Source organism: Erpetoichthys calabaricus, chromosome 2, assembly GCF_900747795.2.
Source record: "Erpetoichthys calabaricus chromosome 2, fErpCal1.3, whole genome shotgun sequence".
NCBI lineage: Eukaryota > Metazoa > Chordata > Cladistia > Polypteriformes > Polypteridae > Erpetoichthys > Erpetoichthys calabaricus.
In genome coordinates, this window is record NC_041395.2 from 321,653,230 (window position 1) to 321,712,974 (window position 59,745).

Here is a 59,745-nt window from a genome sequence, read left to right on the forward strand (position 1 = left end):
TCTGTGACATTTTTTATTATTTTTTTTAATTTTGCCAATATTTCTAAAATCCTTTTTTTTGCTATGTCCTTCCAAGGTATTGAGTGTTGTCTGATTTTAGCACAAGGCTGCAACATGTGAAGGGATATGAATCCACTTACGTGTGCCTTACTGCATCAAATTATTTCCATCGGGTTAATAGTATGCAAAAAAAAAAAACTCAACAAAATTGTTCTGTACAGTTATAACCCAAAGAGTAGTCATTTATTTAAATATATTTTTCCTAGCAACATTAGATGATCTCCGAACCATTCACTCATCTTTGATATACATTTTTGTTTGGAGTACAACTCCATATGTAGGACCACACAACATTAGTATACCAATAAAACAGTAAATGTTTATTGTAGGTGGATACATAGATTGAAGCTAAATATTTACATGGTTTTAATACTCTGCAAATTTCATTTCAATAATTAGACAATATAAAAAGGGAAACATGCAAACTGCCAGGATATTTGGCATACATTTCATAAACCTCTTACAGGCACTTACATGGCAAAATAGATGGAAATTACTTTCAGCTGTTTCACGTGACCAGCTACATTTGACCCAAGAAGTTAAAACATGGGATTCAAAAAACTGCTTACAAATCCACACATTTTTAAAGGCCTTTAATTGTGATTTTGCCTATGAGGGGGAAAAAAGGTAATGCCGATGGAGAAGGTAGTAACTCAGAAAAGCACAAGTATTTGACATGGTATGGATGATTAAGATTAATATTAAAAGGAACAGTGAATTTCAAAATATGCTTCAGAGATTTCCCCCCCTCCAGAGTCTTCTATCCCAGTCCACTTCTGCTTCCACCATTAATGTGTGTTTCTATTCCACACAACAGTAAGTTAATAGACCTATTATGCTTTGCATGAAATATTAGTAAAAATGAAAAAGTGGTGCGAACCGCAGAAGAAAATGATACGCAAGTCATAAAGATGCATCTCAACATAAATCTCCTCTATAATACAGTTAAATATTATGGCACCTAGAATTCAATATGCCACAATTCATACCATGTCTCTAAGCACATGTGAAAACTCAAATGACACTTAGCATAACGGATTTTGTTCTCATAAATTAAGCCTACATGCACGGAAACATTTATGACATTTTTATAAACTTTTTTTTTTTTTTTTTTTTGTTAAACTCGTTGCATATCCAAGTGCATCAAACAAAAAGAGTAAAATGTGCATTATAAAATGGTATTCTCAGAATGTTCCAGTGTGTGTTTCTCCACCATCAAAACAGTCCATAGACACTTGCAAGGATGTTCATTGCTACGGCAGCTGTGTCAAGATGAAGGAAGACAGTGAAGATGTGTATGTTTAAGCCTTTCTCGCTTCCTTACATTCAGCTGCATTCAGTTAAGAACCTCACTAGTCTTGACTTTCAGGCTGGCTTCACATTTCAGGCTGTTCTGCAGAAAGAGTTGGCCGTGGCTCAGGAGACTCGTAACGCTGATGAAAATTGGTGCGTTTTCTTAATTTCTCTGGTGCTTTTCTCCAAAGGACAATTTCCTAAATTACAGCAAAAAGGCAGGTGGTTAGGATGAACAAATGTGAACAAAACTCCACACATCTATTCCTCCTTGTAATTTGCAGAGTCAGAAAAACTTTGCATTAGTGGATTTATATAAAAATCAAAAATGTTTTCTTTTATATAGAGATGCTTCTGTAAAGTTTAATGATACCTGCTATTTTGTGAACATATTTCATTCTAGTACTCTAGTAGCTCTTTCATGATTTGTATGCCGATTATTTAAATATGAAGTCTTTCATCCACCTTAATAAAAGGACAAGTGTGTGTGTGTGGGTCAGTGTATCCTGCCAGTTGCTAGTGTTAGAAAGAAAATATAAAAATAGGAAAAACATGTGGAAGAAGGGTAAAAATGATAACATTACCAAATAAGGGGCTAAAAATTAGAAAATTGGTCTTTTCACCCTATTCTGTTGTCCAAAATAATACATTGGCAACAGTAGCATGGTAGCAAGTTTCTTGAACCCACTCGAGCCACATGAATGATGTTTACAGCTGTAATGTTAATGAATTATAACTTTGCATGGTGGGGAATGATTGAGTGAAAATTAACAATAAACTGACACACACATTAGGAAACCAAAGCCCTGAAGTAAGTATGAGAGAGTGGCCAAACCAGGCCAGTGTGGTAGGAATCACAGCCGCATTTTCCCAGCAGAACTCTTCAACTTAAGAGCAATCAGTTTGACAAGCAACACTGAGAGGAAACAGCGAAAATGGATGGCTGTGCCTGAAAATTTAAAGGTTGCCAAGAGGGAAAGGGATTGGGTATGTAGTATTACACCAGAGCAAATGGACAACTAATATATATAAAAAAAAAAAAAAATTACACATATGCTTATTACATAGACTTCAGCCCATCTTAGATGGGTAGCACAGCTTGAAAACAACTAATGCAATAGATCATATGATAATAACAGCTAATCTGTAAAAGACCAAACACAAAATAAAATGGGCAGAGTTTTAGAAGAAAGCTTTGTGTGCATATTTTCTTTGTTTTAAAATCAGAACCAATGTGGAACATCCTCTACATCACACAGGGAGACACCAGTATGGTGCAGTTACCATTTCTCTCATGGAATAAACCTGAAACATCAGAACCCTAAAAATGATCGGCAAAGTGCTTTGAGATGCCAGTTTTTGCTGTAAAGTGGGATGTACAAAATATTTCCATAGCTGATAGCATTGTGATCACTACTGCCTAAGGAGATCTGTTACAAATTATCAGAGAAGTGACTCGTCTGAGGATGGAAAGAGTGAAGATCCAGAGTTAGCATAAAAGGAAAGGTTTCAGATCTGGCCTGTCCCCATAGAATGACAATTGTTCAATCTCATTTAAATAAGTTGGATGAATGGTCACATATCCTGGCAAGTTACGGCAGGTTCAGGTACAGTTGCATTTTTGGTACTGCTTAGAACAGCCTTCTTATTTCAGATGCTATTTTAATGCTGGATGTGTTTCACCCAATACAATCAGACAGGAGGGAGACTGGACATTTATATGAATGAGCAACAGTAAAAAAGGAGGCATATTACAATTAAAATGCCTGAATGAATTTGTCCACATTACTGCCTAGGGAGATAAGTTAAATCATCCTTGTCAATGTTTATTAACTCAGCAACTGAAATGAGTCACTCTGTTACCAACACTTTAATATGAATCATTCTGACCCCACACTGCTAGTGACTTCAACCAGGAGAACTTTGGAAGAAATAAACTTCAATCTGCATAATCCCTGTGTGAACACAACAAGCTGGACTTGCTCCTTCCAAATGTTCATGTCTTTAAATGTAAACTTGTGGCACAACTGGACAGATCTGACTACATCATACTCCCACCTCCAACCCTGTTATGGAACATCAACATCTCTCTTATTATTTGGGTGGATGTGGTTTGTTATAACATTTATATATTTCTTGAGGTTATGTAAAGGATTTTTTTCCCCTTGGGGACAAATAAAGCATTGTCTTTAAATCTACACTACCAGTCAAAAGTTTTAGAACACCTCAGTTTTTCTTCAGAGTTAATCAGTTGAAAGTGCCAGAGGTTTAAATTTAAAGATTAGGTTCAGGGAAAAAAGGAAATTTCAGAATATTACAAATGGTGCTTGAAGCTATTGTGCTAACCTAAATTTTAAATGTAAACCTCTGGCAGTTTACTGCTTTCCTTTTCACCATTTAGGTCATTCATTGTATTTCAACTGATTAAATCTGAAGAAAAACTGGAAACACTGAGGTGTTCTAAGACTTTTGATTGGTAGTATATGTATTTATGAATGCAATCCTAATTTTGGGAAGGTCTATCTCTGGATATGATATGGAATCAACATTGAAATTGCAAGTACAGCCGTTATCACTATACATTCACATTTGTAAAAAGAACGGTGTGATTCAAGAATGTCTGTTGTGCTTCTTTGCTCAAGCTTTAACACATAAAGAAGAGTTAAAAGCATTGTATGTAGTTATGTGATTATCCAGTTACTTATAGAAAGCATGTTATGTTTTTGAGACATCATTTTATTATGGCGTAGTCCTTGCCATTATCATGGAACACGTCAATCACTATTATACAACAATACTGTATGTTTGGAGATTTTCTGGGTAAGGAAGACAGAAGTTATACTCAATAATCATGGTGCCAGGGAGTGGTGATGTGTTGCATGTTGATTAGCACATGCAACAAGAATTTTATTGTATTCTATATATGTAACAATAATATCCCTATAAACCTAGAAACAAAACTACACTGATTGAAAATGAAAAAGAACATAGTTTCATTGTTGTTAAGTTGCCCCATGAAGTATAAAGTAAAGAGTTATGGATGAAAGTGGTGCCATATAATTTAAAGAAAACTGAAACAAAAAGGATAAACAGAGGAAGTTATTAGAAAAGCATATGCACCTGCTGTTTGAAGTATCGTCTGTCTTCCTCATCTACCAGGACCAGGTTCAGAAAGTACCGCACTGAAAATTTCTTATTTACATCTCTCATGGTTGGTGTGAGGTCATATCCTGCCAGGAATAGTCTAATTGGAATGGATTCACCTAGGTAAAAGAAATTGCAGAGAGTTATGTTAGCCTTGATTGTTCAAAATATTTCTACATTTAAAATGAAGGCTGCCACTTAAATATCTACCTTTAACTGGAGCTCCATCCATAATTTCATACTTGGCAATAGTCTCTGTCTCAGTGGTAGTACTGGGGCCTGTAAAATGGGAGGGGTATTACGGAAGAAGAGAGGAAAAAAAAAAAATGAATAGTGACCATAGGACATCAAAGATCCCTGGACATTTTTCGAAAAGAGTAGGGTCTTTCGTGGCGTCATGGTTAAATTGCCTACCAAGGCCTGGTCAATCTGGCCCCCAAGCATCCCCCTTCACCACCTAACAGCTAATGTGTGGTGAGTGTACTGGCTAAAGAATGGCTGCCTTCACATCATCCAGGTGGATACTACACATTGGTGGTGGTTGAAGTGGTTTCTCATGGACCATGTAAAGTGCTTTGAGTAGGTTAAAAACACTGTATAAATGCAAACGCTATTATTATTATTACAAATAAAAGAAACATAACACTTCTCCTTGAGCAATGAAACTTAACAAGTCTCGAAACCTGGTTATAATCTAAACAGAAAGACAGTGACACAAACTACTCAAAGACTCAGCCAGGATTATCCAACTATGTCTGTTTTTTACAGAAAGCTTAAAACATGAACAAGACACTTCATGACTAACACATGACACATCCATGTAACACAACACAGAGCATTTGGTTTCCTCCTAAAAATATGTAATGTGTTCTGAACAGATACAATAAAATAAAATATATACTCTTGAGTGGTTCCTCAGCTATCACCACAAGTTCCCATCTCTAATGCAATGCTGAAAATTTTGGATAGGGCACATATATACTATTGAAATGGATCATTAGCTGCTTTACAAATGCACAATTAGCTTCCAGTTTCTGAAGAGTTAGTGATAAGTGAATTTCACTAGAGTACAGTCAAAAACAGACCCAGTGGCTGAGTAAATGCTCTTTGAAGGAAACTCCCAATCAAGAGTTTGTTGACAAAGCACAGACAGAAATCTTACCGTGCCTGTTTTGCATCAAAACTACTATTAATACACAAGAGAAAAGCAAACAATCATTAAAAATTATAAAAACATAATAATGTCCTACCACTGCCCCTTTAAAGCAAATTCTAACAAGATTTAAATTAATGAGTGTCTAGAATTAAATAAGAAAATCCCTACAGTGCTATGTGTAGGAAAGCAACACTTAAAATACAGAACAATGGGCTCACAGGAAAACACCATTAGTAATGCTTCCTGCATGTCCAGAGTCACAATGTTGTATTTGGATTTAACACTTCAGGCAAGTGTATTTGACAAAAATGATTTCTATCTTTTATGAAAGGGCACACTTGAATGTTTATATAGATACATCAGAAATGTTCAGAAGATCTAGCAGTACATATGTTTGTGAAAGTATTGTCAAGTTATACATGAAATGAATCTGAAAGGCTAACACATAAAGAGACCAGTCAGCTTTGTAACACAATGCTGTACATTCAATATAGGCTCACCTATGCCAGTAATCTCCTTTTTAATGAGCTGCAACTCCATATGTTGGATTTTGATTCTTACCAGCAAGAAGTAGATTTTTCCCACAATGACATCTTTTAAGTGATACCTTTATAGGGTAAAGGTTAAAAAAAAAAAAAAAAAAGTAAAAATCCTTGTCTTTTGTGATGAACAATGAATAAATAGTAATTATGAAAGAATATTTCAGACAAAAATTAAATACATATACAAATAAATAAAAGTACAGTACTTGGAAATGTGACAACAAATAAAGAAAATGAGTATGAAATGTGAGCATAACTAAATAAATGTGTCGCAGGATATGTTATTGGTTGCTTATTTATTTAATTTTGTTCAGAATATTCTGCCGAACACAATATGAAATGTGGCTTAAATTTAAAACTGTCACTTTCACCCATCAAAGCTGATAGAGTGGGCTGTAGCGAGTGTCTTTTGATTAGTGGATCATCCATATAGTGGACGTACATGCTTTGTTTGACTTGAGAATCCTATGTCTGATGCTTATGCTCAAAGCACTGACTGTGCATGTTGATTACAAGTAGAAGAAAAAGATGCCCAGAATTACCGTTCAGAGCGGCTACTTTAATTTTATAAACTCCGAATTCATCTTAGCAGCATGCATCTGAAGTGTCTGCTCTAAATGAGGCACTTGATGGCTGAAGGTTTAAGTCCAGTGTACTGACAATTCAACATATAAAACACAGCTTGATGTCTGAAAGTGAGTTATAAATTTAAGCTGTACATCATGTTGCTTTTGGAGGAAAATTATGGACAAAATTAAATAAATAAGCAACAAAAACATTCTGTGACACATTTTTTATTTATACTCACATTTCATTATTCTCCTGTACAGAAAAAAAAAGATCAGGTTAAATGTGCTGAATCCATTTCAAAAATTGCAGTTTCTCTGCCTTAAACGATTTCTGCAACATATCGGACTCAGTGAAAAACAAAGTTTTGAAATACATTGTTGATTTTGTAAAATTAAGCTTGTTTTATGGCATAAGTGCTTTTTCTTGCTCAGAATATCATTTAAAGTATATTTTGAGCAGTTTTCCCTCCCTGTTTATGTTAGCTGAGGTGGGAACAACCCAAAATTAAGTATTTGCTACACATTTTTTGCTCTCAGTCAGTATTTTTCACTCCCTCTTCTTATTCCTTCAAAATATCTAGGAATTTAGATTTAGAAGGTTACAAATATGTAATTTTAATGTCCAGAAGAGAGAATACTGTTGTCTAAATTGCTTTTACAAAAATATGCAAGGTTCAGTTCATCCATACATTGTTTTCCTCAGGTACCAGGTAAGCAAAGGGTAAAAATGTGCACACCCTTCCTCTATTGAGACAACAAAAGTTACTGGTTTTACAAGTTTTTAAAAGGGGTAGATAGAACTAAAACCTGCCTTTCATTCCCAAGATTCAGTAGAACCTCAGCTGTCTGACAGCGAAGGTCGTTTTATTTGTAAATTTGTGCTTTGTGTAAACATTTCACAACATTTGTGGAATTTCCCTTTTTAGTAAAGTGAATGTCATTTACACCACTTGTGAAAAATAGTTAGTGTTCAGCTTAAAGTTTGCGTTCCTAAATTTTTTTTTCTATAAAATAGAGTTTTTCATTTTAAACCGATATCTCTCAAAACCTGGATGTGATGGTGCAATTCTGTTGCCAGATTTGGATTCAGCACCCTCAAATCCATAAAAACACCTAAGATTTTTGATGGGAGTGAAACAAATATTATTTTTCCAGACCAGTGTATTTGGGAGCTGTATAATTTGTATATTTCAAAGCTCACATTCATAAATATTTGGAAATATTTTAAATAAGGGTTCAATTCTACCTCATAAATTCACTGTACAATTTTTGTTAGTGATTTTATGATTGAAGGATCCAGGTTACTCAGTGACTAGGACCACATCGGATAGAATAAGCCCCAGTAGACAATCAAACTTGTAATACTGACATTGAAATGTGTCAATAAAGACTTCTTTAAATTACTTTATGCTGCAATTAAACCGATGAAGAAAAGCTTACTTTGACTTGTTGTATTCAAACTCAATGTGTAGACAGTCCTCTATTCCCACTTCCATTTTAATAGAGTTGTTCACATCTGGATATGTAGCAAGTTGGTGAACTATCAGGTCATACTCTTTGACCAAGTCAGTCAGTCTTCGCACTATTGTGACTTTGAGGAAATACCTTTTAAAAACAGAAATGAACAATTTAATTCATTGCAAAATTTGCAAAAAGAGACGCACATTTTCACAACTGTAGGAGTTTCTGACTCTGGGGAATGACAGCAAGAACAAGTCATCTCATTTGACACATCACATAAGTGCATAGGAACATGATTACCAAAAAAAAAAACAACTATTAACCTTTGAGAAAGATTAAAAACCTCCAATTTAACCACCATATGCTCTTTTGGTTTTATATTTACTTTTAAGTGAACATTCATAAATAAGAATTTCTGTAACAACATACCTGAGCCTAACATTGGTGCCAATATAGGATTCATATGGCTTTTCCACCTGCATAAACTCAAAGTCATAGCTTCTGTTTTGTGTCAGCTCCCCAGGAAGTGCAAGCTCTTTGACCAGGTTCACAAACTCATGAGTGTTGCTCTTATCACTAAACAGCTCTACAAAAAACAAAGTATTTGGTCACATGTTACTGGGATTGTTAGTTTTAAAGAAAAGCAAGTTTTTGGTTTTTTTTTTTTTTTTTTGCAGGAAAATGAACTGCCTGCCACATTAAGCCACAACTACAAATAAACATGTCCAAATTTCACTAATTCAGCTGTAGTGATATAGGCTGTATAAAGTATATCTATATTCCCAGCTAGTAAACAGATTATTTTTGTATTGGAAGAAGTACGTATGTAAATCAAATACAGTGAAACCTGAAATATCATCTATTAAATCCAAAATGCTATTTGTTTTGAAATAGTGTGCAGGTTTAGTGACACCTATCTGCATACTTTTTTTACTAATATTATATAGCGATGGATAATCTGAAAGTTTTTCACTTAAATTCAAAAGGAATATTTTATAGTGCCAATTTTATAAGTTTGACAAAAATTAGATCCTGTGTACTAAAACATGTGAATTACAAGTTTCTGACATTTGTTGTTTATATACAACTGTGTATTTCTGGTTTCTGAACCAAGTCAGCATGGATGCCATAACCATAAAATTAAGTATATGCTTTTTATTTCATTTCTAACGGTAGAGAACAATGTGCCTTCAAGGACTTCACTATCATATATATCTCTTATGGGCTGCAGAATTCTGTGGTGGTAAAACATCAATCAAAGAAGACATAACATCCACAGAACCGCTGACATTGCCAAAAGAAGAAAATGTCACCACTGTAGAACAAATTGCTATTTAAAGATCTAATTAGGAGCAAGCTATGTGAACATTAGGCATCCAGAATGTTAAAATATTAAGTGAAGCATCACTACATCTATAGTTCCAAGGTGAATCTCAAGGTAAAGAATTAGGGATGTGATAAATTTACAAAGCATTTCAAAACTGGGAGGTGAATTTCGGATTCACTCTAACCTATATTGAATGTGTTTCAAAAGGTCAACATTATGTTCACTTGCTTTTGTGGCAGTTAATCGGGGAAGAACAACAAGGAAAACTGTCAATCCTACTCACAATGTATGGGTTGAAAAGCTGCCCTTTGAAAGTATAGGTTTAAAGAGGTGCCACACCCACCCTTTTCTCCAAACAAGTCCCTGTGTGAAACTCCATGGAAAACTCCAAACAAAACATAAACATGTCAAGTCAGTTACAGAAGTGTACTTATAGAAGCAAGACAAATCTTTTCATCTTAGCAGCACAGAAAAGATTTGTGAATGTTACAGTGTATTAGTGTTTACAGGAATTGTCTTAAAAAAATTAATTGGCTTAACTGGTGTTGATCTAACTTGGTCTACTTCCAAACTTTTGATCGTCTCTGCCACAAATAAAAATTTATTACCATTGACACGCCAAAAATGTTTATACTTGAAATTTAATCTACACTTTACAAACTAAGCCAAATTCTGCACATTGGCAAGGCACTTGTTTTTACCATTAAGACTGTGAGAAAAATAACATCTACAGAAGCTGTACTGGGCCAAGGAGACTTGTGGTATAAAAGCAATACTTCATTGAATAGTGCAATATCGGTATAGAGTTATAATTGATCCTTGTACTGTACTTATATTCAAAAACATGCTGGGATCATCAGGTGAACCATTAAAAGGTAGCCAAGGACTCAGGATGCCATGGGGCATTTTCTTCTGTTGGGAATTAGAAGTACTTGGCTCTGGCCCCCTCACAGGAAGATTAGATATACAAGAGTCCCCAGCTCAACCCAAGGAGACTAAAAAGGGGGGGTGAAAAGATTGCTGCTTTTGATCTCATTTCCACAAATGAATATAACAATTCTGCATGCCAGAGGAAATAAACTTTACTGTTGCTTCACAGAGAATGGTAGACCTTTGCCTGAAAGACTGCTCCAGGCACTCAAATAGAAAACTACTTCACCTGCTAAGCAAAAATGTGTCTCTAGAAACAAATAATTGCAGCATTATTCATATCATGGCAGGAGGATAGTTACTGTGTAACTTACTACACTTTGTCGGATGAAAATAAATCAATATTACAAGGGTAAGTCCTGCCCAACAATTCTGACCCAAAGGTTGGAGAAGGCAACTAATCACAGGACCCTCATGGAGCCAATTTTGAATCACCAATCAGCTTGGGATGTAGAAGCAAAACCAGAGGATCCAGAGAAGAATCAACAGAGACACAAAAAAAGTGGTAAACTCCACACACTGGACCTACAAGGCAACAGCACTAAAGCTCTGAGCAACAATACAAATAAATTATTTTTCTTCTTCTTTTGGCTTCTCCCCTTAGGAGTCGCCACAGTGGATCATCTTGCTAACATACCAATAAATGAAAACAGCATTAAAAATAGGTAAAAAAACAAATAATATTTTAATATTAATTCTCAGATTTATTCTATTAACAGAGTTTTAAAAATGTGCAAACTTAAATAGTAAAAAGAGAAATGTACAGTGTGATTAGTGAAAATTGCAAGTTTACAATAGTAAGGTTTACAAAACAAGAATCTCTGTAATAAGCCATATACCTTAAGAGATGGATTTAATAAAGAAACAAAAAGGAGCATGCAAGAATTTTCATCTCTACTACTGTAGGTGGAAAACAAGACTAAAAAAGATTTCTCACCAATCTGTCCTACAAACTCGATCCGAATTCCTTGGTGCTCTAGTCTCTTGCCTGTTTGTTTAACAGTGAGATTTACCTAGAAGACAAATCATTCATATAACCATATAACCAAAAATTAAGGTCTTACTCAAAACAGAAAGATATGAAAGATTATTCAGAGCCTAGCGCAACATACGCATCATATCTCTTTCTAGCTGTTCAAAAAGGTTTCACATCTTCTATGCCAGACAAATATCTGCCCCCTGAACATTTTCTGCATAATTTACACTAGTGGTAGAAAGTCTGGAATCATCCAGAAAGTTTAATGTTTTTAAAAGAAATTGATACCTTTAAAATCAAGGTAGCAATAAACTGATTTAAAGGTATAGCCAAGACATTACCATTGTTGCAAATGACAATTATTGTTTGAAATGGCTGATTTATAATTTATTATTCATATGACTGCAAAGCCCCATTATTAGCAGCAATTATCCCAGTGTCCCAGAGGTGAACTCTTTTAGCTCATCTGTAGCTAACCATGTTTAAATGCTAATTGGTTATAAGAGAAACCTTTGTAAATGTTTTAGCACAGTTGAAACCATTCATTCTGTTCAATAAATTAAGTCTGTTGTCTTCCCATGGGTTATTCCCAAAATTCATTCATGGCTTCAAAAATAGACAAATCAAAACAACTTTTTTTAAGAAATGTATCAGTCTGATGTTATTCTAACAAATGACGGTTATTCCATATGACAGATTGCCAGGAAATAAAGATTTAATACACAGGTGTCCAGTACTCTCTTCCAAGAAGAGGGTAAACTGAATCTAACAAGGATAAAAGAAGCAGAAGGCCCAGATGCACAAAAGGATAAGTACATCAGCATCTGTATTTTGAGAAATAAACACCTTAAAGGTAAGTTAATACATGCCAAATACCAGTGCCGTCTTAACGCATGGGCACGCTGGGTAGTTGCCCGGGGACCCCACAAGCATAAGGGACCCCATGCTAATCTATGTATGTTGTGACTTGCTGAGTTGTTGTGTAGGCAGGGCCCCAGTGCACTGCTTCGCCCGGGGGCCTATAATGCTGTTAAGACAGCCCTGGTGCCACGTGCAACAGTAAATAGAAGACTCACGGATACAGGCCATTATACTCTTTTCCAGTCCATTTAAAACTTTTCTTTTTATTTGCCAATTTCAGACATGACTTTTCATTTTCAAGTCAGTGTTCCAGTGTGGTCTTTTTACTCTAGCTGGTGACACTGGCATTTAGCATGTGTTTAATGAGGAAGCCAACTGAGGACCTGTACTACAGACTCTGATGTACTTATTCTCTCATGCAATTTTGCATCTGGGCCTTCCACATCTTTTTCTATATGAACACAAGAGATTTGACAAATGAGAGGCGGCCATTCAGTCCAACAAGCACATTTCTTTAGCTAACAGCTATGCGATCTGCATATCATATCCAGATATTTCCTGGTTAAATCCACTTTTTCCTCATCTATCAACACAGTTGTTACCACCTTTGTATGAATTCTTCATTTTCTTGAAAATTAGTTGCATGGGAAAACCTTTATTTTGGAAAACATTGTTTCTTAAGATGGCTGTTTTGTTTTGGCCATTTCTGAAGTCCAAAATCCAAATAAAAGAATGCAAGCTAAGGAAAGATCATTTAATTACTTTACTGAAAAGAACAACATGTTTCAGCTGTGCTAGCACATTACAAAGGTTTTTAATAACCAATTAGCATGTAAACATTACTAATTATGGATAAGCTAAAATGGGGATAATGAGGCTTTGCAGTCATATGTAAATAATTAACTATAAATCAGTCATTTCAAGCAATAATAGCCATTTGCATCATTAGTAATGTCTTGCCTACTTCTTTAAATAGGTTTAACGGTACCCTGATATAAAAAAGCGTCAATTTCTTTAGAAAACGCATAATTTTCTTTGTGATTCCAAACCTTAGATCACTAGTGTATTTGTTGCAATGAACTTAAACACATCTTTTCATAGGTTGTACTAATTTGAATCTGAGCATGAATTTTGTTTGGATAATTTCAACCATGGACCTTATAAATAATGGGGATTTCAGCATGGGTTTTATAAAGAATTAGACGTGATGATCGTAAATCAATAAACTTTTCTTTAGTACCCAATAAATAAATTATGCATAATCAATACAAAATAAAATCATAATCCAAAATGCCACATGAACCAGTTAATATTAAGAGTGTTGAAGAAGTTTATAATAACTCAGCTTTTGTTATACAAGACTTTTCAAGTCACTTTGTCAGGTTACTGACATTATGCATGTGTGAGGCCTGTCCGCATTCGGCACTAATTAGCTGATAGATAAAACATAATGGAAAATAAAGCAACAATGAAGTTTATCGTAGGCCTTAAAAAAGTAAATGTCTTTAGGCTCCTGAATCAAACACAATAAAGTATGCATGTTGCATACTGAAAATTACAAAGAAATTGGAACGCTCTCATCTCCTCAAAACAAAAATGAAGAGCAGCTAAAAATAAATTGCAGGAAAAGGTTAGCAAACAATTTCAAAAGAACCACCCAAACATTTGACAATTTTAATAGTCTGCAAGACTGATGTTCAGCAGAAACTGAGCATAAAGGATTTATACAGTTTTAAGGTGATTTGGTAAAAATTCATTCACCCAAAATAAAAAGGGTGAACAAAAAAGTTCGTTTTTTAAAAAAGATAAACAATATACAGTACATTACTGCTTTACAGGCAGACCATGTGGTCTAATGGCTATGGTACTGCTAATAAAAGGTTGGTTATATTTTTTAGCCTTAAATGTTTGTAATCCTGTAATATAATTTTTGCATGTTACTTTTTACAAAGAAATCCTTTGCCTTATTTTTAAAAATATTTCATATCCAAAAAAGCTGCATTGTTTAGAGGAACTAACATATGTAACTAAAATCTTCAGAAATAAAAATAAAATATCTGCACTAACTAACTAACTAACTAACTAACTAACTAACTAACTAACTAACTAACTAACTAACTAACTAACTAACTAACTAACTAACTAACTAACTAACTAACTAACTAACTAGATAGATAGATAGATAGATAGATAGATAGATAGATAGATAGATAGATAGATAGATAGATAGATAGATAGACTTTATTAATCCCAAGGAGAAATTCACAGTTTTTCACAAATTCACAACTTTTAGCCGAATTTTCCTTTTTTTCCTCTCAAATCCAAATTGTTTCTGCAATATACTGTACCTTGCTGCTTGTAGAAGATACCAAATACTTTTTTATATCTAAAGTACAAAACAGTTAAGTTACTTGCTCAGGAGTAATGTAAACTTACGGGAAAAAGGACATTATGAGCTTCCCAGTAGGAATTTTCCTGTGAACACCCAAGTGGGGACAATTCAAAGATAACTGATGTCCAGATTAACCCGGCTGCAATGTAACTGTAACTCCTAAATGTATACATGAGTATATACATACACACTACAAATAGCATGTAGTGGTCAAGTTGTATTTAAAATAATGACATAGCCACTTGGGGTGTTTGAATTGCCTCTTATTTTCACACAAAAAAAAAAACACTACAGTTTAACTTTTAATTTTTTTGTGTGAAACATGCAGCAAAACACTACAAACCTTGCTTTTCTCCTAAAATTCCAACCAGAAGTGCTTGCAAAGAGAAAGAGGTAGGAGGTTGAGATGTCATAAATATGTCAATGTGATAAATAAACATTCCCACAGCATTAGAGCTCGGACTTAAGGCATAAATCTTGTGAATTTTAAAGTTCAGTGCACAAGCTAGTTATGAAACACACTTTCTAAATAGGACAGACAAATACAAAATGTGCAATATAAGATACAACAAGCAAGCAGTTCATAATTAATATAAAAATGTAACCTTCTACATACATAGAAATCTACTGGCAGTTTTCACATGAAACTCAAATCTTGCAGCACCAGGAATGTACTAAAAGAGACAGGCTGCAAGCTCTGGCCTTCAAACTGGGAGTGTTAAGTGTGAATTTCTTTTGCCAATTTTCAAGTGTAATTTGTGCCAGCAAGACTAAGTGGACTCAGTAGCCCAATATGGCTAATTTCAAATGAAAAATGGGCACGTGTTGGAGTAAATATTGCTCTGTGCTTATTTATGTATTAAGTCAACTAAACAGTTATTCACTAATTTTAACTTTTATTTTCAATTTTGCCATTAACAGCTCTTCTTAAGTGTCTCAAGGCGGTAATTTCATTAAATCTATGAGGCTGTTAACAGCTCATGACTTTATGGAATCTTCTTAAACAATAATAACTACTGTGAATTTAACCGGAAACCATTTCTGCCATAATTGCATTTCTCAACAATACAAGTCCACACAGATCTAATCATGTTGCCTTCATAAATTACAAAGCAAGGACATATCGGTGCAAGGTTGACTTATTTTTCACTGCAGTAATGTAATCAAAAACTGTAACATTAAGAAAAGTGTTCAAAGAGAACTAAGTTTCAGTTACGAGAATGCTCTTACTTTAAAGTCATTTGGAAGTCCTTATGACGTATACAGAGGGCGAAGACTAATGGTCACACAGTTCAATGTCCCTTAAAAAGTTTTGGAGATCATTATTAAAAATAACCAGAGTTCTCTTCTAAGAAATGCAAAGTAAATGAAATGAATGTAGTTAACAGTACAAACTGTGCCAATGCAAATAAATGTACCTCAGCTTGTGCCTATGATATTGTAGAACACCCAGGGTGGGGAAAGGACAGTCAAAAGTTCTGGGTCATCAAACAATGACTCTGCCTGATATAAAGGATCATGGGCCCCAGTGTGTTTATTTTCTTTGGGAATGCTGTTAACAAAAGTTTTGTTTTCCTTTTTTTCCACTGTTAATTAGCCATAATAACTCATTCTCAAGTTAACATAACTTTTGCTATGTTTAACCACTGATATTGGTGTTTACAAGTGTAAATTTCGCAAGGCTTAGTACTAAACTATTATTTTATTATGGTTGTAAATATAAGCACTCACTGCCTTTACTCAGAGAATTCCCCAATACAAGGATAGTGAAGACAGCAGAGAACATTATTGGGGTGCCTCTCCCTTCACTACAGGACATATTTTACAAACGCAGTGTACACAAGGCCTGCCCTCACATGGACTTTTCACACTTCTGCCATCCAAGGGAAGATACTGCAGCATCAAAGCCAGATCTGCCAGGCTGCAGGAGAGTTTTTACCCCCAAGCTGTTAGACTTCTTAACACCAGGCTGCCCCCTGGGACCTTCCACACGGCCTTAACCACCTCTAAAAACAGAACTTTTATACATGTGAGCCACTGTCCTGCAAAGACATGGAAACAAGAACTGAAAATCTCCTACTGACCTTTAAGTATTTTGACACTCTTGTTATCCTGCTGTGAAACATTCTGACCTGTCATTGTTTACACGTCTTAAACAACTATTATCATACACTGATAATTTCTGTATTATCTATTATTTATTATATTACATATCTTACACATCAATATTGCTGCTACTTCTTTGTCTTTGTCTTGTCTTTGCGCAATGTCTTGTCTTGTTTGTGTTTTAATTTTAATTTAAATTGTAATTCTATTTTTAAATTATTATTTGCACGTCATGTTGTTACACTGTGGACCCTGAGCTTCGCAATTTCGTCTGTCTGTATACTTGTATATGGTTGAGATGACAATAAAGTTCACTTTGACTTTGACTATTTGAAATATCAAGAAAAAAATAATATTCTCAAACCTAGTGAGATGTATCAACCTGCACAGTCACAGCACCATACATCACTGCAGGTCTACGGCAGCAGTTTCAGGGCAGAATTGACATGACCGCATGTCTAGACCAGCAGTCAAGCAGTTTGGTAATAAATATTTATAGCTTGTCACAATTCAAATTGATTGACATGCTAACCACACTAAACCCTAACTTTAACAAAACCAACCGCTAACCTTAACCATTTATCCTACACGATAACCATATTAACCTCTAACCTTAACTTCTGTCCTATAACTTCTGGTCTAGAACTGCTGGCGTAGATCTGCGGTGACATTTAATAGTCTAGCTCTGCAGTTGGATATTACTGAACCTAGTCCCAAATAAAATCTATCACAAAGTTAGACTTTAATCCTGTAGTTCTGGATGAATGCCTTTGTTGATTCATACAATTGAAAGAAAATATAAATAAAAAATGCATTTCAACAAACCTTTCCAGAAACAGACTCGCCATCATAGAAAAGGAAGTGTTTCTCTACTTTGCCATCTTCAGTTTTTATTTCTGCCGTTTTTCTCGTGTCAGCATCATTGAGAACAATATCAATTTCACACACTGGACCAAAAAACCCTCCAAGGAAACTCTGAAAACAGAATTAAACAAACAAGCACATTAATGAAAAGCATAGAAGCTGTTCAGCTAAATCAGATACCATCAAAGAATGATAGAATACAATATAATACAGAATTTTCAGGAAATCTGGTTTAAATAGTATGTCAGTGCTTCCCTCCATCTGTTTTCTTACACTACTTATTCAGTTCAGGATTGCAGAGAGCTGGTGGCTATCCCAGAAGCATAAGACACAAGGGGTGAAAGACTCTGGACAGCGCACCATTCCAACACACATACTCACCTATGTGGACCAATTTATAATCACCAATTAACCTAAAATGCACACTTTTGGGATGTGGGAGGAAAATCGGAATATCTAGAGAAAACCTTACAGTAGACTAACTAAATACAGGCAGAGTTTGGGTGAGGTTTTATAACCAGGAACCTGGAGCTGTGATATAGCATGTATTGTCCATGTGCCAATATGTCCATGTGTCAGGACATATTAATAAAAAACATGAATAAATTAATTTGGGAAATTACACCTTTTATGGTAAATGTTAAAACACTACTTAATTTTTGAAAAACTATGCACTAGTCAAAAAACATCCAAACAAATGACATACAGGTATAGCGCTACTCACATACTAATCAGTCCAGGCAAAACTATCAAAAAGTCTTAATACTATTACAGATAAAATGAGTAATACCTCAAACACACAAAAACAGCAAAATAATGTTGTTTAAGCACTATGCTAGAATGAAATACCTGACTTCTATCCATCCATTTTCAAAACCAACTTAACTCAAGTGGTCATGGTGATCTGAAGCCTATCATCACAAGTTCTAAATTAGACTGAACTGGTCAGAATCTGGTGTTTCCTTAAAATCCAAAACCTTTACACAAGGTGTCAGGTAGTTGAGGTGTTTTGAAAAGGTTTTGTTATACACACCTACCACACTGCTTACTGTGCACATTTATTCAACTAAAATTTTTTATATTAAAAACTGACCTTCAGTTTATGGCATAAATACTCATTGGCAGTGCTAACAATTTGATTTCTATAAACTACAGTTAAAGTCTTCCCTACTGAATAAATAATTTGGTATGAATATGCAACACATCAAGCACCTAAATATAAATTTGAAATGAAAAAGTGCTGAGATCTTACCACACTCTAAGTAGCAGTCTAAATCTTTCTCCTTATGATAAGGATTTAGAAGTCATAGTGGACTCAACACTATTAACTGCCAAATAGTGTTCAGAAGTCATTAAGAAAACTAACAGAATGACAGGTTATATAACGCCCTGATGTGTGGAGTACAAGTCACAGGTGGTTCTGCTCAAGCTTTATAACACACTGGTGAGGCCTCATCTGGAGTACTGGGTGCAGTTTTGGTCTCTAGACTACAAAAAGGACATAACAAGTGTTAGAAAAAGTCCAGAGAGGAGGACAGCATAATACATACACAGTAACAGTCTGTTGAACATAGCATGAAAGATTGTGGTGACCTACATTGTTTTAATAGTTTATGCAAATTTGTTTTACAATAAAAGTTCACTCCCTTCATAGTAACATCCATTTACCTCCTTAGCATTATGATTATCCCAGGAAAAATGAGCCAAAAATGTCAATTTTCTTCAACAAGAAAAAATGTTATTATGTGCAACAGAAACATGCAAGTATCAAAATGTCCACATAAATACAGTAAAAAAAAAAAAAAAAAAAAAGGTATGTTTAGTGTCCACTGCTGTATTCATGCAGACTTAGTGCACAAGCTTTATGTGATATGTTTTGAGACAGCTACCAGTGTGCAGCCCATTGTTGAAACCAAGGCAGTAGATTTCTTTGATTTCTTTTATTTTTTCTGTTGATTGCACATGAGAGGGCAGAATGTCAGCACCTGGCTCGCACTATCGACATGCCCCTTGTGTTACTGCAGGCTACCACAGCACAAGGCTTAGTGACTTCCACATTTCACCTGACACAAACATTGAGTTGCTGCATTGTGAACAATACTTACAGGGCTAATGTCTTTCTCGTCTTTGCACTCAATCTCTATTATTTTGCCTTTTAGACACAAAGCTATTGTCACACCACGCACAAGCTTCACTCGACCAAATTCACTAAACATATCACAGATGTTCGGCCATACAGTGCCTTGTCATGCATCAGTTTCGTTTTCCGCGTCAACATCTGATGACCAATTCACATCGTCATCACTATTGTTCGATTCAAACAAGTTTGTTCTAAAACTGCTTTTATAGCTTTTTGTTTGCCATTGTTTTTTCAGTTGAAGGGTCCATCCCACTCATGAATATTGATGAATTACTTTAGAACTGCAAAATGCATAAACATATTCATAATTTTTTACAGCATGATGTTATTTCACCAACTAGACGGCAGCAGAATACTGTCCTAATTGTTCTTCAGGCTTAAAAAGAAGATCATTACATGTCACCTGAAGTCTGACTCGTGGTTAACTGTAATTGCATAGAATTCCGAACCCGAGACACACTCAGGGTTAACACCAAAAAAGGTTAAGAATATATTTGCTTGCACAGTTGGGAAATTAAAACTCAAAAAAAAAAAACCTTAAAAAACAAAAAGGTTGGCACTGGCTGGCAGGATCTGAAAGCAAGTATCAGTGTCTCCCTATAACATAATGCTCTACGCATTATTTTTTTCCACATCCATATTACTAACCGAGAATGGTAAACCGGATGGCATGGACCCAGGTACACGGCGATGGACGCAGGAGACGTACTGCGCAGGCACTGACAGCGCGAGTCTCATAAACCGCCAGCGAAGTGTGATCCACCACACACAAAGGAGTCACCGCTCAAAAACGAAACAGCTCTCGACGTGAATGAGAAATGAAGCAACAACGTGCCCATAGCTAATGACTACCGACACGGACACACAAAAAAGAGGATTCTGCGCTGCAGCCCAGATTCAAACGGAAGAGGCTACGGAGGCCCCACAGGTCCATAAAGATAGAACGGAAGGTGCGGGAAAGTACGAAAGGCAAAGGCGCCTACACAGCATAGTGAAACCCGACATAGTACGGACGGCGCAGGCGTCACCGCCATATTGTGAGTGGCACTACTGCGGAGTGAAGGCGCAGGTGTCGCCGCCATATTGTGAGTGGCACTACTGCGGAGTTAAGTTAGGAATAATGTGCTGCTTGGGATTGTACAAACCAGCTCGACTAACGGAGCTACAAACACAAGCCCGCATGGATAAAGAAAATAAACGTGGGCGCCTACTACGCGCGTCTGAAACCGCGGAAGCAAAACTGTCTCGGCTCCAGAACCAAACAGCTCGACTAGCAGAGCTACAAAAACACACCAGCATGGACAAATACAATGAACATAGGCGCCTACAACGCGCATCTGAAACTGCAGAAGCAAAGCAGGCACGGGGGGTTGGCAAGTGAAGCGAGCAGGGGGCAAAGCCCCCTAGTAGCTACATGTTTGAAGTCTAAGATTTCTTAAAAACAGCTTTATTGTGTGGCATTAAAATGCAATATGCAGCAACTGTTTGTTACACAAGAATCTAATTTTTAAATCAAATGTGATCAGTAATTTAAAAAATGTAATTCAACTTAATTTATTAAGATTTGAGAAACTCAGAAGCAACAAAATAAACCTATACAGCCAAACTATCTTAAAAATGAAATACATATGTTCTCTGCAAAAAGTCTGAATGTCAAAAGACTGCTGCTTACTCTCTACTGTCCATAAATAATCCACATTAATTTATAAGCAGCTTTTGGTTGAAGTGTATGTAATTTATTGTTTACACCATGAAAAGTTTATTATTATTATTACTATCAATGTTAAATACAAATTTTTTATTTATAAAGTGCCTTTCACAGTTGAAGGAAGGGGTACAAAATAGTTAAAAGTACATTAAGAGGATAGTAGAAAAGGATAACAAGGCAGTTTGTACAAAATGTTGAGCAAACAAATCAGTTTTAAGTCTACATTTAAAAACTGATTTCTCTGAACTTCAAAAGAAATGCATTCCACAAAACTGGAGCAGAAACACAAGCAGAGGACCAAATACAGATGATCAGAGCTGGTAGGCAGGAACATACAAACATAGAAGATCAGAGATAACATGAAGCCTGGTCATTTGTAAAGTTATGAGAAGTATTATATAATGAATGCAAGATTCATTTGGGAGCAAATTCGTTCCCTCACTGTTGGTGTAATATGTTCCCAGACCTTGATGTAAGAGGTAACCCTAACATTAGAGTTCTGAATATACTGCAGTTTGTTGAAAACATTCTGCATCCCTAATCGTCAAAGATGGTCAAAATTGGGCTAAATTCCTTAGAAGATAAAAGGAAATTATCATCCATTTTCCAACCCGCTGATTCTGAACACAGGGTCACGGGGCTCTGGTGGAGCCAATCCTAGCCAACACAGGGCACAAGGCAGGAAACAATCCCAGGCAGGGTGCCAACCCACCCCAGTATAAGGAAATTTTCACCAATTGATTGACATATGAAACAAATGACAGGGAAGAATCAAATGTAATTCTCTAAATACAGCAGAAGCCTGTACAAAGATTCCATCAACTATTAATGTAAAATTATCCATCATGTTCAACTGAGACTTGTTTACAATCAAAAGTACTTCAGTTTTTTCACTGTTTTCTACCATAACTTGACATCACGCATTAAGTGCAGAAAGATTAGGATGCATAATTGTGACAATGTGTTTCTAAGCCAGAGAACAGTGACTGAGGCTTAACATGGAACAAACACAAAAATATGCATCTGTGAAAAGCAACACACACATCCATGAAACAGATTGCCTTAGAAATGAGGGAGCAACAAGGCAATTGGATGGGATTATTTGCTTATACTTTTTTTTATCGATTTCCACAAACTTGAGTCTGCAAGTACAAACACTTTATCTTAATATTGCTTAAAAACTAGGTACTACTATGTACATGTGAAAATACTACAACTACCACTAATACATGGGCGTACAAGAATTGAACAGTGAATTTACACAGCACCATCTTCAGACATAATATAGAACTGTTAATGGAAGAGAAGGATTTTTAAATTAGCAATACACCTATTTTCATGACGACAAATAACAAGAAGTATAAACCATCCATCCATCCATTTTCCAACCCGCTGAATCCGAATACAGGGTCACAGGCGTCTGCTGGAGCCAATCCCAGCCAACACAGGGCACAAGGCAGGAACCAATCCCGGGCAGGGTGCCAACCCACCGCAGGACACACACAAACACACCCACACACCAAGCACACACTAGGGACAATTTAGAATCGCCAATCCACCTAACCTGCATGTCTTTGGACTGTGGGAGGAAACTGGAGCGCCCAGAGGAAACCCATGCAGACACAGGGAGAACATGCAAACTCCATGCAGGGAGGACCCGGGAAGCGAACCCGGGTCTCCTAACTGCGAGGCAGCAGCGCTAAGTATAAATCACTAGCAGTGAAATAACTCTAAATCTTAAAAGACAAGTTGTATACCATTTAAGGAAAGTGAAAGAATACAAATAAAAAGTAAGGACAAAAACCTAAAAATCACCATAATAGCAATAGTGGACCAGCACTTAAAGAGCACTGTGCCTTAAAATTTATTATACTGTATAATGCAATAACCTGTTCCACTCAATAAAAACATTCTAACAGACACAACTACTTGCACATAATAGATTTTTTAAAATCGTACCAATACTTAAAATGTGAGCAATTCCACACACAATGACAGATTTCAGCTAGTCTGTCTTCAGTCAGTGGAGCACACACACTCTTTTCTGCAATTTTTATTTTAGCTCTTCTGCTCATCTTTTCTTGGCTATGGGTCTTTCACACACGTTGTAGAGATACACTGCACAAAGAACACCCCCCCACCCCCACCCCCACTACATTTAATGTTTACGATTTGAAGTTGCTGTAATAAACTGGTGCCCTAGCCAGGGATTCTTCCTGCCAAGTGTCCAGTGCTAGCCAGGATAGTCTCTTGCTTCCCCACGACCCGGATGGATGGATGGATGGATGGATGGATTTGAATTTGGAGTGGCTTTAACTGGCTTGTTAATGAATCATGCCAGAAATTGAAACATCTTTTGCAATTATCAGAAGGGATTGAGTCTGGTTCAAAATTGGGGCGATTATTGTAACATGTGTCAAATAAACATGTGTGACAAAACACATTGCCTTTCCTTTAAATACCTAAAGCTTAACAGCACTTCATAGTTTGACAAAAAGGATTAACATATCCGCATGTGCCAGCTGTGCTTATTTTCATTAATTGTATGAAAAGTGTTTTTTTTTCCCCTAAAAGAGAGAAACGCTTTAACAAAAAAGTATCCCACATCATTCCCAACAGTAATACAACAATAGTAAAGCAAACAGTTTGGTGTATTGTAATTGCAACCGTAAAAATGCCATGACATCAAACTCTCACATGCCAGTTCAAATCCTGCTTCTCCATGTGTAATGAAAGGACATTCTTCTCATGCCACAGTGTTAGCAAGGGATTTGAAAAATATATTTTACTGGTTTACCATGGTGCTGGGTCTAAGGTTCTCTGGTGCAAGTGACATGTCAACATGTACTTTAAGGTTAATTAAAACATATTCAGGAAAGGTTACATGATGTACAGTAGTGAGCTAAATGCTTATTCATTCATTTTTCAACTTATTTCAGTACAGTTTCACAAGCTACTACAGCCACAATCTCCAACTAGGCAAAAGGCAAGAAATCAGCTCAAGACAATGTCAAGCCACTACCAGACACATCTCATAACCACATACTAGCAATGATTAACCTAAGCAGCAAATCATTGGGATGTAGAAGAAAACCTGCATGAGTACAGGAGGAGTGTCCAAAATCCACCTACACAGTACCAGAATCAACAGACCCTCAATGTAAACACTGTGTTTGTATTATCTTAATAGTCAGAACCTCAACTATAATGGCATTAAGCAATAAATGGAAAAAAAAATACAAAACTGAAAAAATGTATTTTAAAACAATCCATAGTTTAAACAGAAAGTTCTTCAACATGTCACTTTCATTTACATTTAGTTAAACATTTATTTTAAATGAACTAGTTAATACATTGTCCTTTTTCAGCATTGTGTTATCAGTGTCCATTACTTGAATGAAAAAATATGCCGACTATAAATATTTTAATTAATTAAAATAACACTGACTTAGTAAGGAAAAATCAGCAGCAGCTTAGATTTGCTGGTGCTCGAGTACTAATCTTACTGAAATTTAAAAAAAAAAGAAAATCTATGATAAAATAAAGTCTAGCCCACAATAAGGAGCTCAAACTACTCTGGCAACAAATTTTCACCTCTTGGGTCAAGCAGACGAACCCACAGGATCAAAGTCCACGCCTGCAGGCTTAAATACTGTTTTTATCCCAGTGTCACATGAAATCAATAGATGAGACAATCACTTAACACTGGGAAACACAAATATTGTACTTTTTACACTGCATAATGCACTGCTAAGGATACTGCAGAATGGTACAGTATATTGCCTTCCTACACTTTATTTCCTCCTATGATTTGCACTGTTAACAGAAAAAAATACACAAATAAGAATATGAATGTGCTATATGGTGGAAGTTGTGGACTGGTCTTCCAACTAAGGTGTTTTTTGTGTGAAGCCTGCACATTCCCCCAAGTTGGCACAGGTGTTCTCTTAGCACTCCAGTTATAACTAAAAACCCAAATGCATCAATGTTAGATTAACTTTCAAGTGGCCCAGTGTGAACTGCTGTATTGTGTGAATATACCAACTCTATGTGTTGGCTTCTAACTTGCACTTGGCATTTAAAATGTATTTAATTTATTGCTAAATGTGGAAGAGCTCAATATATATTGAAAATGTAACATTAATGAACATGACATTCTCATACACTCTTAATCCACAGTAACAGCAGACCAAAGCTTTCCTGTCAGCATGAAGTTAAAGGCAAGAACCAGCTCAGGACAAGACACCAGTCTAACACAGGTTAAAACACTCACTGCTGGTGATGTGGGAAGAAAACCCATATAAACATAAAGGAATCTGTGCAAATTCCAATAACTATACTGAGGCAGCAGTACTAAACATTGTACCATGTGGCCTGTAGTCTTATTTATTAAACTCAAATATGATATAAATATTGACACAAACTTTTTGGCATAAAAAACACACACAAAAAAAAACTTAGATAGCACCACTAGCATAACAAGTCAGCAGCTGAAGGTGAAGTGACCTCTCTAGGTTACACAGAATGCAGGCCGTATTCATGCACGATAGCTCAAACTTTACATAATACCTTTCAATGGTCAATGCCATTTGAGGTGCCTTTAATTACGAGTTCTTTCAGTATTTCCAAGGTGTGGACTTGGAGTTTAAGCATGTTGCTGTATTATACAGTAAGTAAAATATGGTTATTAAGACTCATCCTTCTCTTCTTTGGGTATCTATTTTCTAACCAAATTATCTACTTCAGTATAGTTGGGGAGCCAGTGCCTTTTCCAGAGACCTCAGCAAACTTGCTTTTCTCGCTCCTTTCTATGAAAAGCCACATAACCATTTTCTGTTGGACCAAAAGATTCAGTGACAGGCTCTCTCCTAAGATCATGATGCAACCAGCATGTTATGCAAATATAAATCTTACAATAGTGAATGACAGTGATCTAACAAGAGAGATTCTCTGATAAACAAGATTGTAAAAGCATGTTGTCAGAAAAACTGCTTTAATGAGTTTGTCCAAGAAAATTACTTTGGAATTCACTAATTTAACAGTACAGCTATAATAATGTGTGAATTTTTATTTTTAGTGTTGATTTTAAGCAATATTTTTCAGATACTGCAGAAAACATGACAGAAGAATAAATTAGTAAATGTACATGGCAAGATAAATCAGTATCATTCTATGCTGAAGACTTGGATGCCCAAGTTCTCCACAATATTGCATGTAATATTGCCCAAAAGTCAATCTGGCAAATATTTGTATGTATTTTAAACAGCTCCATAAAGAATCCATTAGAATAGGGAACATTGTGTGTGCCCAATGCGGCAACTTGCTAAGCTTGTCTTCCTTGAGCTACACAGAATTTTCGTCCTTCGATATCTCTTCAGGTAGTGACCTTCACTTGTATAAAGCGACAGCCCCACTTCTCTAAGTGAGTCCCTCTCACCATTCAGCAGAAAAAAAGATATGGTCCCTAAGAACAGCAACTTACAGTATTATTACCGATAAATACAGGCAAATATAAAAATAATGGTTGGCTAGTTTTCCTTTTTTTTCTATAACTTAACCAAATTTCAATCAAATCAGTCAAAGTGTTTTTGAAAATTTGGGGTAATTAGCTATTCTACTGTAGTTTTTTTTTTTTTAACCCCTAATATTGGTTTATCTAAATGTCCTTTCTTAGTGGTTCCCTCTGCGTTCCTCCCAGTTGATTCTGGGGTTCATCAGGGGTGTGTTTTTGCTCCTACTCTGTTCAATGCTTGCATGGACTGGGTGTTGAGCAGAGCAGTGGGCTCCAGCAGCTGTGGGGCATCTGTTGGTGAAGAAAGATTCAAAGATCTTGACTTTGCTGATGATGCAATGGAGGATCTGATCGGGGCTCTCGAGAGACTGAATGAGTATGAGTGTCTGAGCTTGCGAGTGTCCTGGATAAAAACCAAGATCCAGGCCTTTAATGACCTCTTGGGCACAGCCATCGGCAGTGTGCCTGTCTACAGAGAGAATGTCTACCTCAATAACCTTGGCAGCATTATTCATGTCTTTGGTGACAGATAGCAGACGGATTGGGAGAGCATGGGGTAAAGAGGTTGCTGGAAAGGTTGTATGGCACTCTCGATATCTTTGCAAGAGGACGAAGGTCCAAGTCTTTAGAGTCCTGGGGCCTCATGTATAAACGGTGCGTACGCACAGAAATGTTGCGTACGAACCTTTCCACGCTCAAATCGCGATGTATAAAACCTAAACTTGGCGTAAAGCCACGCACATTTCCACGGTAACTCATACCTTGGCGTACGCAATTTCTCTGCTCGGTTTTGCAGACTGGCGGCACCCAGCGTCAAAGCAGTGCTACTATTCCTGTGTGGTTACTCTTTCTTAGATCCACATCCACGGCGGCGGCTTTATCAAATACACTGAAATTAACCGCATATCGTTTATAAATTTAATGCATCTGATTGTAATTAACCTGTAACAATATAATGGTCCACAGAATGGTCAAACTACTGTTCCTGTGTGCTCATCCTTTCTTTCTTAGCTCCACATTCCTGACGCAGCTTTATAAATACACTGAAATTAACTGCATATTGTTTATTAGTGTAATGCATCTGATTGTATTTAACCTGTAGCAATATAATGGGCCAGGGAATAGCCATAATATTCCAAATACCATATCTGCTTTAGCGTTGTTACGCTCACTGCATCTTGTTCTTCTTTTTGCTGTTCCCGTTAAGGGTTGCCACAGCAGATCATCTTTTTCCATATTACTCTCACTGCACCACTCGGAGTATTTATATCACTGTATCTGAGTGTGAATCACAGCAGCAGATGATCGGAAAGAAAATGATCGGTATACAGTTTCAAGTACACACTACCCCAACCACGGCAAAAAACGTCAAAGCCTTTCCTGTACGGACCTCACGTTTCAGAAACAGTTTCATCCCAAGAACTATAAACGCACTCAATCAGTCCATCAAGTGCTCCTTGTAGAACTGTTTGTACTTATAAGTACAATCACCTCACTGTAAACTTGCACTACAGTTATAATATTGCACAACCTGCACTACTTTATAAAGCGCGTATGATGACAGTATCATTTTTAAGATGAAATGCAGAAAAATATGTTGTTTATAGTATACAAATAAAACTTTAACTTCATTTAAATAATCTGTATTGTTAATAATTAAACATGTGAGAACACGGTGCCGCAGCGTATAGCTAGTTCAAGGATAGCTCCTGCCTTGCGCTGTATTCTTGCTGGTGCTGACGCGACACTGGAAGGATAGACGAATAGAATAATTAAACATGTACTACGAAGATATTTCAATGTTCCTTAAAAGTTTTGAAGAATCGGCGTTCTAAGCTTACAGATGGCTTAACGTCTATTACAGAGCTGATTGTGTGGCGATTGGAGAAAGAAAAGTATGGACAGGAATTGGAGGTTAGTACGTTTGAAAGAGACAGTACTTCTATAATAAATTATTTCATCGAAGTTCGCACATGGTGCAGCAAGCCTCTTGCGTGAGATATGAACAATCACTGCGCCACCGTGTTCCCATGTTTAATAACATGCTTTCATTCGTATCATCATGAAAATGATATCACGTATACATCTCAGTATTTTAATTATTCAGAGAGCTGTAATATCTCAAATGTAATGCATTCTGTGTCCTGTCGGAGAAAGAGAAAGAACGGAAGCACGTAGTGATTCACACACATAGAGCACATAGAAGATCAAACACAGAACAAAGCATTTAACATGCTACTTGAGAAACTAGTAAAATAAACGATTTTAAGATGAAGTTTATGATGTTCTACTTTAATGGCAAAATAAACTACGTGATTAAAGTGGAAATTTCGAGATTAAAGTTGACATTTCGTGCTTTTTTCCCCACTGTGTGCCTATGTTTTTTGTTTGTACCCTAATACGCTTTCATATGACACTCAGACGGTGGGCTACGACTCGCCTTTTCACAGCGACTTTGATATGTGATTTCTTTTTTATTTCGGGCACTGTGAGACTTTTTGAATTTGATCTTTCGAGTTTTTCCGACACTCTGTCACTCGATCAACTTTCTTTTGTTGATTATACCACTGTTTAAACCAACAAATAGTACGTTTTTCCTTTGCCTCCACCTGGTATTCGCTGAAATTCTTATATTTTCCCCTGTGCTTTTCCCATTGTCTTTTCACAGAAGGCTAGTTATATTGATTTGCATATTCAAAGAGGCGTAATTCTGGGAGGAGTTGGGGCGGGACAGAAGGCGTTTGCACATGCGTTACTTTTCAGGCTGATCGGGATTTATGTAGTGGAAGAACGTGAAAGTATGCGTGCGCACAGATTCCTGCATCTGGATTTTTCTGTGCGTACGCACAATCCCGCTTTTGTGCTTACGCCATGTTATAGTGTGAGTTCTGTTTCTTGTTTTACTATATACTTGCGAGACATGGACACTATCCAGTGACCTAAGACGAAGACTGGACTCCTTCAGTGAATCCCTGGGTACCACTGGTGAGACTTTGTGTTTCATGAACAATTGTTCACCAAGTCCTGAATGAGGCACATTATCTACATTGTGAGGGAGCATCAGTTACGGCACTATGGCCATGTGGTGCAATTCCTCGAAGGTGTCCCGGCTCGTGACTGGACCAGGCCAAGGGGGTACCCACGTAATACCTAGTAGCAGCAGATAGACAATCATTTCTGGAGAGTGAGACAGGACCACATGTTTGCCGGGGGGGGGGTGTCAACAGAGATCCTGAGGTGTTTCGTTGTGTGGGGGGGTGTGGCAACACGCTGTACCAGTGCATGCTCCCCAACCTGACCTGACCATAGCAGTTACATGCTGCCCTAGATGTTCCATTCTGGCAAATTTCTGCTTTTTAACTAAACAGGAAATACTGTTTTTGCTGATGAGTGAGTCAGTCATTTTTGCATTTTATACTTATAGGGATTACAGAAAATGGTTACACTGTTCACTTAAATAAAGGAAGTACTTTGAATAAAAAGAGCTGAATGGCATTTTTCTTTTTGTTCTGATATCAAATAGGTATTGAATATTATCAAATTTCACCAGTATTGGTTCAAATACCAAAATTTTGGTATTGTGTCATCCCTGGTATGCATATTGTGATGTGTATGTATGTGTCTGTTAGTATTCTATTACTGCCACTATTCTGAGGATATATGCAATTAACCATTTAGTTGTACTATGTACACATGACAATAAACTTGAACAAACAGTCCTGGGTAGGGAGCCACTTTACAGCCACCCTTGCAGACCCGCCCAGTCAATCACACTGCACCAGCTTTGAGTTGCAATTCACACACATTTTTGAAATGTGGAAGGTAAACCTATGGAGGCACCTAGACCGTGTATGTACATACTCCACACAAACAGTACCTAGGCCAGGACTTGACCTGGGGACTCAGAAGTTATGTGGCAGTAGTGCCATCTTATACTTTACACTAAAAAATAATTTTATATAGTGCCTTTTAATACACAACCTAATCTCTGATAACGTTGTAGAACAATTGTTTAATAATTGCGCAAACCCAAAATTATACAACTTGCCCGGACATATTTAAAGAGATGATGGGGTTTCCAGTTCTCAGAAACTAAACAGAGCAGAGCAGTTAACGATTATTTAACATATGCTATACCACCTGCCTTGATCGATGTAACCAGCTACCAGGGTCTGTGCCAAAAGACCCCAAATGGGCATAAACTGCCATGTTACCACCACTGGCCAATCCCCAACCCAACACTCGTTTGTGGGCGATTGCACGGTTTGTGCAAGTGATAATGTTCCTGATCCCGACACATGATGTCAAGGTTACAGCGTAGTCCGGCAGGCCGACGCACAAGGTTCAGGGGTCTAGAAAGTAGCCGAGACCTCAGTGACACAAACAGCCTGTTCGCCCACGTACAAACAGACGAGCATGGAGTGGCGGAGCCGCCCTTCTCACTCTCCTTGTCTCACCAACCATGTCATTTTATATTATGCCACAGCAAACTAAAAACAAAGTTGTTCAAGAATAGGCTCACAGAGCACATCGCGGAATCCTTTCTGGAAAGTCACCCGTATCATGCTCAGAGATGGCCCTGCACTCAGTGATTGGCCCTACGTATTCCTGCAAAGTGACCAGATGCCGTTATGTTTCTGACTGTTTAGAAAAGGAAGCCGCAACCAGCTGACACAACCCACCACTCGGTCATTTCTACAAATCAAGCTGCAGGTCTCCGATCAGGCCTCCAGCAATTTCACGTCGCCAAAACTCTGTCGGAGTAAAAAAAAAAAATGGGTGCATCCATCAAAACGTCAAAAAAAACAAAAACTCCAACGAGTAGCCGCCCATTCCAGCACCTGTTCAAAAAACAAACTACTCACCATCGCAGCCAACTCCGCACCGTATGTCTCTTAACTCTGATCTCTTTCACACAGGCAGCCGAAGTCCGGCGGCTTAGGTCATGTGATCCACAAGCCGCCGAACTCACCCCGCCCGCGTGACAGGGAGAGGGCGCGCGAGCACGCTTAGCGTCACGTGTGCGCATGAGCGCGAAACCAGCGCAGGAGCCAGTTGTTGGCGTCACGTGACTACACGAGTTTTTAAAGAACACCACCACTTATGCGCTTCTCTGGGAGAAGTGGAGTCAGTGTTGATTGAACTGATTAGAAAGCCAAAAGCTTGGGATATAAAAAAGTTTGAATAAAAGCAATGGCGTGGATAAGTGCAAACCTTAGGTAAGGTTACATTTTTTGTTAAATCTTTGGATGTCATGAGTAAAATGACCTGTGAACGTAGTTTGGCCCTGAGATGTGGACAAGATTTAGCTACTTCATGAATAACCTTTCATTGACAGCTGCTTAATATGATTTTAGTACAGTATTTAAGGTCACTTATCAGTTCAACTGGTAACTGCAACTACTGTAATGTACAGTATATCTCCAGAATCCAACATTCATGTACTAACTGTAACTGCTGTACATCTCCAGAATACAATATTCTACTGGTCCAAGCCCTATCACTGTAGAGTCTGCATATTCTCCCTGATTCACTTGTACTCAAAATATTAATTCAGGAAATGTCTATCCAATACTCAAATAAATGCATGGTTGCAAGATAACAACTCAAATTTATGGGTTTGTTAAACTTTCTGAATTACAAGCTTTATTTAATACTGTGTGTTGCACTGACACAATAATAATAGGGTTACTATAGGGTTGCGTTAACGTGCATCTGCAAAGGAAAAAAAATGTTAAAGGTTATTTCCACACTGAAAAGAAAAAAAGGTGAAAAACATAATGTTTCAACTGTACAATCATTATCAGGAAAACACAGGTAATTTTTAAAGGATGGAAAGAAGGAAACAAAGCCAGGACAGATGAAAGGTGAGAGTAGGTGAGAAAATATTGCCATTAGAGAATGGAACAGGTTAAAAAGATTGTCTGTCACTGAGACATGGAAAAATGTCTGTCCCCAGTGTGAGAATGAGTTTATCTACATTTGGTTTTCTTTGAAAAGAGTCTTTGAAGCCCTGTGAAAGAACACAGAGACATCAGTGTGGCTATGATCAAGGGATATGAAGTGATCTATAATCCATCCATTTTCCAACCCGCTGAATCTGAACACAGGGTCACGGGGGTCTGCTGGTGCCAATCCGTGATCTATAATAGGCTTTATAAAGGCTTTAAATTAAACGACTCAAACATGCTCCCTGAAACAGTCTGCTAGCGGTCTCCCTGCTTTAACTATATAGATGGCTGAACACTTCCTAGAAGAAATACAGTAAATAAGATTTTTAGACTGGCAAGAGGTTTATTGTCTAATGTTGAATTTACTAGAGGGACACAGCGGCGCTGGTTACTGCTCAAAGCGCCCGCTGGAGGATGCGGCTCTTCTCTGTGATGTGAGCAGTTGTTGAGAAGTGTGCATAGGTTATTCTGTTGACAAATGGAGGCCAAAGGAGGCTTAGGAAAAAAAGGAGCCTTTGTAAGTATCAGTCTGCAAAACGGGAACACTTTTTTGGTGACCTCTGGGTGAGAAGTGAGAGTGTTAGGGTGGAACTGGAGAAACCAGTAGGATTTTTTTTCATTATTGGGGTTCCTCTTAGAGTGGATATTACAAAGTCTACTGAAGGGTTTGATTGAGGGCCCTGTCCACAATATGAAAAGGGTATCCTCCATCAATGTAGAAATTCCTTATTCTGAGTGCTTCACTGCAGAAGTCCACCTCATCACTGCAGAGAAGACAGAGTCTAAAAAACAGCTAAAGAGGTTGAGAGTTTTTAGTATGCCAGGGATGGAAGGAGCTGTAGAGAAGGTAACTGTGAGAGTCAGTTAGCTTGTAATAGCCAGAGGTTCTCAAGTCCTAGAAAGCTGATAGAAAGACTGATATCTAAAGAGTTGTGGCAGAAATATCAACTATACAAGGTCAGTCAATCAGTCATCATCCAACCCGCTATATCCTAGCTATACAACGTGAGACACAAAAATAACCAAATTGGTAAAAAAAAATATATTGATGAATTACAGTATTCTAAACATTGTCACCTTCTATTTACTCCCCCTCCCGATCCATGCGTATCTTCCATTGATTGAAACAGTGCTGGAAGTCTTCTTGCTTGAGGCTCTTCAACAGGCTTGCTGTTTTTGTCTTCACTTCATCCATCCATCCATCCGTTATCCAACCCACTATATCCTAACTACAGGGTCACGGGGGTCTGCTGGAGCCAATCCCAGCTAACACAAGACGCAAGGCAGGAAATAAACCCAGGGCAGGGCGCCAGCCCACCGTAGGGCACACACACCCACACCCACACACGAAGCACACACTAGGGACAATTTAAAATCGCCAATGCACCTAACCTGCATGTCTTTGGACTGTGGGAGGAAACCAGAGTACCCGGAGGAAACCCATGTAGACACGGGGAGAACATGCAAACTCCACACAGGGAGGATCCAGGAAGCGAACCCGGGTCTCCTAACTGCAAGGCAGCAGCGCTACCCACTGCGCCACCGTGCCGCCCACAAGTTAACTTAATAATGTTAAATAATGTAATAAAATTATTTGGAACCACATAAATGTGTGAAATTTTGTCAACTTAGAAACTTATATTCTTACTTATATAGCCCCTTCACTTCATCCATTGAAGAAAAATGTGTTCCCTTCAGGTTACTTTTGATTTTCGGGAACAAGTAAAAAATCACAGGGAGCTAAATCGGGTGAATAGGGAGGATGATCAAGGACAGGAATGTTTTTGTCAGTGAAAAACTGCTTTACAGAAAAAGAGAAAATTTGCGAGAAATTTGATGTTGATTGGCTGTTCAGTTTTTTTCACCCGACATTATCGTGACAACTCGTGTAGCGATTGCTGTGCAAATACTGACTGGGCAATTCACAGGATTAACCTAGCCAGTCAGCAGTTTGATAGGGCATGTAGTAGGGGATATAGTTCTATGATTCACATCCAGCCAACCTCAAAATGGTTTTCCAGGAAAGCACCAAGCCCAGTCCAGTTATTTTTGTGTCTCACCTCGTAAACCTATAAAGCTCCAACACAATTGATAATATACTGTATCATTTGTACAGGTCTAGTACAAAGCCTAAATGGGAAGAAAAGAAACGCTGCTCTACCCAACTGATAAAGGTGTTGACATAGCCAGGTCCCATTCTAGTACCCATTGCAACCATACTGACCTGGCAAAAAAAAAGTTATCAAAAGAGAAGTCATTGAGGGTAAGAACCAGCTTTGCCAGTCTGATGAGTGTGTTCGTGTGAGAATCCTGGACTTGGACGTCTGTTGAATGCCTGTGTGAGCATGATGAGACCTTCATCATGAGGAGTGATTTTGTACAGAGAGGTAGATAGATAGATAGATAGATAGATAGATAGATAGATAGATAGATAGATAGATAGATAGATAGATAGATAGATAGATAGATAGATAGATAGATAGATAGATAGATAGATAGATAGATAGATACTTTATTAATCCCAGGGGGAAATTCACATATTCCAGCAGCAAAAATATTAAATTAAAGCGTAATAAAAAATGCAGATAAAAAAACAGACAATAACTTGAATAATGTTCAACGTTTACCCCCTCTGGTGGAATTGAAGAGTCGCATAGTTTGGGGGAGGAATGATCTTCTCAGTCTGTCAGTGGAGCAGGACAGTGACAGCAGTCTGTCACTGAAACTGCTCCTCTGTCTGGAGATGACACTGTTTAATGGATGTAGTGGATTCTCCATAATTGATAGGAGCCTGCTGAGTGCCCGTTGCTCTGCTACGGATGTCAGACCGTCCAGCTCTATGCCAACAATAGAGCCTGCCTTCCTCACCAGTTTGTCCAGGCATGAGGCATCCTTCTTCTTAATGCTGCCTCCCCAGCACACCACTGCGTAGAAGAGGGCACTCGCCACAACCATCTGATAGAACATCTGCAGCATCTTACTGCAGATGTTGAAGGATGCCAGTCTTCTAAGGAAGTACAGGCAGCTCTGTCCTTTCTTGCACAGAGAATCAGTATTGGCAGTCCAGTCTAATTTATCGTCCAGCTGCACTCCTAGGTATTTATAGGTCTGCACCCTCTGCACACAGTCACCTCTGATGATCACGGGGTCCATGAGGGGCCTGGGTCTCCTAAAATCCACCACCAGTTCCTTGGTTTTGCTGGTGTTCAGGTGTAGGTGGTTTAAGTCGCACCATTTAACAAAGTCCTTGATGAGGTTTCTATACTCCTCCTCCTGCCCACTCCTGATGCAGCCCACGATAGCAGTGTCGTCAGCAAACTTTTGCACGTGGCAGGACTCTGAGTTATATTGGAAGTCCGATGTATATAGGCTGAATAGGACCGGAGAAAGTACAGTCCCCTGCAGCGCTCCTGTGTTGCTGACCACAATGTCAGATCTGCAATTCCCGAGACGCACATACTGAGGTCTGTTTGTAAGATAGTCCACGATCCATGCCACTAGGTATGACTCTACTCCCATCTCTGTCAGCTTGTCCCTAAGGAGCAGAGGTTGGATGGTGTTGAAGGCGCTAGAGAAGTCTAGAAACATAATTCTTACAGCACCACTGCCTCTGTCCAAGTGGGAGAGGGATCGATGTAGCATATAGATGATGGCATCTTCCGCTCCCACCTTCTCCTGGTATGCGAACTGCAGAGGGTCGAGGGCGTGTTGGACCTGTGGCCTCAGATGGTGAAGCAGCAGCCGCTCCATGGTCTTCATCACATGTGATGTTAGAGCGACAGGCCGGAAGTCATTCAGCTCACCAGGATGTGATACCTTTGGGACTGAGGTGATGCAAGATGTTTTCCAAAGCCTCGGGACTTTCCCCTGTTCCAGGCTCAGGTTGAAGATGCGCTGTAGATAATGTAGGTAATGTCCATGGTAAAGATAAAGCAGTTGGGACTGTGAAACCTAAAGCTGTCAAACAACCGGAGAACGTGGTTAGTGTCTTTTAAATATGACACAATAATAATAGTAATTACATTGTACTTCAACTTGCTATTATAAGTAACTTGAACTCCATTACATTAATTCACTCATAAAAAAAAAAATTGAGGTAACTTAATCAAGTTGGCTGGGGGACATGATTTCTCTCCATCTACATTTGAAATGGAATTTCTAAGTTGCCAAACACTTCACATGTCTACTTAAGTTTATGGCATGTTACCTGTCTGCTGCACAACACAGTCTGTAGTGTAGAAACACTCATGACTTTATTTACAAACAAAGTGATTTGATCAAAGTGATGTTTATGATGTAATGGATAACATTTTTATGATGAAGTCACAAGTTCACTTCCATCCATCCATTATCCTAACTACAGGGTCAGGGGGGTCTGCTGGAGCCAATCCCAGCCAACACAGGGCACAAGGCAGGAAAGAAACCCCGGGCAGGGCACCAGCCCACTGCAGGGCACACGCGCGCGCGCGCACACACGCACACACACACACACTAGGGACAATTTAGGATTGCCAATGCACCTAACCTGCATGTCTATGGACTGTGGGAGGAAACCAGAGTACCCGGAGGAAACCCATGCAGACACAGGGAGAACATGCAAACTCCACACAGGGAGGACCTGGAAAGTGAACCCGGGTCTCCTAACTGCGAGGCAGCAGCACTACCCACTGCGCCACCGTCAACTTAGAAACTTATATTCCTACTTATATTTCCTAAGTACTTCACACATAAAAGGGGCAGCAGAGTAGTGTGGTGGTAGCACCACTACCTCACAATAAGGAGACCAGAATCACATCCAGGAAGGGATAAATGAAGCTCATTGTAATTTTGTGTACTGAAAAAGGAGTACTTTGGAACATCTTAACTTTTTAGTGTAGCCAACATAAACAATTTGGGTACTTACTGCTAATTATTAAGTACACAATAATTAAAAATACTTTTAAATGTAAAGCAAAAGCTAATTCACCTTACTCACTGATGTGTTTTGGACCTACTTAATTTTAACAGAAGTTGATATAACTTAAGAAGCTTGTTGCAGACTGTTGCATTATTTTTTTTTTTGTTTACCTGAAACATTGTTAGAGTGTGTTTTTTCTCCATGCTCTCTGGTTTTCCTTTAACATCCCCAAAAATGTTTATTGCATGAATAGTAAACACTAAATTCACTTGCTGATAGTGTGGTTATGTGCATGAGTGTGCACAGCCCTGGACAAGTATTCTCTGAAAGGTTAGGCTGTTAGTTTATGGTTTGCACCCAGTACTGATGTGATAGGGTGCCTTTCTTGGAATAATAATATTTGAAAATGGAAGAGATTTTGTGTATTTAATGCAAGTTTTGATCATCAAAAATACTACAGGCTCCATATCTCTCAGGTATCCTCCCAGATTCCATTAAGTTTAAGTTGATAAGTGACTCTTAAATAGCCTGCCATGAGTGTGAGGGTGTAAAAATGCTCTGCCGTGGATGGATGTTCCAGTCAGGATTCCTCCAGTCTTGTATGCATAACTAAAATAAGTAGGTTTTTAAAATTAATTAATATTTTTGATCTTAAACCCAGAACACAGATGACTCTCTTCTTTTTATCTACTAATTCCATGATAAAGGTACAAAATAGCTCAGAGTTATATAGGGATGTGTAAGCAATCCATTATGAGGAGAAAAAAATCTGCCTGCGAGATAGTTAATACGAGCAGCTACTTGCCACTTGTTCTCCTATTATTTTAAAAAATGTATACAAATGTATGATGATGAAAATTAAGTCTTATTAAGTACCATTTTCCTTGTGTTCATAAAGTAGACAAGCATGATCAAACATTTTTCTTTAAAAATGTGGTTTGTTATCATAATTTACTTATTGAATGTTTAATTTGTGTTTGACCAATAATAATGACTGTTCCAGAAAAGGAGTTCAAGAGACAATAGGATATTGGATTGAAAATTGTCAGTACGGAGTTCCAAGGCTCCTTTTAAGATGTAGCAGCGAAACACAAAGGAGATGTGCTAGGTGGTCCTGTGAGGAATATCATTCAGAGAAACTTTAGTTTTATTTTGATTTGTGTGTGTGATTTACAAATGATGAATGCATGGCACAGTTGTTTCCATTTTTTTTTTATCTTTTATTGAATTTATTAAAAGCATGTAACGTTCCATACAATCAAGTCAAACTTAACAAGACTAAATTCAATTGCACCCCCACCCAAGAGAAAGAGAGGAAGGCCAACAACCAGAGTAAAACTTTGAGAGTAGTAAAGAGTTGTTTCCTTTTCTATTAAGAGGAACATGGGTGGGTGAAGGGACTCACAACAGTTCAGTTGAGGGGTTTATGACAATTTTTAGAATTTAGAGTTACATTTAAATTGCATTTTTTGCTAAAACTTTTGCATTTTGAATGTTGTAACTTATTCTGCTACAACATACGTGTACAACATTCTGAAACAGAAATGTCTGACCACTGTTTTGATGGGTGGAACATGAATATTGAGTGAAGCAGGATGACATTATGGCCATTTAAATCTAAAATGAGGCAGAGGTTAAAGGGTTAAAGTAAGAGGCACGTTTAGCACTCAAAAACTTACATGAGAACCCTGAGAGCTTTAAGAAAGAAATCAGAAGCTTTGTGTCACCATCTTACAGTGCATAAACAGGCCAATATGAGACAATACATCATGTGGCCTCCGTGTCACCTGACCAACACAATGGGCATAGCATCCATAAAGAGCATCACCATTCAAAAAAATGTCCTAACATGGCAATGCCCATCCAAATAAACACAAAACACAACATCATCAAGAAGAGCAAAGACTCACTTTCAGTAATCACTTCTGGTTTTGAATGAAATGCCCCAAACATTTAAATGACATTAAGCACACTGGATACATGCTCATTTTTCCTTTATGAAAAATACATTCTTTGATTTTGTTACATACATTGTTACTCCACAAGTGTTGATTCCTGCATTAAGCCCAGTTATAGCAAAATAGGCCTCCATTGACCCTGAAACAGATTAAGCAGGTTTGGTAATTCTAGATTTTTTTGCTTAGTGTATCAGAGTCCACAACTGAACTGACTACAATAGACAAAGATGGAGGCTTTAAAGGCCCGTAGAGGAAATGATGTCATCAAAAGGGCCAGCTTCAGAAGTGATGTCAGCAAAGGGGCCAGCTTCAGAAGTGATGTCAGCAAAGGGGCTGGCTTTGGAAGTGACATCGGCAAAGGGGCCGTCTCCGGAAGTGATGTCTTCTGAGGCGCCGGAACCTTGCAGGATTTCCCGGAAAAGGTCTGTAGGGAACTGAGAAAGACAGTCAGCACACTCCGCCGCCCCCTGGTCAGATGTTTTATTACCATTACTCAGACCCTTTAGCTGCCTCCTACTCGCACGTGTATGACAAGTAACACAGAGATGTTAAACATTTAACGTTTTTCTGTGATAAAGTATCCTCCTGTGTTGACTATGCATTTCAGATTTGCCTGTTTTAAAGAAATAATGAGGAAGTAGAGAACCAGAGAAGATGTCAAGTGTATCTAAAGTCCATGCTGCTTATCAAATTACTTTTTAGCAGAGAGACTGCCAACATGCCATTTTCATAACGCATTTGGGTCTCCACTGAATCCAAGGTCAACATTTGTCTGGCAGAGAAATTACGGAGATGTTTCATAGAGTGAAGCCTTCCATCTGAGAATCATTATTGATTGATCTCGGAGGCTGAGATTAAGGGATAACATATTAAAGGCAGCACTGTCTGTACTTAGAAGAAATAACTCACACTTGAAGCTTGTCAAGGTCTCGTGAAGATTTTGTTTTTTTCTTTTAGCATTCTTTTTTTATCTGTACTTAGCAATAAATATTATGAAGAATTCTGTTTATGACAGAGTTCACATCTATGGCTGGAAGAATTTAACCAGATGCCCAGAAGTGGAAATCAGTAATACACTGAGGCCATGCGTTTTTTTTTTTTTTTTTTATTACTCTTTAATTTAATATTTTTTGCTGCTGGAGTATGTGAATTTCCCCCTGGGATTAATAAAGTATCTATCTATCTATCTATCTATCTATCTATCTATCTATCTATCTATCTAGTGAATGAGAAGCTGATTAAAGGAATTGTTCAAGATCTACTTCATATGTACTTTTCTAAGTTTTGTTTTTTTAATTCATTTATCATTTTCTCATATTACTTGGTGGTTTAGTCTGGCTTGTTCTATAAAACACCTCTTGATAGTGGTCTTTTTGAAAGGCACTATATGAAAATGTTAAACGAGGATTAATTAATTACTGCTCCATTAGTCACAGTAGTGATTTTAGCACTGATGGGATTTACAGTATTTATATAATAAATGCTAGAAAAATGGTTGACGGCTGGGGCTCCTACCTGGTCAGGACACCTGTTTAATGGAAGGACCAGGGGAGAAAACACATACAGGGCATTATCTCCCTAGGAGCACCAGATGGCAACCCCCCCTGAGTTACACCGTTGCCTCATACTCCCACAGGGCTCCATAGGAGTTGGAGTGGTTACACCAACTTATACACAGTATGTTCCACTTTTCCACCTTTGATAGCCACTACTGAAGGCAAATAGATCCTCAGTTTAAGTTAATGAAACACCAGCAGACTGTGTTTGCAGGTAGGAACTTCCAGCTTCCAGAAAGTTCAACTAGGCATGTGAGAAAACCTCTGCATCTGCATCATCTAGTTGTTTCTGATTTATAAAGTCCTCCCTGAGGCTTGACCACAAGCAGAAGAGAACCAGTGCATCAGCATTTCACAACCCCTGCTGCTTTTAATCGTAACAAGTGTAAAAGGCGCTCTATAGCGCCCGACCCGGCACAGACTCAGGCAGAGGCACGTACTTAAATAAAAGACGCTTTATTATTTCTTCAGCCGTGGGGCACGTCTTCCCCGTGTCCCACAGGCCCAACACAGTCCCAAATACACTCACAATTACTCTCTCTCTATCCACCTCAGCACCACCACTCCTCCTCAGGCTTAGTCGTCGTCGTCGTCGTCCTCGTCCTCGTCCTCCTCCCGACTCTGGCTCTCCCGAGTGGTGGTGGCTGGCCTTTTTTATACCCCACCCGGGAGCGTTCCAGGTGCTTGATTACCTGGTCCTACTTGACCTTCCGGGTGGGGCTGACGAGTCGACCAGCTGGGCTGGAAAGTCCATGCAGCTCCACCTGGTGGCCATCCAAGCCCCCAACCAGGCTGTAGAGGACTCCATCTCCCATGGAGCCTTGCACCAGGTTGGGGAATCATCGTCCACCAGGGAGGCTGCCACCAAGCGTCCCGGGGGAGGTATTGAGCTGCCCATGGTGGCTCCCCCGGAACAGATGCAGCAGGGGCGTCCCTCCCGGGCATGGGACCCGGCTGTCCTTCACACAAGTAAGTAAAATGATCTTCCTAACCATAAAAAATAGGTATGAATGAAGTATCCTGTGGCATGTAAACTGTTGTCCACAGAGAAAATTTACTGAGTATTACTGAGTATTTACTGTACACTAAACCAACAAAGCAGATTATAATGATTCACCATTTTTCTGTTAATATAATTTACTTGAGTGACCAGATGTCCTGGTGATAGGGACAGTCCCAATTTCAGGCTGTGTGTTCTGATAAATAACTAAAGAATATCAAAATGTCCCAGTTTTAACACACTAGCCATCAAATAAAACATAGCTCTATCGAAACAAACATCTTCAGATCATCTACCAGTGATTGCTGCCATACCTTGACTAATGAGCAAATCCTTAGCTCAGCTCCAGGGGGACTCCTCATACCACCCCCTCCCCCAACTCGATACAATATACATATAATTGCACAGGGAAGCTTAATTAATTAACCATATGTGTTCATTTGTAAAAGATTTTTTTGTTTTTTTTTCTGTGCCCCGATCCCTCTAAGATGGTGATGATGAGGTAAAGCAGCAATAAATAAATGAGGATGGGCTTTATGCATGGGCATACTACATACTACACAAGTGTCATTGGGTGAAAATCTGGTCACCCTATGATTTAATCAGATTGCCACATTCACCTGATATCCATTATGGTCAGTCACTGTAACAAAATTTGCTTTTCAATTATGTTATTCCCTAATGTTTGTCATAACTGAGAACTTTCCACTTACAGAAAACGACAGTCAGACATACCTGTATTCAAGCAAAGTAAAAATTCATTACAAACGTTTTATATATATAGTGTGGTACCCAGATGGGGGAGGTACCCAGCCGGGACGCCCAAGAAGATCGGAGGAGGGCTTGTGCCTCCTCCAGACCTCGAGGGGGCGATCGCCCTGGGGGCTGCGGGTACAGAACTGGGAAGCCTGTGGTCACCGCCAGGGGGACCCCAATACCTGGAGGACCCTGGACCTCAGCACACACCAGGAAGTGCTGGGGGGAAGAGAAACAGGGACACCCGGAGTGCTTCCGGGGAGACAGCCGGCACTTCCGCCACACTGGGGCGTGTCGGTGGGAGATTGCCAGGAACACACCTGGAGCACATCTGGGTGCTTATTTAAAGGGGCTGCCTCCCTTCAGAGATGGACTTGAGTCGGGTGGAAAAAGGACAAGGTTTCTGGAGGAGAGAAGGAGGCGGTCTGAAGGGCCAGAGAGAGAGAGAAGGCATTGTGTTGGCCTGGACTGAGGGGTATTGGGGCTTGTGTGAGTAAATTATTGTGACATGGAAATCCATCCATCCATCCTTCCATTTTCCAACCCACTGAATCCGAACACAGGGTCACGGGGGTCTGCTGGAGCCAATCCCAGCCAACACAGGGCACAAGGCAGGAACCAATCCCGGGCAGGGTGCCAACCCACCGCAGGACACACACAAACACACCCACACACCAAGCACACACTAGGGACAATTTAGAATTGCCAATCCACCTAACCTGCACGTCTTTGGAATGTGGGAGGAAACCGGAGCGCCCGGAGGAAACCCACGTAGACATAGGGAGAACATGCAAACTCCACGCAGGGAGGACCCGGGAATCGAACCCAGGTCCCCAGATCTCCCAACTGCGAGGCAGCAGCGCTACCCACTGCGCCACCGTGCCGCCCGACATGGAAATATTTACCCTAAATTTACCCTAAATAAACGTGTGTGGGGTAATTTAAACGTGTCTGCCTGTCTGTGTCCGGGTCATATTCCACAATAGTCACACACGTGCGAGTAGGAGGCAGCTGAAGGGCTTATATAAACATAACAACTTATCCAACCAGGGGGCGGAGGGGTGCAGTGACTCTCTTTCTCAGTTCTCTGCAGACCGTTCCCAGTTCTGGCCCCAAGGGCAACATCACTTCTGGTCAGCTCTCCATAAAAGCCACTCCCCTTCCTCTGGTGATCAGTTTGGTCTTGGACACAGTAGTGTAAACTACTCAGTGCTAATTTTGACACAAGTACCTTTTGCAGCCTGGATAATAATATATGGGTGGCTGCTCCAAAGCTTCTTGTGATGTCTGGAGTCTCTTATTGTGATAGTGGCATAGTCGGCAGGATCTTGTCCCAGAAAAAAACGGGACAGGGCCTAAAAACCAGCCAGGTAGGAAAGTAACAGGGCTGAGTTTCTGGATGGGGAGTGTGTCTGACGGTCAGGAATGACTTGGTGCAAGCTCTGCTCCAAAACAACAGTTCCAGGCTTAGTACATCCCTAAAGGAGAATGTAGAGGGAACCCACAGACGTGGGCTGGTCTCTGGGGCCGAAACGAAAAGGGCTTACTATGTTCTCTCAGGCAAGAGAGCTGAGTCACCCATGGGGACCAAGGTCCCAGTTAAGAATGGGCTATCCCCAGACTTGCAGGTGAAAAAATTACAACTCTGGAAATTCAATCCAGAGGGGCCGGTCCTGGAGCAGGCTATGGCTCTCTGGACACAGGTGGTGTTGTGGCTACAGCCATGTGAGCTCACCACCTAGGAAATTGTGCAGCAGGTTGCCTGCTATTTCTTTTTGCAACATCTCCCCGACACCTTCACCCAGCCAGACTGGGGAGACTTCCACTCCATGGATGAGCTTATACAGCTCATGAAAAGCCAGCCTCGAAGTCTGGGAGAGCAGAACAGTCCTCTAGTGGATTCCCTAGATAGTATGTCTCACATGTTAAGTCTCTTCTACATAAACCGGAGCCTGTTCCGAAGTCCCTGGGCCGCTTGACATGCAATCTATATGGGAAAGAGACGGGACGTAGGTGGATGGGGGGCGAGCGTTGGTGTGCCCTTACTAACCCCCAGATGGTTACAAATACGGGAGTAGTGCTTAATGGGCATAAATTCACGGCGTTGTTTGACTCCGGTAGTAACGTTACCATCGTTGTTCGCCAACATGTCTTTTTGCGACAGTGGATTAAGCGAAAGACCAGTGTTAAACTGTACACGGAGAAGTCTGTAACTATAAAACCGTCATATGCTACATATGTCTGGACGGATCGCTAAGAAAGCTCCCCGTGGCGGTCCACCCCAATCCACCTTTTCCTGTAGTTCTAGGGCGAGACTGGTCAAACATTGGGCCTAGTTGTAGAGAAGGGTGACTCATCTCAAGCTGCCTCCACGCTGTGTAGTATGCCAGCCAAGAGCGAGACAGAAAGCCAAGAGGGTGCCAGAGAAACTCCAGGTCCATCGCAGGTGGCTACATCATCCACCCGCGCTCTGTCGAGTTGGGAGGAGTCTCCACCCCTTCAGGTCAGACCGGATCCTCTCTTGAGATACAGGTTCAATTTAGAATGATGCCAGCTTCTTTCAAGAGAGAACAGTGGAATGACGACTCTCTGAAACATGTTAAGAATGCAGTGGTTCTCGTTAATGGCCAACGCACACATCTGCCCATGCCACAGGGACACCACTTTGTTATTGAAAATAATCTGTTATATTGGGTCACGGAACATGGAGGGAAGGAAATTGTTGTTAATCCCACAAATTTACCGGAGGCAGGTTTGTGAGTTAGAGCATGCCCACCTCCTTGGAGGCCATTTAGGCACCGAAAAGACTGTAGAGCATATCAAGCTCCAATTTTACTGGCCGGGAATCAACAAGGAGGTTCGCTGTTTTTGCATATCTTGCCCAAAGTGTCAACTGCGGCAAATTCCCAAGAGGGACCGTGCTCCTCTTGTTCCACTTCCCCTAATTGACGTATCATTTGAGAGAATCAGGGTCGATATAGTGGGACCCTTAGAGCCTTCAGCCCGAGGACACAAGTATACAGTGGTGTGAAAAACTATTTGCCCCCTTCCTGATTTCTTATTCTTTTGCATGTTTGTCACACAAAATGTTTCTGATCATCAAACACATTTAACCATTAGTCAAATATAACACAAGTAAACACAAAATGCAGTTTTTAAATGATGGTTTTTATTATTTAGGGAGAAAAAAAATCCAAACCTACATGGCCCTGTGTGAAAAAGTAATTGCCCCCTTGTTAAAAAATAACCTTGTGGACTGATGAGACAAAAGTTGAACTTTTTGGAAGGCAAATGTCCCGTTACATCTGGCGTAAAAGGAACACAGCATTTCAGAAAAAGAACATCATACCAACAGTAAAATATGGTGGTGGTAGTGTGATGGTCTGGAGTTGTTTTGCTGCTTCAGGACCTGGAAGGCTTGCTGTGATAGATGGAACCATGAATTCTACTGTCTACCAAAAAATCCTGAAGGAGAATGTCCGGCCATCTGTTCGTCAACTCAAGCTGAAGCGATCTTGGGTGCTGCAACAGGACAATGACCCAAAACACACCAGCAAATCCACCTCTGAATGGCTGAAGAAAAACAAAATGAAGACTTTGGAGTGGCCTAGTCAAAGTCCTGACCTGAATCCAATTGAGATGCTATGGCATGACCTTAAAAAGGCGGTTCATGCTAGAAAACCCTCAAATAAAGCTGAATTACAACAATTTTGCAAAGATGAGTGGGCCAAAATTCCTCCAGAGCGCTGTAAAAGACTCATTGCAAGTCATCGCAAACGCTTGATTGCAGTTATTGCTGCTAAGGGTGGCCCAACCAGTTATTAGGTTCAGGGGGCAATTACTTTTTCACACAGGGCCATGTAGGTTTGGATTTTTTTTCTCCCTAAATAATAAAAACCACCATTTACAAACTGCATTTTGTGTTTACTTGTGTTATATTTGACTAATGGTTAAATGTGTTTGATGATCAGAAACATTTTGTGTGACAAACATACAAAAGAATAAGAAATCAGGAAGGGGGCAAATAGTTTTTCACACCACTGTATATTAGTCCTCGTGGATTATGCGACCCGATATCCGGAGGCTGTTCCTTTGCGCTCAGCTACAACTAAAGCAATCGCGCGGGAACTAGTAGGGGTCTTTGCACAATGTGGCATCCCTAAAGAAGTCCTTACTGAACAGGGGACACCATTCACCTTGGAAATGTTCAAGGAAACAGCCGAGTTACTTAAAATAAAGCATAGTTTAGTGTAGCGGTTTAATCAGACTCTCAAACAGATGCTTTGCAAGGTGGTCAGTGGGGACGGAGGAATTGGGACCAACTCCTCCCCCTCGTTCTCTTTGCCTGTCGGGAAGTCCCACAGGACTCTACGGGGTTCTCACCATTTGAATTGTTGTGCAGAAGACAACCCCAAGGAATATTAGACATTTGAAAGGAAGGCTGGAAAGGAGAGGCTCTTCCCTCGACAAATGTACTAGAATATATCGCACAATTGTGCAATAGATTTGGTAAGATCAGACCCATTCTAAAAAGTTACATGGACGAAGTGCAAGCAGTACAGGCCCGCTATTATGACTGTGTCACGACTCTCCGCGAGTTCCATCCAGGGGATCGCATCATGGTATTGGTTCCCACCTCTCATTCCAAATTGCTCGCCCATTGGCAAGGCCCTTATGAAATTAAGGAGAGGAAAGGGTTGGTTGATTATTTGGTGAAACAACCTAATCATCGACCAAGCGAGCAGGTCTATCATGTGAACTTGCTGAAACCGTGGAAGGAAAGAGACCCCGATTCCTCCTCCAGCCAGCCCCACTCATTCTTTGCTCAGAGAGACACCCTTAATTTCGGCAAGAAATTAACTTCCGGACAGAAGCAGGAGCTGGAAACAGCTATCCGATCTGTCCCATGGGTGGTGAGAGTAAAACCCGGCCGGACTTCTCTGATTGTGCATGACATAGTGACTGAACCGGGGGTTGTAGTCTGAGAGCGACCCTATAGGCTCCTGGATGCAAAGAAAGATGAAGTGGAACTGTAAATCAAGCGAATTCTGGAACTAGGAGTGATCGAGGAGAGCATTAGTCCCAGGTCCAGTCCCATCGTCTTGGCTACTAAGCCGGATGGCAGTTGGAGGTTTTGCAATGACTTCTGTTGGCTTAACCAGGTTTCCCAGTTCGATGCTTATCCCATGCCACATGTGGACAACCTCCTCGAGAGGCTGGGCAAGACAAACTTCCTGACCACGCTTGACATGACCAAGGGGTACTGGCAGGTTCCTTTAACAGACTCCGCGATGGTCAAGACTGTGTTTAGCACCCAAAGTGGACACTGGCAGTACTGTGTCCTTCCATTCGGGTTACACGCAGCTCCTGCGACTTTTCAGGGTCTGGTGGACAAAGTGCTCCGTCCCCATAATGCGTATAGTGCTGCCTACCTGGATGACGTCGTCATCTATTCCAGCACATGGAAGGAACACGTACACCAGGTCAAAGCGGTATTGTGGACATTAGGAGAAGCCGGGCAGTGAATCAATCCAAAGAAATGTTTCTTTGAGTGCTGAGTGTTTCAACCTCACACAATGAGTTAAATTTTCAACACAGAGGAAAGGCCATATTCTGGATTTGGTCCAAAGTGCTGGTGTTGATTTAGTCAATCTTGTTGGTACTGAATTAAGTATTATTGTTCATAAATTATTACATTTGATTCAAGTATTCCATTGCCTCGTGCGTCACAAAAATGTGTTATAACTGAGGAATAAAAATAGCGATTATAGTCTCTGCTCAAATTTTGTTGTTGAAATTCCAGCTATTAACTCTTTTGATCAGTATAATCGTGCTTTTGCATTTCTTTTGGAACAGTTTACTCCTGTGAAAAAACTGACTGTCTCTTTTGTTAAATCTTCATGGTACACAACTGACTTATGTGAACTTAAGGCTAAAGGAAGACAATTTGAATCGCTATATAAAAAGTCAGGTTTTACTGTTTATATACAAATTTTTGAACAACATCAATTAGAACAGTGTTTCTCAATATATATGTTGTCATGATGCAGTTTTTTCTTTCTAAGTATATTTGTGACTCACAATTGAGGGATGGGGTCCTCCTTGGTGAAACAAATGTGAACATCAGAGCAGAGGGTGGGCCCCCTGGTGAATAAAATGCAAACATTGCAGCACTCCCCCTTGGTAAAAATAAGGGTACATAAAAACAGGGTGTCTTGGTGGGACGATCATTGATGAACACAAGGATAATTATCAATGTTAATCATTTAGGCGACCCACTGCGATGCAATATCACACATAATGATGCCAGCCCACATCCCAAAACTGGGTCACGGTCAGTTGTTGACAAAAAGTGAATTAAAATATAATCCCACTCTCAAAGTTGCCAGATCATAGTACTACCCCAAAGTTATTAATGATAGTTATGGCAACCCTAAAATTTTATTTAATTCAATGAATAAATTGCTGAAACTAATTGATAACCTGGTATGCTGTTCTATTTGAACGGTGTAACTAATTTTTGAACTATTTTATTAATAAAATAATCTAATTACCTTAAATGTGGAATACTTTCTTAGTTTGGAGCCAAACATTAGGGCTACCCACCCCCCACTTTCATCCTTAAAATAGTTTATCTTCTGTTTGCTCCTTTATCACAATGATAGTTAATACCTCTCTGATCACTGGACTTTGAAGGAAAAACTGCTGCAATCATGCCAATCCACAAGAAGCCAGGCCGTGTTGTAAGTGATATATCCAACTATAGCCCCATCTCTAACATTCTGTTTCTTGCTAAAATACTTGAATGTGCTGTCTCTGCTTATTTACACAATGATTTGTCTCTCCATAATTAATTGGGTCCATTCCAGTCTGGCTTCAGAACCAGACACAGACTGAAACTTCTCTAGAGTCAGAGTCATTCAACATCTTAGTACTGTTTAACCTCAATACTGCTTTTGACATTATACTTTGACTTGGGCTATCTGGTAAAGTACTTAACTGGCTTAAGTCCTATTTATTAAACTGTTCTTTTTTTGTCCTCATGAGTTATAATCACTTTGCCCCAGTATGTCATGCTGTTCCCCAAGGTTCAGATCTGGGGCCTATTCTTTTTAGCATCTTTGATACCCTTAAGGCAGATGATAAGGAAATATGGTTTTGGTTATAATCATTATGCAGATGACACTCAAATCTACATTGTGGTAAAACCTACGTGCATTTCCATCTCTATTCTCCATACCAATTGACTCAAAGAAATAAGGTCATGTATGCAGCTCAATTTCATTCAGCTAAACTGTTTGAAGTCTGAGATTAATAAGCACTCCTTTAAAATAATCATTTTATTTAATTTGTTGATAGTATTTTGGTATAACCTACCTCTAAATGCCTGTAACCTTGGTATTATTTTTGAGAGCTCTTATTTCTGGCACACATTAAAAACATTTTTTTTTCATCTTCACTGTATTGCAAGACTCAGAACATTTCTATCCCTGCCACTGAAAGGCATATTCATGCCATTATCACCTCTCATTTAGAATATTGTAATGTGCTACTCTTTGGTATATCAGGAAATTCCTTTAAGAGTTCTTATTAATACAGCACATCACAGAGCCATCCTATTACCCCTGTACACTCTCATTTACATTGGCTCCCTGTTCATAAACAATTTACATTTAAAACTTTTATTCTAATATAAAATACAGTCCATGGCAAAGCCCCTCATTACAGCTGTGACCATGCCAAAACCAACATTCCCTCTCGCTCTCTCCATTCTGTGGGCTCACTCACTCTGCAGCAGCCACGTTGCAAGCTTAGATCCATGCAGGAGAGAGATGCTTCTTGTTGTGCATCCCAGCTATGGAAGGCTCTACCAGCAACCATCAGGAATGCCCTAATGCTTGACTGTTTAAAAAAAAAACAACAGCAGATGGCATTTACTATATATAGCTTTAAAGAATTTTAACAACTTTTTGGGTTGCTTTCTTTTTACTTGGATTTCTGTTGGCAAGTCCTGAATACAAATTCGGTATATCTCAGGGCACACGCCCCTCAGGCCTGGCCGATACAGAGGCACCACATAACAGCAAAAGGCAGTCATTGAGCACTTTGCACTTTGTCAGTGTATAAAGTGCAAGTAAAGTCAATATATATATTTTTAACTTTTGCTTTCTCCTACATGTATTGTGACACAAATGTTTGACCTTTGAAGGGGTTCACAAGCTTTATACCTCCTTTAACATGAATTGACCTCTTTGGAGTGGTGTATACAGTATGTGTGGATTTGAGTCAGTGGATATGATAACTTGAACAAATCATTTATTCTGAAGGAAAATTGGCCCAGTTATTAGAATTTCTAAATGCTAGAAGCCTATTGATTTTTTACTCTATAGAGATACTATTTTTTTTTTTGTTTTTTGTTTTTTGGCACACACTTTTTCTCCAACTGCAGTACCACTTGGTAGCAGAATATAATAAGGAGATGTGATTTTGTTTTTTCCCATTTCACTCCATATAATAAAATGTTGGCCTGCAATATGTTATTACTAAAATAACAACTTCATGTAGAGAAAGACATGTGCTGAGCAGATTTTTTTAAAGCTGTGCTATCCCATAGCAGCTTCCCATATCACCCCATTGCCTCTTGGCTCTTCACTGAGGTTGCTAACAATTGGTTCATCATTACTCCCCGGCTGATAATATCACACTGACTTCCAGCTCATACTGGAATTCTATTTTTACCTGTAGGCAGCCTAACTCCACCCCAATCTTTCAGGTTCCTGTCATCATGATGCCCATTACTATAACTTGATTTCTTAGCTTTTGCTGTTATTCCAAAGTTTTTTAAAAAGGCTGAGTCAAACTTAACTCTCAAAAAATGTGATCCAGTGGCTAGGGCATGGTCTTTAAGCCCTAATGTTGATGGTTCAGTCCCTGCCTCTCTGACACTCCTTATGCTCTTGTTCAAATCACTTTACTTTCTTGTGCTCCAATGCTTTTCTATAGCAAAATCTCTCCTAAGATGATTTCCAAGTCCAGTGCTAGAGAACAATTTGCTTTTGTGTGTGTGTGTGTGTTTTTATTTAACTGATTTCTGCTTTTAACTGTAAAGGATTGTTCACTATAGAAAGGCACTGTCCAAACAAAACATTGTGTTATGAACTGTTTAGCTTTATTCTTATTAAAAAGCTTCATGGTATGCAGTACCTTGTAGCCTAATTGTCTGTACTTGCACTTGACTGACTTGACCAGGTAACTACTCTTGATACTTTCTACATCTCCTGTAATAACTACCATTATTCAAATAATGATTTTAATCCCATTTATGCATTTATTGAACCTTCTTATCTCAAAATATGGTGAAAGAAATTCAGAGACCAGAGACTATCCCTATCCCAAAAACCAGAGACTAACTCTGTGTAAAGCAGGAACCGATTCAAGCTGGAACACCTTTACATTGCATAACACATTTGTACACAAGCAGTGCATACACAGATAGTGCCTGGGCCAGAAACTGGACTTGAGCCCCTTGAGATATGAAGTTGCAGTGCTAATAAATGTGCCAAAATGTCACATATTATTTCTTCCTCTGTCCAGTGCAGGATGAAAGGTTCATTTTACTAGGCAGTCAGATGAGGCAAGTAGAGCAGAGAATCCTCATGTCTGGTAAATTTATGTCCTTTTTGGGAAATGTAGGAAGCTGCCATTCCAAAGCAGTTGGCCAGAAATAGCAAATTTGTCACTTCAATATTTTGTTTAGTCCAAGGAAGGCTTTGCACATTTTTTAAAGGGGAAGAACAGGAGCTACCTAAAGTGAATGCTTTGACTGCAGTAATCCTGAGAAGCAGACAAGGCCGTTTCTCGCACTTGCACAGACATATCCTCAGGAAAACATTGTCTGGCAGTGCATTCCTCGGCGGCAGCCGTGGCAGAATGGAAATGAGCCAAGCAATGTTGGCAGTGAATTAACATTTCTGACATCTGTAACATTATAACCCTGATGCTTGCATAGATTCTCATACAGACCTAACAGTAACATTTTTGGACTGCTTACTGCTGGGATATGTTTCACATCATTTAAATTTTCAGATTAGCTTTACAAAGTAATATCTGGTTTGTCAACAGCAGCAGAGTAACATATGCATGTGGGAACACCATGACATCAGCGATTTGCACTAATGAATTACAGGTAAAGTAAATGATCTTCATATCCATGTAAATAAAATATTTCAAACAGTGAAAAAGTCACATATCTAAAAATGAACCGAAGAGTGAACTTCAAAACTTGTATTTTATGTGTTCTACTGATTGATATACAAAATATATATGCAGTATAAATAACTACATTCTATTATCACTTTTCTATTTGATTATGACTCATCATAGCAAAAATATTTTATAAACAAAACTGCATTGTCTTTGTCTTAAATGAAGCAAATAACATACAGTAAATTAAAACTGCTTCAACCGCCAAAACAGTTAACTAAGTCCCAGAATGCACTTGAATGTTACACTATACATCCATCCATCCATCCATTTTCCAACCCGCTGAATCCGAACACAGGGTCACGGGGGTCTGCTGGAGCCAATCCCAGCTAACACAGGGCACAAGGCAGGAACCAAACCCAGGCAGGGGGCCAACCCACCGCAGGACACACACAAACACACCCACACACCAAGCACACACTAGGGCCAATTTAGAATCGCCAATCCACCTAACCTGCATGTCTTTGGACTGTGGGAGGAAACTGGAGCACCCGGAGGAAACCCACGCAGACACGGGGAGAACATGCAAACTCCACGCAGGGAGGGCCCGGGAAGCAAACCCAGGATCCCAGATCTCCCAACTGCGAGGCAGCAGCGCTACCTACTGCGCCACCCTACACTATACATACATTTTGTAATTTGTTGAAAACTTGTTAGGGTTATTGCTAACTGTTTTTGACATAATGTTTTAGAGTTTGTGTTTAGTGGTTGGCATCATAATAGATTGTCTGCTTAATTTTTATTGTCTTTGTTAGTTTGACTTGCATAATGCATTGTCAACAGAAGATACCAAATACAATAAATGATTTCAGTGACTGTGTAGGGCCTTTGTGTGTGGACCAGTATGGGCACACAATTATAGCTGAGAAGGACACAATATGTCAAAAAGGTGTAATTACGTGTATGAATCATTATAAGCCAACCCCACAGCCAAACTTGCACCAAACTCTTTCACCACTACATCCCAATTCACTGAAGGAGAGTCTACTCACTTTAAAAACACATCCATCCATTTTTGTGAGCCTGCTTATTCAATTAGAGGAGCTGTGGAGAATAAAGTTTTGAAATAGAGAACATGCAGACTGCCCAGAGACTGGAACCTGGTTAGGAAGTAAAACCAGATCTGTAGAGCAACACCTATGCCACAATTCTGAATAAAATAAAAAATACATAAGAAAATATGGTGATAAAGTAAAAAGCATTGCTATTTAAGGTATTGGTATAGACACTCCTCATGCATGTTTCAGCCTTGAAGCAAAATGGATGTAGCACTAGCAATTTTTCATACTACAAGACAGACCTCCACTGTATCCTTAGGAATGGGTGGCTAGTGAAAGTGCTGAAAACGTAATTACTTGCCAGAATATAAATTTATAAGTACTGTGTAGCACCTCTCTGGTGAATTTTAGCCAGGTAGCTGACGTCCTCAGGACTGTGACTTTATTTTTGACTTTCTCTTGTACAATTTAGATCTCCACCACTGTCAACTGGTCATAGTTCATCTGTTAATTAATAGGCAGATATTGTTGGTTTATGTTTAACTAGTTCTACTTTGGTTTTTTTTGTGATTTAACAAATCTGTATTTATATGTGTACCAGTTTTGTATTTAGTAAGTAGTATAATCCTTACTTGTCTTTTAGCTGAGAATTGTTCAGAACTCTCTGTGTCTGCAATCAGTGAAGAGCACTATATAGCAAATAAGTCGTATTGAATAGTCTAAGGACTGCACAAGGACTACACAATGGTCTACAGATAATTGGGTACTCAATTTAGCTCTGTTAAGAACAAATGCACAATTAATGGAGCATTCATAAGCACACACACACACACACACACACATATATATATATTTATATATATATATAGTATGCTCATACGCTATGTGTGAGCAGGAGGTAGGAAAAAAGACTAAAATGATACGTAACTTTTTTTAGCTCATTTCTGCCTGAATGTGTCCTGAGTTCAGGGTTCATTTCAGTCCATGTTGACATAGCTGCAGTGCATGCACCTGTATATTGGCACACTCATTCCTACACAGCCAGTTAGTTGACATTCAAGCAGGCATGAATAACTTTTGTATATCTGAGAAGAATCCACATAGATGCTACACAGATATCCTGAGCCCATAAAGACCAGCCAGGAATCAAATTCTATCTGTTGGAGCAGTAGGACAGCAGCGATCACAGCAGTGCTAATCATGTCTCATATACACACACATTGATCTGGAGCTATATGTTCAGTCCCAATAACAATGTATTTACCCCACAGGAATTTTTTACATTTTATTCAACATTGAATCACAGTGGATTTAATTTGGCTTTTTTGACATTGATCAACAACAACAATAAAAAAAATACTCTTTAATGTCAAAGTGAAACAGGCCTCTATAAAGCGGTACAAATTAATTACAAATATAAAACACCAAATAATTAATTGCATAAGTATTCATGATGATGTTTTATAGTTTTCTAAGGCTAAGGCTACCACAAAGATAATAAAAATATTAAAGTAGTAGTAGGAGAAGAAGAAGGAAAATGTAATAAGGTAAGATATTGCATTACACTTCACCTGATTGTTGCAACAAAATCAAGAATAATGCTATAAAGAGCACTGAGATGGAGAGGCTGAGAAACACTCACTGAATGAAGGTAAAACTTAATAGCAGTACATTTAGAAGAATCGCCTTCCTGCACTTATGTTTTACGATTCACATATGCATGCTCATCAGCACTTGATGCCGTGATCTTTATATGCATGCTCAGAAATGGTTGATTGTAACATATCCAAATCACTGCTATTGCAAAGCTGCATTTTTTTCTTCTTCTTCTTTCGGCTGCTCCTGTTAGGGGTTGCCACAGCAGATCATCTTCTTCCATATCTTCCTGTCCTCTGCATCTTGCTCTGTTACATCCATCACCTGCATGTCCTCTCTCACCACATCCATAAACCTTCTCTTAGGCCTTCCTCTTTTCCTTTTCCCTGACAGCTCTATCCTTAGCATCCTTCTCCCAATATACTCAGCATCTCTCCTCTGCACATGTCCAAACCTACGCAATCTCGCCTCTCTGACTTTGTCTCCCAACTGTCCAACCTGAGCTGACCCTCTAGTGTACTCATTTCTAATCCTATCCATCCTCGTCACACCCAATGCAAATCTTAGCATCTTTAACTCTGCCACCTCCAGCTCTGCCTCCTGCTTTCTGGTTAGTGCCACCGTCTCCAACCCATATAACATAGCCGGTCTCACTACCGTCCTGTAGACCTTCCCTTTCACTCTTGCTGATACTGGTCTGTTACAAATCACTCCCGACACTCTTCTCCACCCATTCCACCCTGCCTGCACTCTCTTTTTCACCTCTCTTCCACAATCCCCATTACTCTGTATTGTTGATCCCAAGTGTTTAAACTCATCCACCTTCGCCAACTCTACTCCTTGCATCCTCACCATTTCACTGACCTCCCTCTCATTTACACACACGTATTCTATCTTGTTCCTACTGACCTTCATTCCTCTCCTCTCCTCTCATATCTCCACCTCTCCAGGGTCTCCTCAACTTGCTCCCTACTATCGCTACAGATTACAGTGTCATCAGCAGACATCATAGTCCACAGGGACTCTTGTCTAATCTCATCTGTCAACCTGTCCATCACCATTGCAAATAAGAAAGGGCCGATCCCTGATGTAATCTGCATTTTCCCTGTGGCCAAAAAAACATAAGGTTACCAACACTTTTTATTTTGGCTGACAGTGCATGGCTTTTCCAGGTAGATGGAGCTGTCACATGACAATATGTCACGATTATTAATCCATCACTGTCAAATCAATTTCTTCTTACAAGATCATTGTTGTCCAGCGTTTCCAAAATATTCTGTCTTTACTGAAATGTGTGTGCTGATCCCTGCGTTAATATCGTCTTCTGGCAGCTCCTAGTGAGTTAGAACAGCTCATAAGCTCTCCTATGTCTTGGTGAAGTTAAGGGTAGTTTCCTAAATTAAGAAAATAACAAAATGCTATTACTCTATCACTCCTACACCTAAGAGTAGGACCAAATTTACATCACTCTGAGATTTTTGAGGCAGTTGGGACTGCTTTCATATTCTTGATAAATATGTGCACTGGCCTTGTCATTGCAGGATGTTAAACATTGTTGTTTTTAATCCAATTCTGTGTAACTTTGCCTTTATGCTTGAGTTCATTGTCTTGCAGGAAAACAAATCTTCCCCCAAAGTGCGGGTTTCTTACAGACTGCACCAGGTTTCTTTCCCTCCCTGTATTTTTCTACATTCATTTTTCCCTCTTCCCTCAACAAGCCTTCAAGAGCCTGCTGCAGAGGAGCATTCCCATAGCATGATGCTGCCACCACCATGCATCATGATGGGAATGTTGTGTTTCTGATAATGGCCAGTGTTTGGCTTATACCATCAGACCATAGAACCATTTTCCAGCTGACTTAAAAGTTTTCCATGTGCCTTCTGGCACACTCTAACTGAGATGATTTTCTTTTAACAGTCGCACTCCCATAAAGTTGCAACTGGTGAAGCACACAGGAAACAATTGTTGTCTGCATAGTCTTGTCAATCTAAGGCACTGTAGCTTGTCACTCTTTCAGAGTTCTTATAGGTCTCTGATGGCCTTCCTCACTAGTCCTCTTCTTGCACAGTCACTTTTATAGCTTTGACATACTCTTCAAATTACTTAATGATTGATTTAATGGAATTTTCAGTGACTTGGGTATTACTGTTTTCTTGTCTCCATCCCCTAACATGTGCTTTTCCATCAGCTTTTCATGTAGTTGTTTGGAGTGTTCTTTTTCTTTGTTTTGCCCACCATGCTGCCTCACTATAAGTCACACCTTCTAGATACAGGTGCATTTATACTACAATCACCTGAAACCTTGACCACAGACAGACGATCTCCATTGTACAAATTATGAGACTTCTGAAACCAACTGGCTGCAAAGTTATGATATAGAGATGTCATAATAAAGAGGTGAATACTTACGTCATCAACTATATTGTGTTTTTTATTTGTAACTAGCTGTGTTACCCAGCTTTGTCTAGGAAATTTCCTAAGACAATGGGCCTCAGTTATAGTGGCGTTGATTAATCAGATGTATCAGAAGTACTGTGTAGGTAACTGAGTACTTTTCTGCATGCAATTTTGTTTTGTTTTTTCCCCAGGGGATTATATTAATAGTTTATTGGAGCTCTTTACTCTTGAACATGCTATATACAATAAGATGCTGCAGATGTTCTATCAGACAGTTGTGGCAAGCACCCTCTTCTATGCGGTGGTGTGCTGGGGAGGCAGCATTAAGAAGAAAGACGCCTCACGCCTGGACAAACTGGTGAGGAAGGCAGGCTGTATTGTTGGCATGGAGCTGGACAGTTTGACATCTGTGGCAGAGCGATGGGCGCTCAGCAGGCTCCTATCAATTATGGAGAATCCACTGCATCCACTAAATAGTATCATCTCCAGACAGAAGAGCAGCTTCAGCGACAGACTGCTGTCACTGTCCTGCTCCACTGACAGATTGAGGAGATCGTTTCTCCCCCAAACTATGCGTCTCTTCAATTCCACCCGGGGGGTAAACGTTAACTTTTAACATTATACAAAGTTATTGTCTGTTTTTCACCTGCATTATTATTATTATCAATCTTTAATTTAATATTATTTATTGTATCAGTACACTGCTGCTGGATAATGTGAATTTCCCATTGGGATTAATAAAGTATCTATCTATCTATCTATCTATCTATCTATCTATCTGTCTATCTATCTATCTATCTATCTATCTATCTATCTATCTATCTATCCATCCATCCATCCATCCATCCATTTTCCAACCCGCTGAATCCGAACACAGGGTCACGGGGGTCTGCTGGAGCCAATCCCAGCCAACACAGGGCACAAGGCAGGGAACCAATCCTGGGCAGGGTGCCAACCCACCGCAGGACACACACAAACACACCCACACACCAAGCACGCACTAGGGCCAATTTAGAATCGCCAATCCACCTAACCTGCATGTCTTTGGACTGTGGGAGGAAACCGGAGCTCCCGGAGGAAACCCACGCAGACACGGGGAGAACATGCAAACTCCACGCAGGGAGGACCCGGGAAGCAAACCCGGGTCCCCAGGTCTCCCAACTGCGAGGCAGCAGCGCTACCCACTGCGCCACCGTGCCGCCCTCTATCTATCTATCTATCTATCTACAATTACACATGAGTAAAACATTCCTTTTGTAGATGAATTCTTGGCTTTTATTAATGGCAATTGCGAAACAGAATTTTGGAGGAAACTGCATTCTTTTGAATTCA

General features: G+C 39.2%; 1 protein-coding gene across 2 annotated transcripts; it reads right to left on the reverse strand.

Annotated features, from left to right (window-relative positions):
• Positions 1-208: 208 nt before the first annotated feature.
• Positions 209-32,071, reverse strand: vps26a (VPS26, retromer complex component A). 2 transcript variants are annotated; one of them, XM_028795969.2, is made up of 9 exons: positions 31,907-32,071; positions 17,643-17,792; positions 11,420-11,495; positions 8,655-8,811; positions 8,205-8,369; positions 6,154-6,260; positions 4,708-4,776; positions 4,474-4,616; positions 209-1,553 (listed from the first exon to the last, which is right to left on the reverse strand). In XM_028795969.2, the coding sequence occupies exons 1-9, from the start codon at positions 31,907-31,909 to the stop codon at positions 1,437-1,439; spliced, it is 987 nt and encodes a 328-aa protein (XP_028651802.1). In that variant the 5' UTR covers positions 31,910-32,071; the 3' UTR covers positions 209-1,436. The 2 variants fall into 2 exon arrangements, with proteins under 2 accessions (XP_028651802.1, XP_051779467.1); XM_051923507.1 differs by lacking the exons at positions 11,420-11,495; positions 31,907-32,071 and having other exon boundaries at positions 17,643-17,791.
• Positions 32,072-59,745: the final 27,674 nt, after the last annotated feature.

Coding starts and splice junctions, on each gene's coding strand:
- vps26a (XM_028795969.2), bottom strand. Junction 8,370..8,654: donor GGCACCAATGTTAGGCTCAG/GTATGTTGTTAC, acceptor TGTTTTTAAAAG/GTATTTCCTCAAAGTCACAA. Junction 6,261..8,204: donor TTTGAATACAACAAGTCAAA/GTAAGCTTTTCT, acceptor TACCCTATAAAG/GTATCACTTAAAAGATGTCA.